Genomic DNA, 72089 nt, shown 5'->3' on the forward strand with positions numbered 1-72089 from the left:
CTGACTAAATAAATTGCCCACTAACTCCTTACACTGAAACAAAGCTTTTAGGATATCAGACAGTGGAAGATCCTAAAATGGCATGTGTGAGGACTTAGAGGAGAGGTAGGTGGAAATCTTAGCTTTCTATCCTAGTCCCTAAAAGTGGTAGAATTAAGGCCTACCAAGAGTAGGAAGAAGATGCATCTGGAAAGAAAATACACCTGAAGAGTGTCTCCTTGTGTTAGGTTGCACAGCGTATAATTCCACCTAGCATATGTGCGATTCAAAATCCAAAGGATAGGTTGTATGGTAACTTCAAGGCAGGGATCTTATGTTTTCTCCAGTACATCTTAAAACAGATGTCAGAAGCTCTGAATGAAACCTTCTACTTTGAGATTAGTTTATTCACTCATTTATTCATTCAACGAATATTTATAAAGTACTCAGGATAAGTAAGGCACTATAGAAATAGGAAGAGCTTCAACCTCAGATTTTGCCATTGCATTACAGAAAGTAATTACCTTCCACTAGGGGTGCATTGGTTCGTTTATGCACATATATCAACCACCAACATTCTCTGAGTACTTAAGGCAAGGTGCTTTGATATAATGACTGTGTAGCTGTACAAACGGGTGTACAACCTGACCTTTAACTTCAGGTCTAGATGTGGAAGCAAACCTCACATAACCATTGCCACATTGGTTCTAACTTTCTTCTTCTGGGGGTCTCCAACAAACTGACCCATCTGGAAGGCTTACCTGGGGGATCACCAAGTTAGCTGCTGCAGGACCTCTCTTCCCTGGTCGGTCACTTGAAGTAGCCGCCTGCTTCCACCCCAGGATGAGTCACTGGACTGTGGGGATATCAAAAGTAACTTCACCTGGGGAAAGGCTGGCTCTCCTTTTCCTACCTGTTCAATACAGATTCAGAAAATAGCAATTGTTTGGAAACTCACCAAGAAAATAGCATATCGGTTTAAGAGATTACTTTTCAGACTGAGGTTATTATGTATTTTACATGTATATATACTTCAATATACATGTTGAGTGCCCAAAAGATGGGAATTGATGCACACAAATTAAAAAACAATAATCCTCAAAAGATAAACAATAATCTGTAAAACAACATTTATTTTTCGTTTCCTTTTTAGTAAGCTTTCTACTTCTTAATAATGTAAGATTAAAACTAGTCACTAAAAGTATTATAATTAACAATGTTAAATCATAAGCAAGATACAAATGTCAATTTTAGAATTAGGAATTTAATGCACAAAGGAAACATGTTATTGCATTTTACCCCATTTCTGAATGTTAGCTTTATAAAAAGCATTTCTATTAAAATCATATATGCAGTTTTTCTAATACTGAAGATATAAGCATAAAGTGATCTGGTCATTTTCTTCAAGGTTGAATTCTTTCCCCCATCATTGAGAAATATAGCCCACAGTATTTGGTGACATTTTGTGAGTTTATTTGCATGATATTCAATGTAAGTAAATACCAACATTTTATTCTGTTGGTTTATGCTACCTTAATATTTGTTAAAACGTGCTCATAATTGATTTATTATAAGGTCAGAAAATGCTAGAAAATTGTATTTCTCTTATATGAACTACAAAATCAGGGAATTCTCCCAGGAAGACATTATAAAACATAATAGTTATAAAAAGTTGCCCACACTATAGATAAAAGTAGCTAAGTATAACTGATTACTATTTTTTTCTACCTAAGATAAATCTTGCTTTAACCAAATCTTATGAGAATATGATATATGAGAATTCTGATATACCTGACAGATAAGCTAGAGGTGGTTATTTGCTTTATGAAATTATTCATAATAGTTCACCTATAAAAAGCAGTTTTTCCTGGTGCTTTTAATATATAATTGATTAATACATAACTTTTCAGAAATATATATACCATGCGCAATTATATCTTCATTTTAACAAATTTCTCTTTTTGTTTAAAACCAAGATTTAAAAATGTGTTCCCCAACTATCCTGAGCTCAGAGCATAAACATTCCAGAGTGAAGCTTGTGAAAGATACAGTGCTGTATTATCCATGAATATTGTTAATGGCAGGATTTGAAAGGTATGCATGTGGTTGAAGCTAAAAAGCCCAAGCAGGGCTTTACCCCCATGAAGGACTCTGGGCTATCTTGATCTTCACCACTGAGCCTGCTCTCAGATGCACCTGTAACTTTATGAGATTCAAACTCAAATTCAGTTCCAACTGGGCTTTGTCCACTTCTCTGGCTTTAGCAGTCCTATTGCAGGGGGAAAACTGGTTCTTGGTGAGTCTTGCACTCTCTAGGCCCCCTTTATGTAGAAGGCAGCTCCAGGGACCTCTTAACACCCATTCTTTACATTCATTCATTCCAGTAGAGAGGGACCCCGACAGACAAACCACGCCCTAGAACTTCAGTCTCACTCCTGATGCACAGAAACCAGATATGAGCAGATGAAATTTGCATGGAAATCTCAAGAGCCATTAACTTCTCTGAAGTGGGGTCCATCATGATAAGTCTGAACATCGTAGTAAAGATTGCCTCATTCTTATTTCTCATGATCTGATGATTGCATAGCAGAATATAACCACTTAATTCTGAATTGCCATGTTTTGTACAGATGGTTTGCTTTCAAATAAGGCTGAATTGGTCAGCATTCGTAAGTAACTGTGAGTATACTGCAACATTAATGAATCTAACATCAATGCTTAAAAATAAGCCAAGTGCATTATGTGGGAATAATTTTTCATCTGAGGTTACCTAGTAAAGAAATTGGTTCAGGATCAGCCAAAGAGACCTCAGACTAATAGGATTCAGGTCAAATTGTCTCATGTTCAGGTTTATAGCCTCACCAGCCTTCAGTCAGCCTTTCTTGGAAAGAGGAATTCTGTATTTGTTATAGGTTTACAGTAGTGTATCAACAAACCAGGAAGCTCTATGATTTTATTATCTTCTCTATTTATCACTATAGAATCAATGTGTATCTAGCTATTGAATCCTGTAATATAGGTCTACTGTTTAAAACTGCAGATTTTAAGTAAAATCTGTAAAATCTAATTTACACAATAGAGCGGAATTGATCCTTCATTTAGTCATTTTCTGTCCTGTAAAGAAAACAAGGCTTATTCTCATCTTCTAAGCTGGAGAGGGAAAAGATAGAGGACAGAAGAAAAATAAGCCCAAGGAAGATAATCAGGAGGGTACCTAGAAGCAGAGATGTTTATAGCTTAAAGGGATCTTGGAGATTCATCTAGCACCTACCACCTCCCACCTCCATGCCATTACCAATAAAGACACTGGGGCTAAGAAAAATTGATGCATGGTCTGGGTCAGGTCTCAAATTGCACTGACCTGCAAATTTAAATGACTCCCCCGGATCAATGTTTTGGGATTTTTTTGTTTTTTTAAATGCTTTCAGAAAAGGAGGAGGCTTAATCAATATGGGGGATTATTATCAGATATCACAAACTGTCAGGTCTACCTTTATTTGAAGATAGAGGTAGCCTCAAGCACGTTAGTTTGGGTTTGTTAAACAAGCAAGCAAAGTGGAAACTACAGCTAAGCATCTTCTGAATGAGATCATCATCACTATAGAAGAACCTATGGCAAAGATCTTCAACTTGAGAAGGAACAGTGAGGATTAGTTCCTTTACTGTCAGGGTCAGAACTATGGGTTGGCCAGCCTCTTCTCTTAGGTAAGTCATGAGCAACCTAGGCTTCTTCTGTGTATCTCTTGCTGCTTAAATGTGTCTCCATTAGGGGTGTATATCCTTTTCGAAGTCTTCTATATTGAAGAAAGGCCAGCAGCACAAAAAGACCAACCAAAGCCACCAGCGTTCCCATGACCACTGAGAGGGTTGTGGGCCAACCTGGAGTTTCTTCAACTGAAACTAAAGCAGAAGAGAAGGGTCTACCATCAGCATTTTCATCAGCTGAATACTTTCAGAAGAGAAGAAGAGCAAGCGCACTTGGCTTTCACATGCTTTTTTGTTGATAAAGCAAAACTACTCTTGCTAGACTAAAATTTATCTTCTCCTTTCTCACCCTTTATCATATCCACAATTGTTTTTCTTGGGGAAGTTGGAAATGGCATCCCATTACTTAAATACAGCTTATTGCATTTTAAAAATTTGTTACAATAAATGCTTATGTGAAAGAAACCCTCTAAGGAGGAATGTAACTACTTTTGTGAGTTAGAAACTCATTTGTAAAAGTGCATGCTAAAATGGCATCTGGGGAGCTGCAAAATATACAACCCTCGAGTAGAGAAATTCTGCTACTGTCTCCACTTTTTTTATAGAATGATAAGCCTGTGAGAGGGATCACACTGGCTGTTACACTAGGAGACATTCAATAAACAAGCAGATATTTATACCCATTTGAATAGTTGTGAATAAAATGTCAATCTCCCACATGATAAATCCAGTCCTCTATTCAAACATATTTTATAAGCACTCTTCCACAAAATTGGTGGATTTCATTTTTGGGGTTTTTTGTTTGTTTGTTTTGTTTTGTTTTAAGACGGAGTCTCGCTCTGTCACTCAGGCTGGAGTACAGTGGCGTGATCTCGGCTCACTGCAACCTCTGCCTCCCGGGTTCAAGCGATTCTCCTGCCTCAGCCTCCCGAGTCACTGGGATTACAGGCATCCGCCACCATGCTCAGCTAATTTTTGTATTTTTAGTAGAGACGGGGATTCGCCACACTGGCCAGGCTGGCCTCAAACTCCTGACTGCAGGTGATCCACCTGCCTCGGCCTCCCAAAGTGCTGAGATTACAGGTGTGAGCCACTGCGCCTGGCCAAATTTCATTTTTAATATACGTATGCCTATTTGTCATTTATTTTAAAAATTATATTCTCTTTGGCCAACTGTTCTTAATTTCAGCTCTTCTGAATTTTTCTATAGCTTACACTCACCTAAATATAAGATTCTCTTTCTAGTCCTTTTTCTGCAATCCCCCGGGAGGTCCTGACCTGTCCTGATGGGATTCCTCCAAGAGGGTTTTGATGTGTCTCCTCCCGCTTCAATCCAGCAGCACCTATTGCCAACTTCATCTTCTTAAAACACAGATATTTTGATTCTGCCATTTCTTTGTTCAAGACCCAAAAATGGTTGCCTTTTGCTTTTGTCCAAATCATCTGGCTAGTTTTTTAAAAAATTATGTTTTAGAAATTGTGGCAACATACACGTAACATAAATTTGACCACCTTCAAAATAGTAAGTGTTGCTGAGGCTGTAGAGAAATTGGAATCCTTGTGCATTGCTGGTGGGAATGTAAAACGGTGCAGCCACTATGGAAAACAGTATGGGGATTCCTCAAAAAAAAATGGAACAAAGAATCACCCTATGACCCAGCAATTACACTTCCGGGTATACCTAAAAGAACTGAAAGCAAGGTCTAGCGGAGATATGCAGTGCAGTGGCATTACGTACATTCACATTGTTGTGCGACCATTAGCACCATCCATTCTCAGAACCTTTTCATCTTGTAAAACTGATACATTATGCCCAGCAAACAGTAACTCCCTATTCTCCCCTCCCAACCCCTGGTAACCTCTGTGAATTTGACTATCTCATAGTCTCATTTAAGTGGAGTCATGCAGTATTTGTTTTTATGTCTGGCTTACTAAACTTAGCTTAATGCCCTCAAGGTTCATCCATGTTGTGGCATGTATCAGAATCTCCTTCCTTTTTGAGGCTGAATAATATTCCATTGTATGTATACGCCACCTTTTGTCTATTCATTCATCCACGATGGACACTTGGGCTGCTTCTATTTTTTGGCTATTGTAAATGATGCTGCTATGAACATGGGTGTGCAAATATCTCTGCTAGACCTTGCTTTCAGTTCTTTTAGGTATACCCGGAAGTGTAATTGCTGGGTCATAGGGTAATTCTTTGTTCCATTTTTTTGAGCAATCCCCATACTGTTTTCCACAGTGGCTGCACCATTTCACATTCCCATCAGCAATGCACAAGGATTCCAATTTCTCTACAGCCTCGGCAACACTTACTATTTTCTATTTTTTGATAGCAGTCATCCCAATGGGTATGAGGTGGTATCTTATTGGAGTTTCTGCCTGGCATCTAAGGCCCTCTATACCTAGGCTCTTTCATAAATTTGAACTTGATCTGACGTAATCCTCTGCCCAAGCATCCCACTACAACCAGGCTTGAAAGACTCAGGTCACAGAGGGAGAGATTGAGCTCTGAAATCATCTTGATTGCTTTCTAGGCTGAGACTTTGGGCAGATACACTGTACAGGGACTAGCTGGATTTAGAGATTATTCCTTGAGGCAGGCCTGTTTACTTCATTGGTTAGAAATTTGAAACAACCATAGAGAGGCTTTTTATTAATCCAACTAATTCAGAGAGAATTGTCAAGTCAGGTGTAGAAGTAGATAGTTCCTTTAATAAGATCTATTAAAAACTTTCAGTTTTCTAAAACAAGAGTCAGCTCATTAGTCCTTTTCTGATGTTTAATTGGTAGTTTAAAGGCTCGTTTTGCTAAATATGCATATGCTAGAAAAATGGTCAATAAACCTAACTAGACCTGAAAGCTTCAGTGAAAGGTCTTGGTTTACATTAAAAAGAAAGCAAGCAAGCTAGCTCCTTTAGAAGATGAATGAATCACCCATTTAGAAGTTGTGTTAGTTACCTGGCAGATCAATGGCATAGCTGTAGCCAAGTTGGTCTGCGGTTAAAAAGAGTTCTTCATTCGTCACTGGAGGGAAGAAAGGAACCATGTTGTACATCCGATTGTGACCAATAGGGGCCAGCTCCTGAGGCCAGGCATCTGCAGGAGGATTAAATCTTTTCATCCACTCATCAAAGATGGCGTCAGTAAAGGAATGAAGAACCTGCAAGACAGTTGAACACAGCGTTTAACATGAATCAGTCTGTTTCGATCACACCAACCTGACTGGAGCTTTCTCTAAAGTGGAATAACTTCTTCTTGACATGGGATCTTCTGTATACCCGTGTGTGGAATATCGCCTTCTGTATAGCACCGTGAGGAAGCCCAAATCAACTCATACAGAGTGACCATGATGGTGAGGCTCAAGATTTCAGAAAGAAAAACAGTGAAGTTTTCAATGATGTATGAACCTCTCTCTCCAAGCAGGATGATAAACCGCTTTGTCAAGGGTGAAAATGAAAGTTCATGTTGGATTTAACATTGGTTGCAGATTGAACGTTTGAGGCCTTCAACATATATGTGTTAACTGTGAAATTTAGAAAAAGGCAAGTATGATAAGATACATGTTCTAGTATTGAGATGATTTGGTTTAACAGGAGAGAAAGAAAAAGTTGCGTTTACAGGTTGAGTGTCTGAAATCTGAACATTTAAAATCTAAAATCCCCCAAACCTGAAACTTTTTGAGTGCCAACATTACACTCGAAGGAAATGCTCATTGGAGCATTTTTGGATTTTTTGGATTTGGGATGCTCAACTGGTATAATGCAAGTATTCCAAACTCTGAAAAAATTCAAAATCCCAAACACTTTTGGTCCCAAACATTTCAGAAAAGTGATACTCAATCTGTATCAATATTATAATATAAAGGAACAGTAAATTTTTCTCACCAGGAATACTCTTCTGTCTACTCATTTCATAACCTCTCACTTGAATTCTTGCTGTTATGCCAGCAAAAGAAAGTCTAGAAATGTAATGTACAAAGTGCTCATTTACATTTTCTCAAGGAAGCCATTAAAGTCCTTTTAAAATATAGCAATTACTATATGTTTTGAAATATTAAGAGCAAAATTTCCACATTGATAGCCCTGATTTTGTAACATGATACAAACTTGAGAGTTCGGTCCCATCTCGACGGTGGTGGTTAGAGTTCCTCACTCCTTCCTGGACGGTAAGTTCAAGGAGCTCAGGGGCAGTGTCTTTTTCTCATCCCCCCACCCCGCCTGGATCCCCAGAGCTTGTCACCCCAGGGTATCTCACATGGAGAAAGGGAGGTACTTATTTCAGGAAATACTTATTCAATGTATTCATTCTTCCATGCACCACTGTACCCTGTACCTCATTTATAGCACTGATCAAATGATACTATAACTTGTTATTTATGTATCTATGTCCACTAACAGGATCCTAACTCCTTAAGCTCTAAGATAAGGACTTTTCACCTTTGAAGTCTCAGGCTTAGCATACAACCTGGACGGAGTCAATGTTTACTAAGTATGTGTTGGCTGATGACAGTGTCATGCAGCTTTATTTACATAAACAGCTTGTGCAAATAACCAGAGTGTCTAGGGATGTACAAAAATATATTTTCCAAAGAAGGCCAATGTTTCTTGACTAAATGCTTTTCTAGAATCTTGCCACTCCTTCATTGAAGGTTGGCTTCAACTGGCCTTCCCTTGAAACTTGATGAGTTTCTGACTCTTTTATAACCAATAAAATGCAGCAGAAGTGACATTTTGTGACTTTCAAGGTTAAATCATAAAGTGTATTGCAGGTCCTATCTTGTGCCTGAGCCCTGAACCATCAAATAAGCAGTCCAGCTGTCCTGAGGCAGCCATGCCGTAAGGAAGCCCAAACCAACTCACATTGAGTGACCATGATGGGGAGGCTCAAGATTTCAGGAAGAAAAACAGATGGTGGGCCCGTCCACAGCTGCTCCAACACCTATCACCATCTGACTGCAACTGCACTGAAAGATGCTAAGCTAGAACTGCCTAGTCAAGCCCTTCCAAAATTCCTGACTCACAGGAATGGTAAGAAACGGAATGGTCACCTTCAAGCCATTGAGTATTTGGGTAATCTATTACGCAGAAATGGATAAGCACAACAAAGGAAAAAAGCCTGAGCAGAGCCTCACAGGCCCATGGTTACCAGCATGTGTAGGGAAGGGAGTTCCTTGGTCCCCTTCTCTCTCTCTCTCTCTCTCTCTCTCTTTTTTAAGACACAAAATTCAATAGAAATTTTGTTTGTAGTTCTTACATTCTCAGTGTGAGCTGAATTGGGACCTGCTGCCCCATGCAGAGGTGGCCCATTCCTGGAGGCAGGGGAGAAAGAGAGGGGTGAAATGGGAAGAGCCCCATTCTTCCTCAGCATTGGGAGGCTAGAGATGCCGCCCCATTCTCCTGGGTTCCACGAAGGAGAACAGATGGAATGTGAGGTCTGAGACTTCTCCTCCACACTGCTGCCTCCTGGGTAGGAGGGGAGCTAAGAGATCCAGACAGAGAATGAGAAGGCAGAGGTGGTGAAACGGGTGTAGTGATGCGGCTTGAGATGAATAAAACACAGCCTGTGGAGCTGATGATCCAGGATCACAGAGGTCTGTAAACCTCAACAGTGGACACCAATAACATGGCATTGGGAAGGTAGGGAGGTATTATCTTATATTATTAGGCACCTAGCACACAGCACCTTTCTTGTAGGAAACTGTTATTCAATGGTTGTTATCACTATGAGTATACCATCAGTACTATTATTATTTTAACTTGGAACAAGGACTTATGGAAGAAGAACGAAGGAATTTGCATTTTGCAGGTGGGTGGGGCCTGCAAGCACCTCTGAAATCACACACACTATGTACATATAGCCAGTGAGGAACTGGGCATTTAGGAATGCATGTGACACATGCCTAGTGCTTTTTGATAAGTAAATTAGTGAATATTTATTAGTGTTTTCTCAATTACCCATAATGACATATTGAAACCTCAAAACAGCCTGATTTGGTGAATATTATTTGTTTGCTCAGGCTGCTGTAACAAAGTACTACAGACTGGGTGGCTTAGACACCAGGCATTTGTCTTACAGTTGGAGACAGTGTCTCACTTCTAGGCAGCTGGAAGTCCAACACCAAGATGTCAGTGGGGCTGGTTCCTTCTAAGCACTGTGAGGGAACATCTGTTCCAGATCTCACTCCTACCTTCTCGGGCCTTGCTGACAATCTTTGGCATTCCTTGCCTTGTAGATCTCCATCTTCATCCTCATGTAGTGTTCTCCCTGGGTGCAGGTGCCTATGTCCAAATTTTCCCTTTTTATAGGGACACCACTCACTCTAGACTAGGGACCTACCCTACTCCAGTGTGACATTTTATGTTAATAAACTATATCTGCAACTATCCTATTTCCAAACAAGGTGACATTCTGAGTTATTAGCTATTAGGACTTTGACATATGAATTTTGCAGGTGACAATTCAACCCCTAACAGTATTATCCTGTTTTATAGATGGGGAATAAAAGGCACAAAAGTGTTAAGTGACTTGCCTAAGGGCACACAGCTAATATATGGTAGAGTAAGAATTTGAACCCAGGAAGTCTGGTTCTAAAGTGAGAGTTCTTAATCCACGTACTCTGCTTCCTCTACACCAGCACTCCCCAACCTTTTTGGCACTAGGGACTGGTTTTCAGGAAGACAATTTTTGTGGACCAGGGGGCGGTGGATGGGAAGGGAGATGGTTTTAGGATGAAACTGTTCCACCTTGGATCATCAGGCATTAGTTAGATTCTCATTAGGAGTGTGCAACCTAGAGCCCTCTCAGGTGCAGTTCATGATAGGGTTTGCACTCATGAGAATCGACTGCTGCTGATCTGACAGGAGGCGGAGCTCAAGCGATAATGCTCGATTGCCTACCATTCACCTGCTGTGCAGCCCAGGTCCTAAGAGGCCACAGACCAGTATGGGCCCGTGGCCTGCTTGACACCACCACACTGTAGTACAACCTTCAGGACCACCTAGAATAAGAAAAATTGATTTTGAAGGTGTATTCTCAAATCTTAACAATGCAGAAAGAGTATAGTTTGACCTATGAGTCCTAAACCAATCATGAACTTTTAGATAGCGCCTGAGTTCCAGTCAGGGATCAAATTGTGATGATCGAAAGAGACAAGAGACTATCAGGACATAAGGAAGATGCAGATGATGCAGATTCAGTGCTGTAAGAGGCAAATAACTTATAGAAAGCATCAGAATTCACCAAGGGAAAATGTAAATAATAAAGGAGAAGACAAGATTCTAAGGCAATTAATAATCTGGTGAGATAAAAAAAAAAGGGGGGGAGTAATAATAAGGAGTAATTGAAATTGTAGCTCTCAGGAGGGCTATAAAACGTACAATAAATGTTCTAGTAAGGCTGCACACAGTGGCTCATGCTTGTAATCTCAGCACTTTGGGAAGCTGAGGCAAGAGGATCATGTGAGAGGCCAGGAGTTTGAGACCAGCCCCGGCAACAGAGTGAGACCCCATTTCTACAAAAATTTAAAAATTAGCTAGGCATGGTAGTGTGTGCCTGTGGTCCCGGCTACTTGAGGCTGACATGGGAGGATCACTTGAGCCCTGGAAGTCAAGGCTGCAGTGAGCTGTGATTGTACCACCGCACTCCAGCCTGAGTGATAGAGCAAGATACTGTCTCAACAACAACAATAACAACAACAAAACAAAGATCTAGTAAGAACAATATACAGAGCACCCAAATTATAGAATGTAATTTTTTTTGAAAAGACTGGTATGCACTGAGAAAACGCAAAGAATCCAATGAACAAAATGCTGCAAGCAATAACATATCTGCAACCTAAAAAGAGAAATAGTACAATCTACGGAATAAGTAGTTGTGTTAAAATTGTGGGCATTATTCCTCAATAAGATACACTGAATTGCTCTTGACAAACTAATTGTATCTTTGTTAAATACAAGTTAAAAATGAGCTCAGTTTATATTTCTGTAAAAGGTCAAATGTCATTTGCGGGTAGGAAGCAGAAGCAGAAGTTAAGTAAAGTGTATCATTGGGCCGGGCATGGTGGTCTATGCCTGTAATCCCAGCACTTTGTGAGACCAAGGTGGGAGGATCACCTGAGGTCAGGAGTTCGAGACCAGCCTAGCCAATATGGTGAAATCCCATTTCTACTAAAATTACAAAACATTAGATGGGCGTGGTGGTGTGCACGTGTGATCCCAGCTATTCGGGAGGCTGAGGCAGGAGAATCACTTGAACTCAGGAGGCGGAGGCTGCAATGAGCCAAGATGGCGCCTCTGCACTCCAGCCTGGATGACAGAGCGAGACGCCATCTCAAAAAATAAATAAACAATAAATAAATTTGTATCATTGGTGCCTTTCATCTGCTCGAGGGCTACATGGCTATGTTTTGGTATTAGAAATTGAGTACTTCAGAAATGAGGTTCCAAATTTTGGCATATAAACCTATCCTATCTTGCTCCAACAAAATGAGGATAGGTACAGAAAATGAAAAAAAAAAAAAAAAAAGTAAATTTCAAAGTAGAGGCCATATTGAAAAAAAATTGTGATTACATGGGCTTTCAAGGTAAAGATTTTTAAAGTAACCCATGCAGAAGAAAGTAATCAACCAAAAAATATTGTACCTGCAGGATATAGAAAATAAAATACAAGAAAGTGTGCATTCTTTTTTCAAGACCATTGGAGGATAAAGTTACTATCACAGGGCCTTAGCTTAAATGACTATAAATTCGGATTCCCACCACATAGATGAAATAAGAAAAGTGTCTGCATCTGGAGAAAGGAACCATGGAAATATGAGGCCGGCTGGGGGAAAGATGTGTGTACATCATTAAAGACCAGCACACTGTAGTTTTCACCACTTGAGTTCATGTGTTACTGCCCAGAAGGCATCCTTTGTCATCAGACTGGATCCTACTGTGGTGACATGCTATTGCTCTGGTCCTCTGAGAGTCAGAACTAAGTGACAATTCAAATGTGATCACTTAAAAGCCACATGACAGATATAAGCACACATAGGTCCATATGGGAACTCTAATTAAAACTTAAAGTAGAAGGCATACATTAAAAAGTTGGTTTGGAATTTTTAAATGAGAGAATTTCTAATGGCAGCTCCTAAAAAACATATTTCATCATGCTTGTTATTTTAGGGAAATATCTATTCTTGTCTTGTTCTACCAAAAATTTGAAAACAAATATAATTGGGATGTTGGTTTCACATTGCCCTAACTAGGCCATATGTAATAGGCATGAAATAGTTAAACAACACCAAGCCTCTATTTAATTAACTAAGCTCTGCCACAAGGAGGAGGGTACTACACAGAGAGAATATTTCAGTGACAGACGAGAAACAATCTCCTATGGACTTCACTGTGTTCCCCTCCTCCCAACAAATTCATATTTGGAAATCCTAACCCCCAGGGTGATGGTAATAGGAAATGGGGCCTTTGGGAAATAATTAAGCCGTGAGGATGGGGTTCTCATGAATGGAATTAGTGCCCTTACCAAAGAGACCCAGGGAGCTCCTTCTCCCTTTCAACCATTTGAGGACAAGCAAGAAAATGGCCGTTATGAGCCAGGAAGAAGTTCCTCACCACACACTGAATCTGCTAGTGCCTTGATCTTCAACTTCTCAGCCTCCAGAACTGTGAGAAATAAATGTTGTTTAGGCCACTCAGTCTCTGGAATTTTTGTTTTGGCAGCCTGAATGGACACAATCATGGAAGGAAAAAAAAAGATATTGGAGTAATAATAGCATCTTCCAGGCTGGGCGCAGCAAGGATGGTGCTAAACTTTTCTCTCCCTATATCTCCCTATCCATTCTTTTATAGCACCCTGAGCAGGCAAAACAGAAAGTATTTCTCAGGTATTTTGGAGGAGTTGTATCGGGAACACATCCTCCCACATAGACTTGTATAATAGCCTTGTATACTATATGTGTGTAAAAATGTACACAATATACATTGTATACAAGCTCTAACAGCATGCATACAAAAAAAAAGTCAAGAGAATTAGAAATGCCAATTCTAAACCCTTTAGGAAAAAAAGCTTGTTCTTCAAGAATTGAACTCGGAACAGATGCAGAGGACTACAGGAAGATTCTGCTAGCTCAACTTTAAAAGAAGTGACCAGCTCAACAGGCATATAAGCTGACATTACAGGTTGGAGAAACAGAACCAAGGTGATGCTAGAAGAGATTCTAGATAGAGACTAAGCTACCTCTCAGTCCATTCTTGGCTACCTAATCATGAAAACTCTAGGAGAGAGGAACTCAACTCAATGCTAGAACCATATTAGAGTTGTATGTAAGTTGTGGTTTGTCATTATATGCATACTTTATCAAGAATGAATTGGATGTAATTCATAGGTTTAGTTCTTCTCAATAGAGTATGCATTTATCCTTATAAAGTCTAGAGTTGAAGGGAACCCATTCAGGTAACATTTACCACCTGTAAGATTAAAGAAAACAAGCCAGCCCCCAGCCTAGCCCATAGAAATCCTGCCACCCTGGGGAACCAGAGAGGGGTCCAGCCACCCTCTCTGATACCTCAGCTCTTACAAAACTCATCAAGATGTTATGCTACTTAGGAGGTAGTAACTGTGTACCTGCTATTTAAAAACTAGTATTAAATAAGTAAATGTGACATTTAAAAAGCATAAATACATGCTCACAATAAAAGCAATGACTCTATCATTTCAAAAGCTGTGCAAAATTATTCAGATCTGCCCTTCACCAATTCATGTTAATTCCTATTAATATGACCTAATGGGACTTAATATCCTCAGCTATAATGAATGCAATTGTGAAGAGATTGAGTTAAGAATTGTCTAAACTGACAAAAGGCAAAATGGTAGTTGAAAGATTGAACACGGGGAGATTTTTTAATAGGAAACTTTTCTTATAAATCTCTGCTTAGCCACTTACTGGTTGGTGTGACCTTGACACATTTCTTAGCCTCTCTAAACTTTATTTTCCCTGTGTTTAAAACAAGAAGAGTAGTTTACTATATACGGATTTGTTCATTTAGGAGGTGGGCTTTGCATGACATCTCACATAGGAGCTGTCACAGAATAGATTTACAATAATAAGACACTGTCCTCACAAAAATATACAGAACTAAGTGTCAGGTACTGTTCTAGAGGTTGAATATGTTTTCAGTGATCACATTCTTTTTCCATAAACTAATAAAACCTACAAAATACAACTTTACATGACCAGAATATTAGGTTTTCCAGGAAAATAAAATATTAAAAGAGAATGTTGTATTTTGTTACTCACACAGAGAACAAATTACTTTCACTAATTCTGACTTTTTTTTATCTTTAGGGTAATTTTTTTCTTTTTCCAGAAGTCATGATCACAAACAAAAGTTATGAACAGATAGATCACAGAAAAGGAGGTGCAAATTGATTTTTTTTTTTTGAATGTCTGAAAAGATGCTGGACTTCACTTTTTTTTTTTTTTTTTTTTAAACAGAGTTTTGCTCTTGTCACCCAGGCTGGAGTGCAATGGCGCGATCTTGGCTCACTGCAACCTCCACCTCCTGGGTTCAAGCGATTCTCCTGCCTCTGCCTCCCAAGTAGCTGGGACTACAGGTGCCCAACACCACACCCGGCTAATTTTTGTATTTTTAGTGGAGACAAGGTTTCACTATGTTGGCCAGGCTGGTCTTGAACTCCTGACCTGAGGTTATCTACCTGCCTCGGCCTCCCAAAGTGCTGGGATTACAGGTGTGAGCCGCTGCGTCTGGCCTGGCCTGGCCTTCACTTATAAGAAGAGAAATGCAAATTAAAACTTGCTAAAATGCCCTTTTGCCTATCAGGTTGACAAAGATGAAAAAGCGTGATGACACAGGGACAAAGAGCATAATGAGAGGGAATGATGGGGGAACTGTGGCTCTGACACATAGGTGAAACACAGGTATTAGGAGGGAATATTGTCCAACCTTCTAGAGGCAATTCTGTAACATTTATCAAATTTCAAATGCATTTTTTTACCCTTTAAGCCAGGGATTCTATTGTTTACTTAGCTTACATGTTCAAGGACATTTGTTGTAGCATTGTAAAGTAAAAGATTAGAAATCACCTAAATGTCCATCCACAGAAAATAGTTTAAAATCTTAAATTTAAAATTAAAATAATACATTTCAGGATAAATCCATGTAACAGAATACTATACAGCTATACAAAAAAAGAATAAGAATGCCCTTTGGAACTGAAATGATTTGGAATAAGTTTTTTTAAAAAAAGTGGGGGGAAGGCAAAGGTACACAAGGGTCTATAATATGCTACCATGTGGATAAATATATAAACATATTTGTGTATTTATAAAATATATCTGGAAAATTAGAAAAAAATGGTATTGTTTGCAGGAAGGTGGTAGTGATAATATGGACTTCATTTTATACATTTTATATTTTGAAACTTCTATGTGCACTAAGATTTTAGGATGAAAAAATTTAGAAAACCATGCAATGACCTAAAAACTAAATAAATTAAGTGATAATGGGATATCATATATAATAGGTGCCTTATACAGATGGTCCTCTGTATAAGTAATCCAGACATGATTTAAAGTATACAGAAGGATGTGTGTACCTTATATGCAAATGTTATGCCATTTTATATAAGGGACTTCAGTAGCCACAGATTTTGGTACCCATGGTGGGGGTTTCTAGAACTAATCCCCTCAAGATATTGAGGGATGATTATAATTGCAACTGCATAAAACATATGAGAAGATGAAAAGAAATAAGCCAAAACATTGAGATGGAATTACAGGCATTTAAAAACTTTTTTCACCAACATTTCTGTAATTATAAATAATATAAAAATCATAAAACCACTAAAAATAAAAATTTCACATTAAAGTGTTATTTTAATTTTTTAAAATATTAGTCTAATTACGATTTTTCTTATTTAAAGTAAAGCAAAATGGATATATCTTTAAATGCTTCACTCTTGGGAAGAAAAAAGCAATGCCCTATTGATATGGTTTGGCTGTGTCCCCACCCAAATCTCATCTTGAATTGTAGCTCCCACAGTTCCCACACATTGTGGGAGGGACCCACTGGGATGTAATTGAATCATGGGGGTGGGTCTTTCTCATGCTGTTCTCATGATAGTGAATGAGTCTCATGAGAACTGATGGTTTTACAAATCAGAGTTTTCCTGCACAAGTTCTTCCTCGTCTGCCACCATGTAAGATGTGCCTTTCGCCTTCCACCATGATCGTGAGGCCTCCCCAGCCACGTGGAACCGTAAGCCCATTAAACCTCTTTTTCTCTATAAATTACTCTGCCTCAGGTATGTCTTTATCAGCAGCATGAAAACAGACTGATACACCTATCCTTCTTTTTTAACATTTCAACTAAACTCACTCTAACACAGAATTATTTATACCTGTAATTGTGAGCTTTTGATTTCACTAACTTTGTTGTAGCCTAGAACAGCAGACTCAGAAAGGCTCTTACAGGGTTAACTTAGGGTAGTCCATCAGCTATGTGTGGTTTAGAAATTCATTTTCTCCTGCTGCATATTTCTAAATTAATGAACCTATTTTACACACTGATGAGTAATAAGACTATTGTATGTTGTATTCCATTCAGAATGTCAATGTACAAGGTGGAAAACAGGCATGAGCTGTTTAGTATTTATCATGGAACCTATGGACCCCCCCAGTCAATGAGGAATTGAAGGAACTTAGAACTCACCAAATATACTTTTTAAAAGGATAACATCCAAGTATACTCTTAAGAATAGTATCTTTAGGAATTGGAAGGAAATTACCACTACGTAGCATAGTTTCTTTCTTGGCATTTAAATAACTTTAAGTCTGTTGGTTTCCTTTTTTTTTTTTTTTTTTTTTTTTTTTTGCTTTTCTGGATTATATCTAAATTTAATATTGAAGACAGCACTTAGCTTTTCTCTGGCCTAATCTTATTTTCCATGATAAATGTGTGCATTTGCCTCAATTACCTTAAGAATTACTAGAGATTGCTTTGGAGTTTTTCCTGCACTTTAATGTTCTGCCTTCTATTCTCATTATTGTGATCACATACAATTTTGTAGCTCTATTGCTTGAAGAGATTTCACAAAAAATAATTTTAATAAATGTCATGTGCAATATATTTGCATGAATTGCCTCGTGAATTTGAAATTCCAGAAGCTATAACTCTGTTAACTGAAATGCTTTAACATGGATCTCAATATGTGAAAAATCATTTAAAGCTGAATTGGCTTCAGCATAAAACTCTTTGAAAATGGCCTGAAGTAACTGTGAGTTCTGGAACGAGTGCCAAAACATTATTCATTCTATGCCTTTAACGAAAGGCTGTGGCTTTTTACTTATTTGTATATTACACATACTACTAAAGAAAATAAAATTTTAACATTAAGTACATTAAAAGCAACAAAGACAAAGATGATTAAATGTCTTATATCTCTGAACCATGTTAAGTCACGGGATTTCTCATCCATTAAGTTACAATGTGAGCTTCCACCCTAAAGCAGAAGGAGAAATATGACTAAAGGGATATCCCTACTACAGGCCAGCTATGGTGGCTCACCCAGTGCTTTAGGAGGCCAAGGTGGGAGGATTGCTTGAGGCTAGGAGTTCTGAGGCCAGCCTAGGCAACATAGTAAGACCTCATCTCTACAAAAATAAAAAGTAAAAAGAAAAAAAAAAAGCTGGGCATGGTGGTACGTGGCTATAGTCCTAGCTTCTTGGGAGGCTGAGGCAGGAGGATCACTTGAGCCCAGAAGTTCGAGGCTCCAGTGAGCTATGATCACGCCACTGCGTTTCAGCCTGGCAACAGAGACAGACTGTCTCTTAAAAAGAGAGAGAGAGAGAGAGGGAGGGAGAGAGAGATTCCTACTATCCTTACTACAAACTAATACAAAGAAGAGCAGTGAATCCTTTACACCACAGGTTGATAAATTAAAGCCTGAAGGCCTAACAGAGCCTACAACCTATTTTTGTAAATAAAGTTTCATTGCAACACCACATTCATTTGTTTATGCATGATCTATGGCTGATTTCATGCTACAGGGGCAGAATTCAGTAGTTACAACAGAGAACATCTGGCTCCAAAGCCCAAAATATTTGCTACCTGGCTATTTACAGAAAAATGTTGCCAATTTCCATCCACTTAGTGGGCTTGTTCAAAAGAAGGAGATAAGGTTTAGCAATCCTGGAGACTTGGGATGCAGAAAATCAAATTACTAGCATCACTTTTAATAGGAGAGAAAGAGTTGGGGTATAATCCTTAATTTATCAGAGGATTCTGCTGTTCTACTTATAACATATTGGAGTACTGGATAAGGAGTACTGTGACATTTTTCCTTATGAATATGAATTGTGTGTATAAATTGTACAGTTGACAATGTATGCTTTAATAAATACTTAGAGATGTATAGTATAAATAGATGTACAGATGTATGGCTGAGAAAGCAGACACCAGAAATGCTTGGCATAAGCTATGGCTGAGACGATAGCCAGAAAAAATGATCGGAACCATCAAGTTAGAATCATCGAACAAGGCGGGCATTCTAGAGAAAAGCAAAGATCGCTGTGGCGGCATTACAGATAATCCCCCATCTTGTTAAATAAGCCCCCACCTTGTTAGACCATTAATTCAGACTTCTGACAACCCTTTCATTTATTGCTACTATGCAAATATGAGGAAAGAAACATTTTTTCAAAGGAAAAAACAACTCTACCAACTAATTCCGTCTCAAGATTTCTTGAAGCTCACCTGACTATGCTTTAACCTCTCTAGGAGCCCCAGAAAGCTACTTCACACCCATCAGGCAAGCTTAGAGTCACTGAAAGCTATACCTTCACTCTCCCTCTTCATAGCTCCTCTTTTTGTACCTGGGTTGAGTAACAATAATAATCACCTGTGAAATACTTCTGACGTTGTGCTTATTAGTAAAACGTCTTAGGGCATGACTGTCTGCTTTGGAGAACAAGATAAGAAATCTTAATTAAGGTTTGAAAATCTAAACCTAACATATGGTTCTCTAATTCTGACCATTATAAAGCACGTTATTATTTTTATGATAACATTTGTATTGTACTTGACAGGCTCTAGACCGGTTTCCTGTTGTCCTAATCTACTAAGAGTCACTTCACTGAGTACATTTTCACCGCCAGATCGGGTCGAGACCCACACGTTGCAGAGTGGGAAGCAGAAGCTCCATGTGGTTCAAATACATTCCCAAGATTGCCCTGGTCTGTATCAAGTAAAACTGATTGACTTGTAATCAGTCATGAAGCCTCCCAAAAGTCTAGAAAAACAAACTTCCAGCTGGGCGCGGTGGCTCACGCCTATAATCTCAGCACTTTGAGAGGCCGAGGCCAGAGGATCACTTGAGGTCAGGAGTTCAAGACCAGCCTGGCTAACATGGTGAAACCTTGTCTCTACTCAAAATACATAAATTAGCCAGGTGCAGTGGCACGTGCCTGTAATGCCAGCTACTCGGGAGGCTGAGGTAGGAGAATCACTTGAACCCGGGAGGCGGAGGTTGCGGTGGGCCAAAATTGCACCACTGCATTCCAGCCTGGGCAACAGAGTGAGACTCCATCTCAAAAAGAAAAAAGAAAAGAAAAACAAACTTCTATAAACTGATGGTTTGACGATGCATTATAAATGCTATATACAGACTGAATTGTGTTCCCCCAAAATCCATATGTTGAAGCCCTAACCTACAATGTGACTGTATTTGGAGATAGAGCCTAGAAAGAGGTCATTAAGGTTTAATGAGGTCAGAACAGTAGGGCCCTGGATTAGTGTTATCGTAAAAAGAGGCATCAGAGAGTTTATGCTCTCTCTCCCTCCACTATGTGAGGATGCAGCTAGAAGGCTCAGGAAGAGCGTCTTCACCAGGAGCCAAATCAGCTGGCACGTCGGTCTCAGACCTCCTGGCCTCTATAACTGTGGGATATAAATTTCTGTTGCTTAACTCATCCACTCTGTTGTCTTTCGTTATGGCAGCCTGAGCAGACTAAGACACATTGCTAAGATTAACATTAAGGCGAGGAAAATTCTGGAAAAAAAAACAGAGAGTCTCTGGATACCATACAATCTAACAGAATAACAATATAAACTCAAAATACTCGCAAAATAAGAAAGGAGAAGAGGTGAAATTTCTTCTTGGAATTGCTCCAAAACTATTCAAGACATGCAACTCAGAAGACACACAGACAGGGTTAAAATAGACGATGGTGAGTTTAGTATCTGTAAAGCAGAAGCACTGTTAGGGATTGGCTACTGAAACAAGAATGTTTATGTTGTCTAAATCTCTTACGACAACTTGAGTGACCTGTACTTAGAAAAGCAGTCCCTGACATTCAAGAGCTGGCCTGGCACTATCCACGAGGCCCTGATGTCCTCCTATCAGACATTAACAATTTCACAGAATATCGACAGCAGACAAGGCCACTCTGAATATATTATATTTTGAGTTTATATTGTTATTCAGACTGTATGGTATCCAAAGACTCTCTGGTTTTTTTCCAGAATTTTCCTTGCCTTAATGTTAATCTTAGCAATGTGTCTTAGTCTGCTCAAGCTGCCATAATGAAAGACCACAGATTAGATGGCTTAAGCAACAAAAATTTATATGCCACAGTTGTAGAGGCCAGGACGTCTGAGACCAAGGTGCCAGCTGATTTGGTTCCTGGTGAAGACGCTCTTCCTGAGCCTTCTAGCTGTGTCCTCACATAGTAACCATGACGGATCAGGACAAAAACAAGAAAACCCCATAATGTCTGAGCACAGACAAATTATGAACATTGTCCAAGACACAAGACGCATGACATCCCCTTTCCCGGCTAATGTGAGCATCTGCTGCTGTTTTACCAACTATGGCTTTAACCTCAGTCTAGTCTGCCCCATATACACATATAATTACTCTAACAAGACACCCAATCATCGAATCAGGAAGCTTACCCCTGCTTCCTGACAACATCCGATTCAGAGCAAGGCTTCCAAAAGTCCTCCCCAAACCACCTGGCACAAGCCCAAATCCTTTCTGTCTTTTCCAGCACCCACCAGCTGAGACTCTCCACAGTCCTCCATTCTCTCCCTGCAAGGAGTAACAGACCAATGTATTCAACTACACTGTGTTCCTAGAGGTCACAGACTGGAGAGCATTGACTAGGGCAGCTGAACAGTGTGGTCCTGACTCATTCTTCCTCATTTTGTTTGTCTTAGAACTAAGTTCACCAGGGGATGAACATATTCTAAAAACTAAAGGCTGGGCCCAGTGGCTCATACCTATAATCCCAGCACTTTGGGAGGCTGAGGCAGGCAGATCAGGAGGTCAGGAGTTCGAGACCAGCCTGGCCAATATGGTGAAACCTTGTCTCCAGTAAATATACAAAAATTAACCGGGCATGGTAGCGTGCACCTGTAGTCCCAACTACTTGGGAGGCTGAGGCAGAAGAATCACTTGAACCCGGGAGGCAGAGGTTGCAGTGAGCTGAGATAGCGCCACTGCACTCCAGCCTGGGCAATGGAGCAAGATTCCATCTCAAAAAACAAACAAAAACACTAAAAAAGTTCAGAAATGTAAAATTTACAATGTTATTGTCAAGTTTTGTTCAGTTTGTTTTTGTTTTTCAAACAGGGTCTCACCCTGTTGCCCAGGCTGGGGTGCAGTGGCACAATCATGACTCACTGCAGCCTCAACCTCCCAGGCTCAAGTGATCCTCCCACCACAGCCTCCCAAGTAGCTGGGTCCACAGGTGCATGCTACCATGCCCAGCTAATTTATAAAGTTTTTTGGTAGAGAAAAGGTCTCACAATGTTGCCCAGGCTGGTCTCGAACTCCTCAGCCTCCCAAGGTACTGAGATTACAGTCATGAACCACCATGCCCGGCAGTTTTCTTCTTTTGTTTTAAAGTGAGACAGAAATTAACTGATATACCAAAGGAGTTCATCACACTGAAATTTAAACAACGGTGAGGCTCCCGCACAGTCAACAGCAATCCTGTTTACTGTCTGTATTATTACACGTCAGAGGTATGAATCGATTAACAAATTAAATTGCCTCAAATGTGAGTTTTTGTATTAATGCCGTCGGTGAAGGCATTTGTTATTTTTTGCTTATATTAGCCAGGAAAGGGGATGTCATGCATCTTGTGACTTGGACAATGTTCATAATTTGTCTGTGCTCAGACACGGTTATGGAGTTGTCTTATTTTTGTCCTGATCCATCATGGGCACAGAGTGGCCTTGTCTGCCATCGATGTTCTACGAGATTGTTTATGTCCAATGGGGGACATCAACACCTGGTTGATAGCACCAGGCCAGCTCTTGGATATCAGGGGCTGCTTTTCTTCTTTCTCAAGTAAAGCTCACTCAAGTTGGCATAGGAGGTTTAAATGTCCAGCATGCCCTCTCCATTCTCCTCCCCTTTTCTGGCTAACAGAACCTCTCTTTCCTACAGGTAACACATTGAAGGTGGTTTGTGTGGACTAATGGACCTCAACAACACTCATTTAGCCAATGAAAATCATTTATTATTATGCTAACTTACGAATTCACCAGTGGAATTATAAACTCTTGTCTAAGATCATCCAAAAGTGAACCATCCCTGAAGCATGGGTTCTGAGTAGGGCCTTCAAATGCCACCTAACCATCTCTATGGTATAGATGGAAATTAATTTACATTTGCACACATCACGTTGTTCAACAGAGAATAAAACACCGCCAAATCTTAATTGTATGGAAAAAAGTAAATCTGACATATTATCTAGAAACTTTTCATGCATTCTGAGTCTTTGACATACCACAAAAATGGGATCATTGGCAGCTGAATGTGGCAAAGCGTTTGTCCCGTTCAAGAAGGAATGAACCAAATTATGAAGGCTCATCACTTGAGAATCCAGAGTCCCATCGGCTTTATCAAACCCTTCCAAGGCATTCCTGGGAGAAACAAGTATATCAGTGACAACAGACAAAGACTGATAAAGTTCTCTTTTTTGTCATTTTCAGCCTAGATGATAGTTTTCTAATTTGAGATTGGGTAGGTATATGGGAAGCTCTGTCATAACAAATTCACCAAGAATTAGCCCCAAACTTTAACGATAATCCTCTGTAAGGGGAGAGAACTCCTAATCAATGCTATTTCTGAATTATATCTCTTTTGTGTACTGTGTGACAACCTTCATACCTGTCTCTCATACCTTTGGAGAGCAGGTTCTGTGTTTTCTTCAGATATTTATTGCCAGGGTTCAGTACCATGCCCAGCACATGATTGCGATCAATTTTTTTTTTTTTTTTTTTTTTTTTTGAGACGGAGTCTCGCTTTGCCACCCAGGCTGGAGTGCAGTGGCCGGATCTCAGCTCACTGCAAGCTCTGCCTCCCGGGTTCACGCCATTCTCCTGCCTCAGCCTCCCAAGTAGCTGGGACTACAGGCGCCCGCCACCTCGCCCGGCTAGTTTTTTTGTATTTTTTAGTAGAGACGGGGTTTCACCGTGTCAGCCAGGATGGTCTCGATCTCCTGACCTCGTGATCCGCCCGTCTCGGCCTCCCAAAGTGCTGGGATTACAGGCTTGAGCCACCGCGCCCGGCCGCGATCAATATTTTTTTAACATTTAATATGATATTTATATTTCTCAACCAAATAGACCTTCAGCTTGACTGAAGGTCCAGCTACTCAGTAGGCTGAGGTAGGAGGATCACTTGAGCCCAGGAGTTTGAGGTTACAGTTAGCCATGATTGTGCCACTGCACTCTATCCTGGGTGACACAGCAAGACCCTGGCTCTACAAAAAAGAAAAAAAAAATTCTACCACCATAAAAAGACTTTAAGAATTATGAGAAATACGTTTATAAATAAGATTTTAAACAAAGATGGGTCCAAAAAGGGGGTGGTAGATAGATTAAAGATCTTCTGCAAAACTGGATTCTCTCTCTCTCTCTTAACTGTGTTTAAAGAAGACAACTTGTATGGGACCAGGGCAGGGTAGGCTGAACTCACATGTAGAGGTTCTGCTAAGTGTAGCGTGGCTCAGAGTCTGTTGGGGTTGGACACAGCCTTCAGAGTAATGTCAAAGGTGGGGGAAGGATAACATTTAAGGCTGTTTTGAAAAGGAGGATGAATTAATTTTTCATTGTGACAAAAGTGCTATTAAAATAGATTGCATTTCCTATATGTTTGAGTTAGGGGAGTTGTTCTCAAAATGCAGTGCTCAGAACACCTTAACTAGCATCATTTGGGATTTGCTTAGAAATGCAAATTGTTAAGACACAGCCTACACCTACTGAATCAGAAACTCTAGGAGCAGGGCATGAAATATGTTTTTCTAGTGATTTTGAGATGTGCTTAAATTCTGGGCCCGCCTCTACAGGTACATACCACCACACCTGGCTGCTTTTTAATTTTTTGTAGAGACAGGGTCTTGCTGTGTTGCCCAGGTGGTCTCAAACTCCTGGACTCAAGCAGTCCTCCCTCATTGGTCTCTCAAAGCAGTAGGATTACAGGCATGAGCACCATGCCCAACGTGTAGTGGAAGATTAATAGTGGTCTTTAAATGTTAAGTATTGTAATGTCATTGCTGTGCTATGATTTGAGTTGAATTTAGTCTGCGATACTCCTCTGAGATCTCAGACCCCACTATTAAGGTGTATGGCTGATAAATTTCTAATATCAACATTTTAAAAAATAAGAAAGAAAAGAGAAAGAGTATGGGCATTGAGAAAACACTATATTTAATGAAATACCCTGATTCCGAAGACTGGACCTATTGATGTACAGCAATTAGAAATACAAAAGATGGTTTTCAACAGCTAAGTTAGAAAGCATTAAAACCACATTGTTAGTCATAGTAGATGGGTAAAGACTTTCCTCACACCAATCTCTTGCTAACTTCTCTTACTAAGCCTCTCTCCATCACTTAGCTTCGTAGTCAACCCCCAAAACCTGGGTTTCCTTCCAGTTCATCACAACCAGATGCATGAAAACCTGTACTGTACACGCAGGTCCAGCCGCGCTCAGAGCACCCACCTGAAACTGAAGGTAGAGTTCTGGAAGAAGGGAGGATTGTCAAACTTCCGGAGAGACAGGCAATCTCGTATGTTTTTGAAGGTTGGCAATTTCACACTATTTCTTCCCATTTGATTTCTTCTCAGCAAACCTTCATAGGTTCCATTGCACAAGGTGACCCGGTGGTTGTAGTCATCCAAGCTAAGATTTGTAATAAGATTTAAAATAATATGTCTTGGCTGGGTGCGACGGCTCACGTCTGTAATCCTAGTTCTTTGGGAGGCTAAAGCAGGTGGATCCCGTGAGGCCAGGAGCTCGAGACCAATTTGGCCAATATGGCAAAGCCTCGACTCTACTAAAAATACAAAAATTAGCTGGGCGTGGTAGCATGAACCTGTTGCCCCAACTACTCAGGAGGCTGAGGCAGGAGAATCGCTTGAACCCAGGAGACGGAGGCTGCAGTGAGCAGAGATCATGTCACTGCCCTCCAGCCTTGGTGACAGAGTGAGACCCTGTCTGAAGAAGAAAAACAAAACAAAAACAAAAACAAAAAGTAATATGTCTTAACTTGTGGATGGTATTATAAATTTGTGCCAAGCAAACCAATCAGCGGCACAATCATGGTAAAATTTTATTACAATTACTTTACCAGAGTTAACAATATGTGGTAAAAAGTACTATACCTGAAAGCCATTATGGGTTGAGAAATTCCAAAAATGGAGATGCACAAAATATGGACATGGGTATAAATATGAATAATCATTACCATTCTGTTGGAAAGACAGTGAAGGGTTTACAAGGCAAAATGACTTCTATTGTGTGCATTTGAAATTTGAGTAACTGAAGGGAGAATAGGATGGTTCATATTATGTTGAGCTAAGCTAGTTTTGGCAGAAGTGACATGTAAAGTTACGAAAGTATTTTAGGCAAATTGAAGGCAAACAGGGGAGGTCAGAGTAAAAGCAGATGAAAGTACACAAAGGGGAGATACTAGAAGAAACGTTGCGTTGGAAAATGTTCCAAGGTAGTAGAGTATCAATAGTTATGTGCTCAGCACGGACTGAGAAGGTCCCATGTCCATAAGACATTATATCCTACATGCCTGCTGTGGCCTGGATTCCACCATCAGAATAGTGTTTCTTTCTTTCTATTTATTTTTTTCTTTTTTATTTAGAGATAGGGTCTCACTCTGTTGTACAGGCTAGAGTGCAGTGGCACTATCACAGCTGACTGCAGCCTTGAACTCCTGGGATCAAGCAATCCCCCCGCCTCAGCCTTCCTAGTAGCTGGGACTACAGGTGCACATCACCACAACTGGCCCATTTTTGTGTTTTATTTTTGTTTTTTTGAGACGGAGTCTCACTCTGTAGCCCAGGCTGGAGTGCAATGGCGCACTGCAACCTCCGCCTCCTGAGTTCAAGCAATTCTCCTGCCTCAGCCTCCTGAGTAGCTGGGACTACAGGCTCATACCACCATGCCCAGCTAATTTATGTATTTTAAGTAGAGACAGGGTTTCACCATGTTGGTCAGGCTGGTCTCAAACTCCTGACCTCAGATGATCCTCCCGCCTCGGCCTCCCAAAGTGCTGAGATTATAGGCGTGAGCCACTGCGCCTATAAGTCAAAAGTTAGCTGGGCTAACTTTTTAAACTTTTTGTAGAGACAGGGTTTCACTACATTGCCCAGGCTTGTCTCGAAGTCTTGGCCTCAAGCAATCCTCACACCTTGGTCTCCCAAAGGGCAGACCATTATTTCACTGGTAGAGATAAAAATTTAAAGATGTTATTGTGAGGGTTTTCATGATTAGGGGTAGGACTGAGTATGTGAGAACAGAATCAGCACATCCACAGGGATGAAAGAGGCCAGGACCTAAACCCTAAGCTAAGAAAGGTCTCCAAGGGCTCCCAGGCAGCAGTTCCCAAAGTGGATTCCCATGGGATGCCCCGTGAAGTAAGAGCTCCAGGGTCAGGGAAGGTTAGGCTCCTCTTGAAAAAGCATAACACATTTATCTATGGAAGGCTTGAAGACATTCTAAAAATTTAAAAACCTTTTAAACCTGGCCGGGCGCGGTGGCTCAAGCCTGTAATCCCAGCACTTTGGGAGGCCGAGACAGGCGGATCACGAGGTCAGGAGATCGAGACCATCCTGGCTAACACAATGAAACCCCGTCTCTACTAAAAATACAAAAAAATTAGCCGGGCGAGGTGGCGGGCGCCTGTAGTCCCAGCTACTCGGGAGGCTGAGGCAGGAGAATGGCGTAAACCCGGGAGGCGGAGCTTGCAGTGAGCCGAGATAGCGCCACTGCACTCCAGCCTGGGCGACAGAGTGAGACTCCGTCTCAAAAAAAAAAAAAAAAAAAAAAAAACCTTTTAAACTCAGCCCTCTGTAAATTTGCTTGATGACAGAAATCTCTGTTCACGTACCATCCTCTACTATTCCAAAGTACGGTGGGAAACAGCGCTTGACGGAATTAAGCTCAGTCACGGAAAGAGCACTGATGATGTCCCTACTCGTGCAGCACTGTTCTGAGCACCGGAGGAGAAGCACAGGATGTGGAAGACGAAGTCCCTGCTAGCTGGGCATGGGCCCCTCAAAACACATACCTGCCCAGGCTCAGGGTGTTGGCAGTGAAGCCTGGGGGCAGGGGAAGCCTGAGCTCTGTGCCCTGGAGCAGTCTAAGGACCTGGGAGGAAAGTAGAGCAGTGGGGTTTAAAACACAGGGATTCTGAGGCCAGACGTGGTGGCTCAGGCCTGTAATCCCAGCACTTTGGGAGGCCGAGGCGGGCGGATCATGAGGTCAGGAGATCGAGACCACCCTGGCCAACATGGTGAAACCCCATCTCTACTAAAAATACAAATATTAGCCAGGCGTGGTGGCACAAATCTGTAATCCCAGCTACTCAGGAGGCTGAGGCAGGAGAATCGAGTCAGAGGTTGCAGTGAGCCGAGATCACACCACTGCACTCCAGCCTGGTGACAGAGTGAGACCCCGTTTCAAAATAAAGAGGGGCGGGGGGAGGGGGGACATGGATTTTGGAGGGAAAAAATGAATAAAGGAAGGTGAGGAGCCTCTTGGGAAATTTTTTGCTGAAATGTGGTCCAGGACAGAGAAACAAATTCAAGGAGTCTTTGAGGACAGAACTCTTCATGGGCTGCAGGCCAGGCCACTGACCTGTGTGTGAAGTCTTTAGCATGTCAGAGACCATCCTTCCCTGGCTATCCCCAAGCCCCTGTCCTCGTCAACTCACCAGCATCCCATGGCTCAGCCATATCAGGCTGTTTCCAGAGAATTATCTAGCTTCACGCATGATGTTCCCTCTACCAATGACCCACCCACTGCCCTCCCACACTCCCCTCACCTCCTCTACACCTGACTAAGGCCTGTGCCCCTTCCCTTCTCAGAACCACCATCTCTGCCTCTTTGGGACTTGCCCAGACTCTCTTCTTGTCTTTGTGTATACATCTATTACAGTGTTTCTCACACTCAATTGTAATTTACTTACAAGAAATCTATCTTTGTTAATACAAGATAATATTCAAAAGGGAGGTTTTATTTCACTCATCTTTGTGTTCTCGGCAGTAACTACATCACGTAGGATACGGTGGTGCTTAGCAAATGTTGACTGAATGCAAGAACTACTCTTAATTTGATTAGGTTGGTGTAAAAGTAATTGCAGTTTTTGTTGTTACTTCTTGCAAAATTGCAAAAACCGCAATTACATTTGCACTAACCTGATAAAACGAACCTGATTTCAAAATGAATGACAACCAAGCATAATCAATTCACAAATGTGATTTTGATATATCTATTAATTAAAGAGCTTAGAATTTTTGAAATCCCGCGTCCCATAGGAAAACTGTTTTCAGAAACATGTAAATAGGATACCACATGCCTAAGAAACAGAACTATAAAGTGACTTCTCCATGTCTCAGACATCAGAAGAGACTATCTCTGGACACCATTGCAGGTATAGGAGCCATTACCTATCACAGACAGTTTCCCAGCTGGAGAATCTTGAGTTCTGACTAATCAGAGTCGGATCGTCTGGTCTCGCTGCTCCAAACAGCTGGTCTGTACACACATCGCACTCGTTCCTCCCAGTGGCAAAGTTCCAGTAGGGCAAAGCAAAAGACTCATTGCCAATGAGTCGCTAAAAGCAAAGGGCAGGCCTAGTCATTTAATCCATGCCATCAGATACAACAAGAAAGCATACAAGGCAAAGACTGATATGTATCTCAACCAAATGTCTACCAAGACTAAGAGTACCAGATGGATAAATGAAGAAACTGTGACATAAATCAGTGTGTGTATATTATATATACACAAAATACATATATTTTATATATATAATCAGTATGTGTATATTATATATGTAATATACATATATATACTGTATACAATGGAATATTATTCAGCCTTTTAAAAGGAGATCCTGCCATTTGCAACAACACAGATGAATCTAGAAGACATTATGCCAAGTGAAATAAGCCAGACACAGAAAGGAAAACACTGTATGATCTCACTTACATGTGGGATCTAAAGAAAAGAAGAAAAAAGGAAAAGAAACAATGAATACATAGAAAGAGAGCTACATAGTAGTTACAAGGGACTGGGAGAAATGGGAAGAAGTAGACTGAAAGGTACAAAGTTGCAGTTATGTAGGATAAATAAGTCTAGAGGTCTGAGACTATAGTTAAGGTGGTATTGTGTACTGGTAATTTGCCAAGAGAGTAGACCTTAGGTACTCTTACCACACACACAAAAAGAGGTATCTCTATGTGATGCTGGGTATGTTAACTTGCTTTAGTGCACTAATCACTTACCTTATATGAACATCAAGATAAGTATATCAAAACCCACATTGTATGGCTTAAATATATACAATAAATTTTTTTTAAAAAAGATAAAAGTACTAAATGCATAGTTTTGACCTACCTGGAGATCTCTTTCCAGACACAACAAATGGTACCTGTGCCAGGTAACAAAAGCAGGTCCTTGATGTGAGAAATCTATGGCCTTGTAGGGGCGTCCTGGTCCTGAAACAATTGGGAAACATATTAGAGATGACAGAATAGAATTTTTTAAATGTTAAATCTTACCTAGGCTGTATCTATAGAGCCAGTAAGTCCATGATGTTTTATAGTAGTAAGAAAAAAGCCTGTTGTTATTTCTCTCTCCAAAAGCAACAGCAATGACATGAATTTCAGAAGTAACTAGTACTTTTAGGATAAACCATCCTTTATCTATCAAAAGGTTGATTTCTAGCAGAGATCCAGGAAATTCAGGTGACTTTCAGCCCCCGATACATATTTAATTTGTAAGCAACAATCCATTCAGGTGAAATAAACTATCCAAAAGAATAGATCATTAAGACCTAAATGAAATATATTTGTAAAAGGCATTTGCTAGCCTATGCTTCACAAAGGTATAAATTTAAAAGGGAGGGATTAATAATATCGTCACTTCTACTGCACTTAGTCCTAATGCAGTATTTATGCAACCAAAAAGAACTTTCACGTATTTTGCCTCACCCATCAATCTGTTATAACTACTAGCTGACAAGCATTCTCGCTGAGACCAGAAGAGAGAAAAATACATTCAAGCCATTTAGGCTGGACACTGGAACTGCCAATTTTAGTGAAAAGCTCTGGACGATTTAATGACCTCCTTACTGCCTGGTCCATCCTTCTTCCCTTTTTCATAACAGCTTTGATAGTTATGTAGAAACTTTAGCTAACTTTAGTTCTTGTTCAAAATACCTATAATAACTTCAGAGAGTTGAACAGACATGAATATAAATTTAATTCCTAGCTATGACCAGAAACTATCATTTTCTTTTCCTCTTGAGAGACTACCCTCTCATAAAGCAAAAATTCCTCAGAGTGATTACAGGAAAACTATAAAGGTTTATAGCCAAAAGAGCCTCCTTATCTATCGATAAAGAAAGACAGATGCTTACCTGTAAGGCAAGTTTTAAAAGACTCACACTGAGAAAAGCACTGCTTTCCCTGATGTTGGCTACACAGCCCTGTTTCATGTTTAATCCAGAGCAAGGTTTCAAATTCTCAGAACCCAACCACAAGAGGGTATCAAGTGAACGGGAACAAGTGATGAGCAGAGGGATGAACGTGTCCAAATCAGAATCTCGCTCTTCAAAGTGAGCTTGATGTCTTCATTCATCCTGACCCCAATGAAGGACCCCAAAAATGGAGACAGGGGCACGTACAGCCATGCATTCAAGGACTGCTATGAGAAGAATCTAGGACAGAGTCAAGCCCTCCTAGAATACATTGGTGTCTGTGGCTTTCCTTTGACTGAAAAATAAGGACAAAGCTGAACCTACTTGATCCACGAAGTTTGTAACAGACAACTACCTCATTCCAAGTCCTATCCAGGCCCCCATTTTTTTCTCTCTTTTTTTTTTTTTTTTTTTTTTTTTTTTTGAGGCAGAGTCTCGCTGTGTCGCCCAGGCTGGAGTGCAGTGGCCGGATCTCAGCTCACTGCAAGCTCCGCCTCCCAGGTTTACGCCATTCTCCTGCCTCAGCCTCCGGCGTAGCTGGGACTACAGGCGCCCGCCACCTCGCCCAGCTAGTTTTTTGTATTTTTTTTAGTAGAGACGGGGTTTCACCGTGTTAGCCAGGATGGTCTCGATCTCCTGACCTTGTGATCCGCCCATCTTGGCCTCCCAAAGTGCTGGGATTACAGGCTTGAGCCACTGCGCCTGGCCACAGGCCCCAATTTTTAAGACCTAGAAGGGCAGGTCACCAATTTCTCAAGCATCCAACATGACTGTGTTGCAAATAGCTAAGCAGCAGAAACTCTACATTGCTCTGGCTAAGCTTGTACTTTTCCTTGACAATACAGCTCCAAGAAACTGGGGGGTTCTGGACCATGTAGGAGGACCATAAATGATTATCTGAATGTCAATCATGTGATAGACTGCCTAAAATCCACCCGAAGTTGATCTATCATGTGAGTTTAACAAGATACCCACTTCCAACATGAGCACTCTAATTCCGCACAAAGCAGCTTCATGTGCCTTGGCACATGTTCAGTTAATTCCTCTAATTTGGAGAAAAGGTCAGAGAGGGCTTCCATGGCCAGATTTGCAAATATTTTCTTCTGAAATCAAAAGGAATTCACCTTCACCTCACCAACTCACGCTTTTGATGATTAACAGCTTCACAGAGAAGAGTTTACCCTTTGAACCAAGAAGATACAGTAGAGGAGAGAACATTTAAAGCGTCTGCAGCCAATGTGCAGGAAGAAACTGCGTCTTTCTAACTCCAGGCAGTATTTGATAATTCTACGACTTTCATAAACCTAAGGCTGCCTTGAGGTTGCTCTCTTGTTAATTAACTTGCATGAAATTACTTCCCACTGCCATACCCTCAACCCAAACAAAATCTATAATAATATACCTTCAGCCAAAGAAAAAACCCACCTAATAATGTATCTCTAACAGAATAATAATGCAGCCACACAAAAAAATCATAAACACTGCAGTTGGCAAACTGCGGCTGGGTCCCATCGGGCCCAAGCAGGCCCAGCCAGTGTTGCGTGGTGATCACGTAGTCGGGGTGTACGCTCTTCTTCGCGAGATCTAAGGCGCCCAAGAACTGCTCTCTCTCCTGAGGACTCAAGGAATGGATGTTCTGCCGAATCACTGGCCGTTTCTTCCGATCGCAGTTGGGGCCGGTCCAGCCGAACTTGCAGTCTCCACAATTATAGCCGGCAAAGTTTCCTAGTTCACAAAACAGACAGATGGAAAGGGAAGTGGGTTTATGTCGTTTGGAAGAAATTTCCGAATTTGTACTCTGAAATTTGAATGGAAGAGAAGATGAAGGTGCTTACACAAAGGCAAAGAAAGCCCATTTTCCTCCCGTGGTCTTCTCTTAAATGTTTCTATCTCCCAGTGGTCTAAGTACTAGAGAGTTTCCTAGACACATTCCCAGCAACGAAACAGGACATGAAATACGTTGCATACTGCAACGAGCTAAACTGTGTTACCCCAAGTCCTAGCCCCCAGTATACCTAGTATGTGACTATATTTGGAGATAGTGCCTTTAAAGAGGTAATTAAGGGTAAATGAGGTCCTTAGAGTAGGCCCTAATCCAATATGACTGGTGTCCTCAAAAGAGGAGGAAATTTGGACACAGTTTTGGAAGGAAAACCACATGAAGACACAGGGAGAAGACAGTGATCTGCAAGCCAAGGAGAGAGGCCTCAGAGGAAACCAACTCCCTGATCTCAGCCATCCAGCCTCCAGAACTGTGGGAGGGTGAATTTCAGTGTTTAAGCTGCCTAGTCTGTGGGACTTGGTTATGGCAGCACTAGCAGACTCATGCACACACTCTTTCCTCCCAGGATCGCAGAGGTGTCTCCTCCTGTGCCCGCTTCACGCCCACAAAAAGGGATGACACAGAACAGTTCTTTGATTTAGAGAGGAAGAAAATACACAGCAAGCTAAAGATGAAACCAAAATAAATACATGGCCGGGCCCAGTGGCTCACCACCTGTAATCCCGGCACTTTGGGAGGCCAAGGCAGGCAGATCACTTGAGGTCTGGAGTTCGAGACCAGACTGGCCGACATGGTGAAACCTCATCTCTACTAAAAGTACAAAAAGTAGCCAGGCATGGTGATACATGCACGTAGTCCCAGCTACTGCAGAGGCTGAGGCAGGAGAATGGCTTGAACTGGGAGGTGGAGGTTGCAGTGAGCCGAGATCATGCCATTGCACTCCAGCCTGGGCGACAGAGCAAGACTCTGTTAAAAAAAAAAAGAAAAGAAAAAAGAAAGAAAAGATAGAAAGAGAGACAGAGAGAGAGAGAGAGGGAGAGAGAGAGAGAGAGAGAGAGAGAGAGAGAGAGAAAGAAAGAAAGAAAGAAAGAAAGAAAGAAAGAAAGAAAGAAAGAAAGAAAGAAAGAGAAAGAAAGAAAAGGAAGGAAGGAAGGAAGGAAGGAAGGAAGGAAGGAAGGAAGGAAGGAAGGAAGGAAGGAAGGAAAGAAAGAAAATACATGAATTAGCTGATTTCCAGGAATTTAGAAGAAATCTCACATTTAAAAAGCTGGCTTATTTCACAAATTTAACAGCATTAAGACAAAATCAACCGAAGCTGGCAAGTCCTAAAGGTGAATCAGCAGCCATGATGTCAGGAAGTGCATACCACCGCGGGATTTCTGTCAGTTGCACAAAGCTCCCTGCTTTCTCAAAGTCCGGGGAAGGAGGACAGCACTAATAAGATGAAGCTCTGGGCATCTCTGATCAGCATCTAAAGTTTACATCCTTGTAGTTCGCCCCAGACTTTTCCCTTCTTAGCCTTCCAACTTATTGCATGGGGTATGACCAACACTTCATTCCTTAGGTTAGAGGGTAAAATTTGAATATCATTAGAGCAAAAGGCTGAAACAAAAGGGGATAATAATGCTTATCTCCCAGAAGATTAAAGGGATTATGTAAAGCATTTAAAGAGGGTGAACAGCTCACTTACTCCTCCTCCTCTATCTCATGCCCTAGGCCTATTGCTTGCTTTTCCTTCGTCCTGGAACACTTTTCCCTCACTGTCTGCCTAAATTCCTCTTTACCCGCCTGACCCATTTCTCCTTTAAGCTTCACATTGGTGCTCTCTAAGGTCATTCCTGATTCCACAGGTCAGGGTTCAGGTCGGTTACTTCCTTGCACCTCATACATCCCCTTTCTTCACACTTATTTACACTGATTGTAAACCTCTCTACACTTGTTTCAGCTCCCAGGCAGCTGGAAAGCTATGAATTCACTGCCTAGGCCTGTGCTTAGCCTTGTCCTAAACAAACATGTGTTGAGTGAATAAGTTGAGTGACTATCGAGCATGTAGCAGACGATGCCACATACATTTTCTCTCCCTGTTCTGTGGGTTTGCAGAAAAAGCAGCCCTATAAACAATTTTGGTAAACCACAAGTAGCAAAATAGAGGTAAGTAAAAAGTACTATGACCATAGGGGAAAGAGGGTTATTTGGATCTCTCAAGGAAAGGAAAATTTTCCAATAGCATGAAAACGAAATGATTAACAGCACTCTGTAAAGAAAATGCACAGGCTTCCTTTTCTATAGTGGATTTTTTCATGGTTAAAGAAAATTTCCTTAAAATGTAAGTAGGGAGAATTTTTTCTAATTGTATCGGTTATTTGAGTTTTTTGTTTTTTATAATATATTTTATATCCCACCTTTTACATAGCTCAATTATCTGTATTTTTCTGTTACAGCACTCTATGAGAACATAAGTAAAAATATTGAAAAAAATGAAAAATTCTACTCTTCCCAAGACTAAAAATCATGTTTTTGAATAGTTTAACGTTAAAATGTATGTTGATTCCTGGAGATAATTAAATACAAATTATTTAACAAATATTTATGAAGCGGCTTCTATCTCATCAGATGCTACGCAAGATGCTTCAAGTTTTATGGACCTTGAAGTCTGTTTTCCCTGGGGCAACCTTACTAAAACTCTATGTTTTAAAACCAGATTTGATTAAAACATATCACCTACTCTGGCAGTATAGGAATGGAACATTGTTTTGAGAACTGAGTGAACAAAATGCTATGTCTAAAGAAGAGTAGCTACCCAGATTAAAACTCAGTCAAACTTCCAGCTTGCGATCTATAGCTGATTGGAGGTAAATGTCTAGTCACCTCTCTACCGTAGAAGAGTAATTCCGTGCTTCATAATGCTGAGAAATTTGGATGATGATAATGTCGCTAGAGGTTCACTGATTGTAATCCTGGTTTGTGGAAGTTGCTAGTGGAAAATTGCAGAGTGTGGGGGAGAAGGTAGATGGGAATTTTTTGTACTTTCTCCCCAATTTCTATGTGAACCCAAAACTGATCTAAAATAATAAAGTCTCAATATTTTAAAATATTAATAACACACCTAAATTTAATAATAATAATTTAATACATTCTTACATTTAAAGGCATAACACTTGTTTTTGAGTTGGGGGTCTGATTGTTGAAATTGAGTAATTCATAATTTATGCCATGAGTTGGAGGACTACTCTATTTTCTTTGTCATGATTCTTTGTAGTTGGCAGAAACAAAATAATTGACTCTCTCATGTATTTATTTAATAATTTATTGAACACCTATTATCTAAAAGGTATCCAGCACTACACATGCACTGACAGTGAAGGAGGTGTGAGGGTATGGGGGCAGGGGGTAGATAAATCTCTGTAGTTTTGACTCAGTTTTGCTGTGAACCTAAAACTGCTCTAAAGTCTATTAAAAAATACAACAATTTAACATGTCTTCCTTTATGTTACCATAGATTTTATGTTATAAAAAACAAGCACATTAATGTGGAGCACTTAGAACTACATCTGGTATATAGTGAGTTAAATATATATTTTTTTATTTATATATTATAAATATATTTATTATTTTATATATATGTATATAGTGGGGTTTTGTGTGTATGTGTGTTTTTTTTCTTTTTTTTTTTTTTTTTTTTTTTGGTCAAGATAGAGTCTCACTCTGTTGCCCAGGCTGGAGGGCAGTGACGCGATCTCAGTTCACTGCAACCCCTACCTCCTGGGTTCAAGCGATTCTCCTGCCTCAGCCTCCCTAGTAGCTGGGATTACAGGTGCCCGCCACCACACCTGGCTAATTTTTGTATTTTTAGTAGAGACGGGGTTTCACCATGTTGGCCAGGCTGATCTTGAACTCCTGTCCTTGGGTGATCTGCCTGCCTTGGCCTCCCAAAGTGCTGAGATTATAGGCGTGAGCCACCGCACCTTGCTGTGAGTTCTATATTAAGTGTTATTATTACTAGTATTATTAGAGACCACTTATCAAATAGTACAGCAATTGTTTGTCTTCATATCTGTCTTACATATCACTATACTATGCACATCTTAAGAATCATGTCAGTTTTTCCCCCCTCTCTGTATCTGAAGGACCTAATTGATGCTAAATAAATGTTGGTTGGGTAGGTGGTGAAAGAATCAATGAATAATTGAATAAAAGGGATCAGACACTAGTGGATACAAACACAGATGGCCTCTGACTTATGATGGTTCAACTTAAAATTTTTCAACTTTAGGATGGTGCAAAATCAATATGCATTTAGTAGAAACTCACTTCGAATATCCAGGTAACCATTTTGGTTTTCACCTTCAGTACCGTATTTGATAAATTACATGAGATATTCAATACCTTATTATAAAATAGGCCTTGTGTGAGATGCTTTTTCCTAACTGTAGGCTAATGTTAGTGTTCTGAGCATATTTAAGGTAGGTTATGCTAAGCTACAATGTTCATAGGTTAGGTGTATTAAATGTATTTTTGACTTAACAGTATTTTCAACTTATGATGGATTATTGGGATGTAACCCCATCATAAGTCAGGAAGCATCTGTATAAATGAGGCATAATACCCTAGTCTAGTGGAAATGAAGGACATGTACACAATGACATTTCAACACAAGTCAAACTGTGGGAAAAGTGAATACAGAGGAATAAGTCAAGCTCCATTGGATGACAAATGATGAAATGATTAATCTTGATTCAGAAAATCAGAGATGCTTCACAACTATAGTGAACAAGAAACTTTAACATAACCAGAGTTGCCTCCAAAAGGCAATGTATAAGTTCTAATAAGAAAGTTTTCAACACCTGTGAAAGGAATGGGGCGGGGGTGGAGGGAAAGAAAGCTTGTGTCTGTTTTGGAGCTCATTTATGACCCAGAAATGTATTTGATTAAAACATTCCTTTTCCAAGATGTCTCAGAGAAATTCTTCCAAAGCTCTGCAGTTGGGTCCCTTTCATTTCTGAGTTTACAGACCTGACCTGAAGAATTCATTGAAATGCTGGAGGTGACTGAAAAGTGTAACAACATGAAAGTCCAGCAGACAAAATGTTTATTTCTTTAATTTAGATTTCCTAGTAGCATCTTCCATCAATTTAACATAAGTTAGTTTTTCTCTTCTTAATCTACCAATGCAAAAAAATATAAGAAGAGAAGCACTTTAGAAAGAACTGGGTTCTCTTACTGGGAAACAGAGAGAAAAGAAAAAAAAAAGATTCCTAGATAATATCAGTCTTTCGACCATTGAGTATGTTCTTGAGTGAAAATTAAATTTAAAGAGTCAAACTCTTATGCTTACAAAGGACTAGGATAAAAATGGAAAAAGAGTGAGATCATCTAAACCCCACACATTCCTACGTGAACTGCATCAGCTCAACCTCAGAAAGCCATTAGACTAAATAAGCTTGAAGGCCACCGATTAGTGAATTTACAAGGAACTCTAAATAGCCTATTCCTTTTAATTAGAGATTCTATTATTTTAATAACAATACTTTATACTTACATAGGTCCTTTCATCTACAGAACTCAAAAGGATTTTACAAGTGTGGTTTCATCATTATCCCCATTGCAGAGATTGGAAAATGGAGGCAATTAGTCACTTGTACAAACAAGAAGTTCACTGTCAACTGTTCAAAAACTATTTGGTGTACAAGTTTCTCAGAAGCCAAAAGACATAGCTGCAAATGGCATATTCTCATAAAGCCAACTGGCAGGTAAGCCTTATAAGGTGAACAGCAAATTCAAAGTCTCCTGCCATTCAGCTCTTCCTGACAATTAAGCTTAGTGGCTTTTTTGTTTCAATTTCTCCCTACAGAGACTATAGAGAAACTCTCTACAGAGAATTTCACCATAGAATTTAGAGTTTTAAAAAACAAATCCCAGAACCTGTATGTGTTTCTACTTATTAGGCTGAAATTACTTTACCAGCTTCATGATTATGGAAACTATGAGGTGTTTATTTTCCAAAGAATTAACAATATTCGGGGTCATCAATAGTCTGTTACAAGACACTAATCTACATCTCTTCCTTGAGAAATTTTGGATCATCCCAGGAGTGACCCAGTGACTCCATTCGCAAAAGAGTCATCAGGCTACTGTAGACGAGGTTCTTTGGGAGACTCAGGATCAGGTTTCAGTTCCAAAGATTGCCCCATAAAAAAGCTACCCTAGGAAGGCTAGCAACTTACTCTTTGGGGGAGAATTAATTGAAGGACATGTGTCCTGCTTTGGGACACACGGCACATCACAGAATAGTATTTACGACATACACAAAATAACTTCCCAGCTCAGTCACGATGGACTTAGTCTCGTGCCCTGAGATTCAAAGAAAAAGACCATCTAGCAAGATAAGTAGAGCCATCCAAAGTTGGTGTCACAATACAGTAGAATATTATTCAGCCTTTAAAAAGAAAAAAATTCTACCATTTGCGACAACATGGATGGACCTGGAAGACATTTGTGCTAAGTGAAATAAGTCAGTCTCAGAAGGACAAACTCTGCATGATTCCTCTTACATGAGGCATCTAAAGTAGCCAAACATAGAGAAGTACACGACAGAATGGTGGTTACCAGGGGATGGGGGAGGGGTGATGGGGAGTTGTAAAGTTATAACGATACAAGATGAGCAAGTTCCAGAGATGTGCTGTACAATATAGTGCCTATAGTTAACAATAAGGCATTCAGCACTTACAAATGTGTTGAGAGGGCAGATCTCATGTTAACTGTTCTTACCACAAAAGCAAAACAAACAAAAACAAAGAACCACGAGGAACCTTTGGAGATGATAGATATGTTTATTATCTTGATTGTGGAGATGGCAACACAACCGTATAGGTATGTCCAGATACCAAATTGTGCACATTAATTATGTGCAGTGTCCTGTGTAACAATTATGCCTCAATAAAACTGAGAAACATTAAAAGTCTAGTAAATTGAATTTATAGATACAGCAAATCTTAAGTTACCTTTCAAAAAATGTAGGTGTGGAAAGAGTTCTGTTGCTGATGAGTCTGGACTGAGCAGATCATGGGGGGAGGTGAGCCACAGCCTGGAGGTGGGATCTCAGGGCCAGGCCTGGCCTTGACAATGGCTGGAGAGGCAGACCATTTCCCCTGCTTCTTTGGACTGGCTTAGGCACACAGGATTTCTTTACAGCCTGGACTTAAAGGACAGGCCCTATTTCTGGCCCAATGCCTTTTTAGAGCAGGGGATCCTTTTTTTTTTTTTTTTTTTTTTTTCATTTTGAAAGTAGGTCTCCGTGATCCTAAGTTCCTGTTACTTCTAGAGCAATATTTATAAACATTTCCTCAGCAAAGGGAAATAGCAATGATTCCTTCTATTCTACTATCCTCTATTCTTTCTATCCCTACCTAAAACAAACAAGCAAAAAACTTGCTAGCCAGGGGAAAAATATAAAGAAGCTGGTAACAAAAAGAGTTAACTGTTATATGTGACTTCCTAAAGTCCTCTGCCTCAGAATTCTATGCAATGCAGATTTACAACTTTTGAAAGTGTTGGCACTTTCTTTTTTTTTTTTTTTTTTGAGACACAGTCTTGCTCTGTTGTTTCCCAGGGTGGAGTGCAATGGCGCGATTTCAGCTCAGTGCAACCTCCACCTCCCGGGTTCAAGTGATTCTCCTGTCTCAGCCTCCTGAGTAGCTGGGATTACAGGTGCCCATCACCACGCCTGGCTAATTTTTGTATGTTTAGTAGAGACAGGGTTTCACCATGTTGGCCAGGCTGGTCTTGAACTCCTGACCTTCAATGATTCACCCGTCTTGGCCTCCCAAAGTGCTGAGATTACAGGTGTGAGCCGCTGTGCCTGGCCAGCACTTTTTCATTGATCGACATAGAAATAATTGTTCTAGAAGTATTTTGGGGTTTTGAACAAAAAAGTTACGGTGTTAGTGTGGTTTTCAGTCACACTAACCACACCAGCAACCTGCTCCTCATTCGTCTAAAAAAACCATGATAATTTTGAGAGAAGGGCTATAGAAGCAAATGCTTAAATAACTTAGAAAAACTGAGTAATATACATCCAATACATTATTGAAATTTTTGTCATGATTAATATCCAGGGCAAAACTAGGACCTACGTATTCTTCTGAATGACAGAATAAAAAATATTACTACAAAAGGATTATAAAGCCAGAACTTTTTTTTTTTTTTTTTTTTTTTTTTTGACAGATCTCACTTTGTTGCCCAGGCTGGAGTGCAGTGGCACGATTTCGGCTCACTGCAACCTCTGCCTCCTGGGTTCAAGTGATTCTCCTGTCTCGGCCTCCAGAGTAGCTGGGATTATAGGCGCCCACCACCACGCCTGGCTAATTTTTGTATTTTTAGTAGAGACGAGGTTTCACCATGTTGGCCAGGCTGGTCTCAAACTCCTGACCTCAAAGTGACCCATTTACTTCAGCCTCCCAAAGTGCTGGGATTACAGGCGTGAACCACTATACCTGGCCTAAAGCCAGAACTTTTAATGTGAAAAAAGAAATCTAATGTCTGGGCACTCGTGGACATAAAGATGGCAACAATAGGCACCGGAGACTGCTAGAGAGGGGAGGCGGGGGCAAAGGTTGAAAAACTACCTACTGGGTGCTCCACACCCTACCTGGGTGACGGGATCAATCATACCTCAAACCCCACTACCGTGCAATATACCTATGTCAGAAACCTGCACATGTACCCCCTGGATCTAAAATAAAGTTGAAAGTTAAAGTGAAAAAAACAATCGAATGTCATTCCTACACCAACATCACAGGCCTTTGTATGTTCCGTTAGTAATACCTATTCAACCCCTTATGAAGCTCAATGACCTATATCCGCCTATGTTCCAGAATCCTGCGAGAACAGAAGTAAAAAGTGTTTTTAAAAGGAAAAAGTCTTCTGCAACCACCCAGCCTACAACAGTGTCCAAGGGCTTTGCTGAGGTTGCCACTTGTGTTTTTTGTATTTCAGTGGCCCCCTGCCAGGCTTTGAGTGTTGATCCCGGAAGGGCATGGCTGCTGGAAACTGGAGATGGGAAAGACTGAGGAGGATTTGAAAAAGCCCCAAAGAGCTAGAGGAATGAGAAATGCACAGAGATGTCAAAGCAACAGGTAATGAGAGAGACCAGAGTCTAAAGGAAGGACACTGAGCAAATTTTGTGATGTCCAGTTCAAGTCCAGATAAAAGTGACAAAAAGCCATTGTTATCTAATAACGACCCTCCCTGCCATAGCTCCTTGAGAAAGCGCCATCTTGCCATCGCTCGACAATTTTGTCAAAGTTCCAACCCAGTCATAAGCTTTAACAAGAAACATGCACTCTGCTGAGGTCAGCAGTTCGGGACCAGCCCGGCCAACATGGTGAAACCCCGTCTCAAAATACAAAAAGTAGCCAGGCATGATGGTGGGTGCCTGTAATCCCAGCTATTTGGGAGGCTGAAGCAGGAGAATTACTTGAACCCGGGAGGTGGAGGTTGCAGTGAGCCGAGATAGCACCATTGCACTCCAGCCTGGGTGACAAACCGAGACTCCGTCTCAAAAAAAAAAAAAAAAAAAAAAAATCTGTTCAAATCATGAGAAATGTTGAGACCAGAACACCTGCCTTTGACCCCTGTCTTCTACATGCTTGCCTCACCCATCCCTTTTCAACAAGTGCAAACCCATTTCAGGAGAGGGCACCGAATCCATCTTGAAAGGACTTGCTCAGTCTTTTAAGCTCTTAAATTCCCCTTCCAACAAACAAGCCAATAGTATGTTGGCATGCATTCATATAAGCAGGCTTGGCCCACGCCATATTTATTTAGTCTTCATAATTAGATGTACTAGAGGGTATGAAGAATAAACCAGCACATCAGGCTTATTGAATATGCTTCCAACCAAAACCATCATTGGTTTGCCTTTCAAAGTCTAATCTAAGAGTCTCTGTCAAGAGTCTCATCTTTTCCTTAGAAGGAGCTCTTTTCCCAGCTCTGGCCCTCCCCACCAAGCTTGGAGCATGGGCCTCACCTGTGCACTTGCAGGTCCGGTGGAAGAATTTTCTTGGCCACTGCTCACGGTCATCCTGGTTTCGTAGGATGTAGGGACCACTCCAGGGCCTTGTGTCGGCTTGCACCTCTGTGCACTGTCCCCGGCCTTGCTGAGAGCCACAGACATCGGCCAACTCTGCACCCAGGCGTGGGCAGCACTCCTTGTTCACCAGGCTGTCCACTGTCATGCAGACTCGGGGGAACTGAGCCTGGGCTCCTGGCAAGATTTTACAGTCCAAGCAACTGAGCAGAAGCCCCCACCAAAGGGGGCTCATGGCTTTATAATTGGGAGAGCTCTCTCTCTCTCTCTTACTTTCCTTGTCTCTATCCCACTTTTCTCCTTACCTTCCACTCTTTCAGTCTTTTTTCTTTTCAGTATATTTTATTTTTCTTTGCATTCTATTCCTCTCTTCTTAAAAATATAACCACAAGAATCAGAGGTTACATGTGTGCACGTGTGTACATGAATATGCACACACTATTTTATGTGATTCAAACAACTAACAGATTTAATTTCCTTAGAAGCGCCTCTAACAACCAAATTTAATGAGGGTAGCGCTTCTCTCCATCTTCCTCCATTAAATCAGGCTTTGTCTAATTGAGTTAATTTACAGAGGACCCAGTCATACTACTTATTATGCTGGTATTTCTAAACCCTCTCCCTCCCTCCTTAGCTCTTGACTTTAATTGCCTTGAACTCAGTTCAAAAGCCAAACACCGGGCTGCTTTTATTCTCTCTGGCTTGCCAAGCCACGGGGCCTTGTGGGCTTGTGTAAGGGCTGGGAGAAGGCTTCATTAGGGGGATTAGTATTAGAGAAACCCTCATCATTAGCACATGACCCAAAGTGCACAATAAAGGAGATCATTTCTGGCTTTGTTTCAGGAGGGCAAAACCATCTTCTTTATCTGGGCTCATGTGCTCCAGCCAAACTTGTGACCTCAGACATCCTGGGGAGTCAATGGATGCAGTGAGCTCTTCGTCAAAGACCCTTTACAGACAAGCTCACTTTGCTAACTACAATGCACTCATGGCTGCTTTCTGACATGTGTGCAAAAAAGACCATAATAGGGGGTCACGCAACTTCAAAAATAAAGAAACATTTATTTAGAACCAGGGTACAAGGAATTGCTTTGTTCCACAATTGGGAATCCTCTTCCCTCCAAATAATAACTTACTCTTCTCCTATTCAGCACATCTATGCAGCAATATTTTTTTTAATTACGTGAAGTAGCATGCCACCAGAAACTCACAATTGTCATTATCTGATTGTATGGAAGGCACTGGAACCATCTGGAATGAAGACTTGCAAGCAAATCTTTTTGATTAGACTAAAGTGAAGCACAACCGAACTTCAGTCTAGAAAGCAATGCCTCCTGGTGCTTCTGGGGAATGGTCAGGTCAGCAACAGTGGCCACCTGTCAGATGATCCTTTTATTTTTTCACAGTGGAAACAGGACTGTCTTTGCACCTATTTCATGGTGGAAAGAGGACTTGGTGCCACAAGGATGCGAAACAGCTTCAGCTAGTTTCTAAGAATATACTTGAATGTAAAGACACATATTCTTATGTTTCAAAGCAAATTCCTAATGTGAAAACAATTATACAGGTATTCCCACCCCCTGTACCTCTGTGCCACCCCTTGATGTTAAGTTGCTATGACTAATTAAATGGTAGTTCTTATGTCTGGCTCTACACCAATATCAGCCTGTACCACAGCCCTACTGAATCAGAATCTCTGAGGATGTTCCAGATACCAACCAGCCTTTGTTAGAAAATATCTAGGCAATTCTAATGCGCAGCCAGAGTTGAGAATCACTGAATCAGAATACAGCAGAGCACCAAAGGAAATATTGCAACAGCATCAGCTAAAAGAGACCATGTGTAATAGTTTCCTGAGGTTTCTGTAACAAATGACCACAAACTGGATGACTGAAAACAACAGAAATCTATTTTCTCACTGTTCTGAAGGCCAGAAGTCTGAAATGAAGGTGTTGGCTGGACTGGCGTGTGTCAGCCAGGCGGCTGTACTCTCCCTGGACACTCTAGGCTAGAATCCTCCTTGCCTCTTCAAGCTTCTAGCAGCTGCTGTCAATCCTTGGCTTGAAACTGCAGCTCCAATGTCTGCCACAGCCCCATGGCCTTCTCCCCATCTGTCTGTGTTTTTCCTCCATGTCTGTTTCTCATAAGGACTTTTATTGGATGTAGAGCCCACTCAGATAATCCAGGATGATCTCATCTCAAGATTCTTCACTCAATTACATCTGCAAAGAAGACTCTTTTTTCCAAATAAGTTCACATTCACAGGTTCTGGGACATGGACATATCTTTTGGGGAAGTCAACATTCAACCTAACACGTCATGGGTGGGAAGAAACTTGGGGTCCTAAAATCGCAAAATCTCAAGGGTTTTTGAAACCTTTATTTTGGAGCTCATTCATTCCTTCCATGTGTATTTACTGACTGCCACTTCAGGCCAGCATTGTGACACTTGGGAATTTTATTCTATGTTTTTGTGAAGCCTTGGGTCTCCATAAATGTTAAGATAAAATTTCTTGGATGTTAAAACTGATGGAGTCAATAATTCTCATGTCAGAATGCCCCAGGTCTAAGTCCTAGGATCTCTTTTCTTTCATTTCCACACTTGCTAGATAACTCAGCTAGTCTGAGGCCTTAAATGCAGGCTATCATGACTTTCCAAAATTACATCTCTGACTTTGACCTCAGTTGTGAGCACCAGAGTCATATTATTTAACTTCCTACTGGACCTCTCTACTTGAAGGTTTACATATTTCTCACCCAAGTCGAGAACTTTTGCTCTCTCCTCCCAAATGTGTTCTCCATTGGTCTTCTCTATCTCCACAAAGAGCATCACCACAACCCTACAAGTCATCTTTGAGTCTTCTCTTTCCCACCTCTGCATGTGTGCTTTCCAATGCACTTCAAGTAAAATCCAAGGTACTTTGCATGTGCTACTCAAAGTGTGGCCAACAGATCCATGAATAGTGTGTTCCTGGTTTACATCAACATAAGAACAATGAGAACAGAAATTGAAAGTCAACACTGGGAAATTTTCACAGCAATTTGACATATGCCTGAATGTTATGCCAATGTCAAATTGCACTTGTCACCATCTAAAGTTATCTGACTTATTGGTTAGGTGGCTGAAAGTTTGTCTCATCTACTGGGCTATAAGTTCGTTAACTCTGCTGTGTTTTTCCAACATGTGCAACAGTATTTGGCAAATAGAGGCTACTTGATAAATAGTTGATGAATAAATATTCCCAATTCAAAATTTTATGTTCATCAAAAGGGCCTCATTATTATAGTGACTGGTTTTATACAAATTAAATGCTTTTATTTTGAATATATAAAACACATTTAGACTACTAATGACCACTATTATGCTGGGGGTTTCATGTTAGGTTTTGTTAAACTGCTGCAAATGTTGGAAAACCACCAACCCGACATCACTATGACCCATGAACTCCCTCCTCAGTATTTCCAACAAAACATCACTAGTGAGGAGGTTCTCACAACATTTCAGGAACAATTCTAAGGGTGAGGAAATTCTTCCTTTTAAATAAGTTTTTGGCCTGGCACAGTGGCTCATGCCTTGTAATCCCAACATTTTGGGAGGCCAAGGCAGGCAGATCACATGAGCCCAGGAGGTTGAGATCAGCCTGCGCAACATGGTGAAACCCCATCTCCACTAAAAACACAAAAATTAGCTGGGCATGGTGGCATGCACCTGTAGTCCCATCTAGTAGGGAGGCTGAGGTGGGAGGATTTCTTGAGTCCAGGAGGTTGAGGCTACAGTGAGCCGTGATGGCACCACTGCACTCCAGCCTGCGCAAAAGAGTGAGACCCTGTCTCAAATAAATAAATAAACAACAAAAAAAATAAGTTTTTAACATTAAGTATAATTTCCACTAAATTCAAATATAAATTTAAATGTAAATGTATAAATATAAATGTTAAATAAAATTTCCTTCCCCAATGCTTTCATCAAAAGCCTTTGGTAACCCAGTTGGGCTCCCTAGAACGGGTACAGTACATTTTCCACAGGCGTTTCTCCCTCTTTTTTTTTTTTTTTCAGACTAAATATTCTCCATTCCTTTCCATTTTCTTTCATATGACTTAGTTGGTTTTTGTTTTTGTTTTTGAGACAGAGTCTCGCTGTGTCACCCAGGCTGGAGTGCAGTGGCATGATCTCAGCTCACTGCAACCTCCGCCTCCTAGTTCAAGCGATTCTCCCACCTCTGCCTCTTGAGTACCTGGACTACAGGCGCCGCCACCACATCTGCCTAATTTTTGTATTTTCAGTAGTGATGAGGTTTCACCATGTTGGCCAGGCTGGTCTCAAATCCCTGACCTCAGGTGATCCTCCCACCTCAGCCTCCCAAAGTGTTGGGAGTTTACAGGTGTAAACCACAGTGCCTGGCCCATATGATTTAGTTTTAAATGTCCCCATCAGCCTGGTCTTTTTTATAGACAACACAGGTCATGATTTGACCTCTGAATGCAGGTTTCCCATAACTTAATTCAACGTTCCTGCTACAATCTAAGCAAAGATAACTGAAAAAGAATTACTTTGTAAGCTTTGCTAGACAGTCACATCACCTCATCAATTTTGTCTACATCCACTCAGGGTAACTCATGCTGCAGTTAAGACCTCAAAATGTCATTTGGCTTATGAAAGAAATGTTTACTTCTTACGCAGCCTGCACATCCACCACATGTCTGTCAGCTGTGACTGTGCTGTACACTGTGTTCACTCCAGGACTCAAAGTGAAGCAGCATCTTTTCATTCCTTTCATTCTGCTAATTTTGCATCAAAGTAGAGGTCAGTGATGGGCCACTACTTGGAAGAGGTCCACCTCACTCACGTCTGCTCCCACCCCATTGGCAAAAAGCAAGTCCATAGACAAGACAGCTGCCCTCAAAGACAGGGGTTCTGTGAGGATGGCCCCTTTAGGGAGAGTCAAGAAGTATTTTATTTTTACTGCATTTGAAACCAACTTAAAGCCCTGTGTCATTTTCATATAGCTTTCACATGGCTGCCTTAAAGTCAGATGCCTCTCCTATCCCCATCTCCTCTTCTATTCATATGGAATTGCCTTTTGAGGTCTGTATTAGTTTGCTTTAGCTTCTATAACAAAATGCCACAGAGTAGATGGCTTAAACAACAGAAACTTACTTTCCCACAGTTCCGGAGACTGAAAGTTCACGATCAAGGTGTAGGCAGGGTTGGATTCTTCTGTCAAGGCCTCGACTTGCAGAGAGCTTCCCTATTGCTGCCCCGTGCCATGGTCTTTCCTCTCTGCACATGCACTTCTGGTGCCTTTTGTGTGTCTAAATTTCCTTTTTCTCACATGAACACTGGTCAGATGAGATTGAGGCCCATCCTGACAACTTCATTTTTAACTCAATCTCCTCTGTAAAGGTCCTATTGCCAAATACAGTTATATTCTTGGGTGCTGCAAGTTGAGACTTGAACGTAGGAATTTTTGGGAGGACCCAGCTCAGCTCCTAACAGGTTGTAAATGAAAGGGTTTATTTCACCTCTGTTCAAAGTTGTCATATTAAATGGGTATAAGCAACGGGATTTCTTTCCTTCCTGCCTTTGTCCTAACTACACATTTGGTTGGCCCATCTTTATTGTCTTCATAACCCAATTCATTGATGAAAATGACCAATGTCAAGGTCCATGGCAGGACTTGAGACATGTCACCAAACAAAAGGGTCTCACTCTGGCATTCTGCTGGGGGGTGGGGAGGGGCAGGGGGACAGAAGAGGAACTTCAGGGGGATCTTCGAACATCCTGAAATTGTGTGGAAAATTTAGCATGGGTCTTTTTGTGTCAAGAAGATTCATAGATTTTGTTAGCTTCTCCAATGGATTCACGACCCTGCCCTTGAGACTTTAGCACAGGTAGAACCTTGGAGGGCTCTGTGAGAGAACTTAGAGACTCTGGGCATCATCGGTGTTTCCAAAGGATGCCATGGCCATTAACCACCAGTCTGCTTGTTCACAATGCAGACACCTGTACAGCTCACTGCCTTTCTCCTAGAATGGCAGAGCCCCTGAGCTTTCCTGTACTCACCTGGGCTTAGAAGAAAAGCCTTAAATACTTAAAGGAAAAGGCTTAAATGAAGCTGCAACCCCATCAGCCTTGCACAAATACAGTGTCTGGCACATAGGAAGCACTTATCAAAATATTTGTTGAGTAAATGAACCATCATCTATAGTATCCTCCCCAAATTCACAATCATTCCTAATAAAGGCAGGTCACTCTTTATTTCATGGAAACACCCACTTCGAGGTCCCATACCTTGAAGGAGAGCAGAGAAAACAAAATGGGACAGGAAGTAATAATACTAATGCTTGATAGGTGAGAAAGGGCTAAAAGTATTGATTATTTAGCCAGGAGAATTGCTAAGGAGTGACAATGATTTTCAAAAAGATAAAGAGTTTTACTTTGGATTTGGAAGGATAGGGCTACAGGTGATCTATATGTTGTTAAGTGCTCAATGTCATTGGGTTTGTGGTCTTTTTTAGTTCCTACGTGTTGCTTGATTGCATGATGTTAAAAGTAAGAAAGCAGCCTAATGTATTAAGTCCCTACTATGCTTCTAGCACTAAGCTAAGGGTGAGTATGTAATGTTTCTAGTTATTTATTCACTGTTTATTATCCTCATTTTACAGAAGAGGAAACAGAGCCTGCCAGACCTCGGGTAACAAGCCCTGTGACAGAGCTGTGTTTTCCTGACTCCAAAGTTGTGGCCTTTTCACCATGTCGAGTTGTCAAACTCATCATCTTCTCTGGGGAAGTCAGCACAGTGCCTCATACTAAGGGACTGATGGAAACTTACAATCTCTAATCTCCTACTCCATGCCAGGTACTATGCTAAGCTTGCTTTCCTTACCCTTTGTTATCTCATTTAAATTCCAAGAAACTGCTGCTTAACATTTTACTATTTCTAATTTAAGTGAATTGATTTAATATTGCTACCCTAGATGGAAGCCCTAAGCACATCAGAATAGAATTAAGAAATCCTCATTCTGATGGAGGAGATTGATTGAAGTTGAGAATAAGGGTTGGGCTCTTCCTAGCTTTGCAATAACTAAATTACCTTTTAGTATTAAGCCATCAGCCTGCATTAGGGCATGATTTGGAAAAACATCCTGTGAAACTTGTAAGGTATTTTTAATATCATCAAACACATTTCCTAGTGTCATTTTATGGGGATCCAGGGAGAGATTTCTTGCAGGCTTCAGGATCCAGGAAAGCTGTACTTCCCCATAGAAACCAGTTTATCCAGGACTGTCGGACCATGTGAATCTTAGGATGGTGTTTCTTTCTTTACCTTGGCCAGTTATGAAGCTTAGAGCCAAATTTGCAGCCCCCACATCAAGCAACTGATTCATGCAGTATCTACTTTAATATTTTCCTGCCCTTATGTTCCTGATTTCTGGGATTCTTATTTTATCCTTTTGCAAATTTATGTATTTCTCTAGCTTGTCTCGAATCCTTTGAAAAATGAGACAGACAGACAGACACACACATTTCTGTATAAGTGCAAAGGTAATAAACACCCAGCCAAGTTGTTGTTTACAAAACAGGGCTTAGAGAAGAGTTTGAGAAGAATCCCTAAAAAGTTGGTATAAGTGAATACAGATCTAAGGACATGAGTTAAGAAGATCTCAGATCATAAGTATGACTGTAACTAAACATTGCATTATTTGCAAAAGAGAAAGTCTTTGTTAGAAATCGAATAGCAGAATCCAAGAGGGGATATCTCATGGGTGTATTGAGACCATTGGTTATCAATGGAAGCCATCGAATCAAGGACTGTTACAAGGAATGTTCTGAAACCCAGTAAAGAGAGGCAGCTGTGCATCATAGAGCTTAATAGTCTGAGAGTAGAAAAGTGCCTTATTAGAAAGCAACTCATTTTACTATCTCTTTTTACAGCTGAGGCAAGACTCAGTGAAAAGGGATGTTCTGCATACTTTCATTTTGCATGCCGGCACCTAGCACCAACTTGCACATAAGGAGGACTCAACGTATGTTCATGACATACTGATTTAGATACCTTAGAGAATTTGTGAGTGAATGATACAGGGTAGACATGCATAACTTTGGAAGTAGGATGCCAGCCTATGCCTTCCTATGCCAGTCTGTATGTTCAAAGGAGGAAGAAATGGCTCAAAGCCTGGGAAGCAATTGAAGAGAACAGTAGATTTGTTAGAGCCATGGCTAAGATTAATACAGAGAAAACATATGCATCTTTCTGCTTGCCAACGAGTCGCCTGCTCTTTTCTCCTGTGCCTCTGAATGTGAAAATCCTCCCCGTTTTTTAGCCCCCTGTTCACCTTCCCTGTCTGATGCTTTTTGATCTATTCTTTGCTGCCTCATCATAGGGAAAAGAGATTATTTTTTTTCCCTGTGACCAAGTTGTTTCCTAAATGCTGGACATCTGTCCTGGTAAGAGTTTTGCTTTCTACAGCTAAGAGCCTTTTTTCTTCTTGGTGGTATGAATTGTTCTTCAGAGGAACTAAGGGTTGGAAATAGGATGTGTGGTCTGTTATTTCAGTTGAGTGCATTTTTTTCATCTTGAATGCATTTTTGTTGTTCATCCTTAAGTCTGTGTTTATACAACAAACACTTTTTAGTTTCAGATTTTGCATCATTTATCTTTATATTCATCTTAGTTCTTTGTTATGCACACTGTGCCCTCTAATTCTTATTTTATCATTTTGTTTTTTATGCTTCATTCTGGTACATGAGTATTCAGTTTGGATTTTTATGTGTACCCTTATAAATTAATGACTGATTTGGGTAAGCAAGAGCTACTCCTTCTTCAAAATACAGTTCTCTGGGAGGGAATCACTCTCTTCCTGCTCAATTCTGATCAAATCCAGAAAATACCACCTATACATTTATAAGAGGTTGTATGGGCTGAAAAAACATATATATTTTTAGACAACTTTAGTATTAACAGATCTATGAGGGCTTATAGATGTACAATTTAGACTGTTCAGGGTCTAGAAGGATTTCCAAAATCTATTGTCTGCCAGGAGTGGTGGCTCACACCTGTAATCTCAGCACTCTGGGAGGCTGAAGCAGGAGGATCACTTGAGCTCAGGAATTTGAGACCAGCCTGGGCAATATGGCGTAACCTATTTCTACAAAAAATACAAAAATTAGCCAGGCGTGGTGGTGCACGCCTGTAGTCTCAGCTACTCAGGAAAGCTGAGATGGGAGAATAGCTTGAGCCCAAGAGGCAGAGGTTGCAATGAGCTGAGATTGCACCACTGGACTCCAGCCTGGGTGATACAGCCAGACCTTCTTGTCTAATACACACACACACACACACACACACACACACATACACATATACACACATATATATATGCAAACACACACATATATATAGTCAAGAGAAAAAACATAAGGTATATAGCTATGAACTCACTATGTTTATGCTAACATGTACATGTGAGGGAGTGGGGGCAGGGAGTATATCTGTGTCTGTGACTTGTCTGTGTCTATCTGCCCGTCTCTGTGTGGCAATGTATAGAATAAACACAAGAAACTGGTTGAGTGCTGTCCCTGGGAATGGGCCTAATGGGGTGAGGAACAGGAGAGGAAAGAACAATTATTTTCATTCTATACTTTTCTACATTTTGAATTTTGAACCATGCACGTATAGTATTTAGTTTAAAAAATTCGTTAATAAAAAATTCAAGCTAAAACAATTTAGAATGATGAGTACTTGTGAGGATGACATTACATAAAGGAGGAATTTCCTGGAAGTATTAAAAAGAGTATAACCCAGTCAAAATCCCAGCAAGTTACTTTGTGAATAAGGACAAACAGTAGAAGTTTATATGGAGAGGCAAGAAACTTACCAGTTCTATGACCCTGGACAAGTGGTTATTCTCTCTCAGCCTCAGATTCCTCATCTGTAAACCTAAGATGAAGATATCTACTTAATAAGGTATAATTTTAAAGATTAAATATGGCATTGGATATAAATTGCCTAGCAGAATCTGGCATACAGAAGGTACTCAGCATATTTTTATTATTTCCATTAAACAATGTCTCAAATTTCTACACAGGCAAACCATTGGTCTGACTCATTATATTATTGTTTATGTGTTTGAAAAATTACTACCCTCTTAATCAATAGCCCATATGACCTCTATTTCAATGGACAGCCAGGAAAGGCTGAAAGATCTAACACACACACACACACACACACACACAAACACACACACACACACACACACACACACACTCATATACATGTCTAAGCATCTAAGTATAAGTACTTTTAATATTTTTTTATGGAAACTAAGTATTTATAACTCTAACACATAGAAGATATTCTTGTCCATAATGCAATATTACTACCCAGAAATGAAGTTAACTGTTTTCTTCTTAGATTCCACTTAATTAGTCAAATGATGATATGCTATGTTTACAGCTATATTATTCTGTTAGCCTTGGAACTTAGGAATCTCCATCACTAATTATGACAAATACATGTGGAGACAAGGTTTAAAGAAGCCATGAATAAACCAGATGGGAGCCCTCTTATTAATATCAAGAGCTGACAAAAATAAATGCTATCATTAAAAATAAGCAAAAATATATTTTTCAAAAATATCTTGACCTGAATCTGGTGCTTTTACACCAAGTTCATTACTTCATCATTGCTGTCAGAAACCAGCTAACCAAGACTGGGTGCAGTGGCTCATGCCTGTAATCCCAGCACTTTAGGAGGCCGAGGTGAGTGGATCACCTGAGGTCAGGAGTTCCAGACCAGCCTAACCAACATGGTGAAACCTCGTCTCTACTAAAAATACAAAAATTAGCTGGGCACGGTGGTGCACGCCTCTAGTCCCAGTTACTCAGGAGGCTGAGGCAGGAGAACTGCTTAAACCCGGCAGGTGGAGGTTGCAGTGAGCCAAGATCGCGCCACTGCACTCCAGTCTGGGCGACACAGTGACACTCGGTCTCAAAAAAAAAAAAAAAAAAACTAACCATGGTGTCTGTGTCTGTCCGACATTCGCTTTGAAAATGGCTCCTCTCATTGAATCTCATCTGCACTCATTCAGTTACTTTTTATGGACCACATGTGCATACACACACACATACACACAGCTAAAAAAAGAAAAAAAAAAACCTCCACACTTTCATTTCATAAGCAATAGAAAAGATATATGTACTTACAAATCATAGCAGACAGCTGCGTAGTAAATGTAAATTTTGTTGTAATGAATTTTTCATTTCTAAGAAGTATTCTAGTATAAGAAGGAAGACACACTGAAAAGTAGTAGAAAACAAGATAATTTCTTAGAGGTTTTGGTTTACCTTCAATTAGAAGTTTATAATATGTAATATTTTTGTAGTCACAAGATCTATTGAATTTAGGAAAGTTAACTATTTATGCCATGAAATGGATTTTACCTTGAGCACCAATGATTAAAAGGCCAGGTTGGAGCTCAGCAGAAGAGTATGTAGTAATGGAGGGGTGAGCAACATTCTTGTGGAAACATTTAGTCCTCGCCGAAGACCTGAAGGAATACAAAGATGTCAGTGAACAAGAAAAGTCAGGGTGCTTTTAGGGACTGGGAACCATGGAGGGTAAAGAGTTCAAGAGTAAAGCTTCCACAAACTGAGTGGCTCAAACAATAAAAATTTATCATCTCACAATCCTGACACCTCCAAGATCGAGGTGTCAGCAGAGCCATGCTCCCTTTGAAGGTGATAGGGACAGATCTTTCCCAGGCCTCTCTCCCAGCTTCTGGTAGTTCCTCGGCTTGTAATATAGAACTCCAGTCTTCACATGATGTTCTTCTTGTGTTCAAGGCTCTGGGTCTGAATTTCCCCTTTTATAAGGACACCAATAGACTAGATTAGGGGCCCATCCTACTCCAGTATGACCTCATCTTAACTAATTATACCTGCAATGACCCTACTCCTAAATAAGGTCACATTCTGGGTTACTCAGGGTTTGGACTTCAGCATATAAATTTGAGAGGGACACAATTCAACCCATAACAGATAACAAATGGTGAAACTGGCATCAAAACTCAAATCCTCATTCTCTTTTTACAACCAAGCCATGCTGAACACATCCTCAAACTTTTGGGTTTAGAAGGAGAGCTGGTATGGGTAATGTTGGTGTGGAAGAGAAACTGAAGAGAAGTAAGGGGGTCATCATCACAAGACTTAACTGCTTTCTGGTGACATGAAGAATTCTGCCAATTCTGCTGAATCTCATTGAAGTGCCAAACTGGGTATAGGGGAGTCTACTTCTGCAAGCGTTAGCATTTGTCAATCAGTACCAGAGCTCCTCTTAGAATTCTACAGTTAGTCCTATGCATGGTCTCTGTGAACCATATTATCTCATAAATTTTAGATCTGGATGAGAAGTTAAAGATCATTTAGACCAATACTCTCAAGTGAGAAAACCAAAGCCCACCCAGAGTTTAGAATAACTCATTCAAGACCATAGAGCCTCGGCATCCTGATTCATAGTGCAGTGCTCTTTTCTCTCACTGGACAACCAGGGGTGAGTAAAATATGAGATCTCTCTTATCTGTTATGGACACGTTTTTCTCCCCCCACCTTTGTCTCAAGCATCTCATGTGTAAAACTCACTGTTAGCTCATCATTCTCCCTACTCAACAGTAAAGGCAGATACATAGAAAGTGCTCGGTATTTATTAAATGAACTTATAAATGACAGCAGACAAGCAGCGAGCCTTAAGGATAAACCCTTCAACTGAAATATCCAGGTGGCCTCTCGACTCACGTGCCCCTCCCTCTCTACAGAGGAGTCCACAGAGCTCTTTTGCTTCTTTTAAGTTGAAGGTGGTTGGGTCTTCTCCTCATAGATGTTTCCTCTGAACTGAGCTTGAGGTTCCCAGAATGGCAGCAGCTCCTCTTCTTGCACGAGATGTGGACACCTCTTTGTGCTCCAGGGCAACATGACTGGCTATGCCTGGGGGCTGCACTCCCTGCCTTCTGTTAATATTTATATCCAATATCTAACACAGTGCTTAGCACAAGTAACTGAATGACAGACAATGACTATTACTTGGACTACAGGATCCAAGTCAGTTGGGGATGGGAACTTAACTTGCTAATGTCTTCCAAATGAAACCCCCAAATGTGAGGTTTAATATAAATTTTTTTCACATTTAAAAGAAACACATTCATTTTAGAAAAACTGAAGAACACAAAGATGTACAGAAAAGAAAATGTAAATCACTCATAATCTCACCATCAAGAAATTATTCTTATTAATCCTTGGGTGTTTATCATTCCAGATGAAAATATTCATTCCTTCAATAGCTTTTTAAAACCTAATTGGAATTATAGTATATGTATTTTCATAGACTACATTGACCCCCCGATTGAAGTACATATTGAAAATGCTTTTTCCAAATTTGCAGCTGTCAAAGTACAGAGGAAGGAAGTCTGAAACCTTTTCTCAATCAAAACATGGCAGTCATAGAGAATGGCAGCACCCAAGGCATCCATTGTGCTTGGAAGGTTCATTGTATCCGATGGTGAAAAATGCTTCACATCTGTGCTCAAGACAAGAGAGATTCTTTTGCAACGTGACCCTGAAGAAAAGAACACTGTGGGATATTTTCAGATCTAATATACTTTATGTTTTTTGATAATAGGGCACATCTCTGAGTCCACATTATTAGCCACCATCCTGAGGAGACTTGCCAGCTTCTCAAAGTTTAGACTTCTACAGGATCCAAGGGAAATGTCTGCCCCCACGACTTATGCTGAGTGAAAAAAACCCTGACAAAAATAGTACATATGATATGATTTGATTTATTAAAATTCTATAAAACGCAAGCTTATCTCAAGTGATAGAAAGCAGATGAGTGTTGGCCAGACAGGGCGGCAGGTAGGGCTGTGAGAAAAGAATTTCCAAGGCATATGAGGACTATGACAGATAAACATTCATTACTTTGAGGGTGATGATGGTTTCACTGGTGAATTCTTAGGTGAAAAGTCATCCAATGATAGGCTTAACATATACGCAGTATATTATACATCAGTTATACCTCAGTCAAGTTATGGTGACATGCACAAAATGACATGGACAGAATAAAAAGTATGTTGCTAAGTAAAAGAAGTCAGTCTGAAGGGGCTACATACAATAGGATTCCAACTACACAATATCCTGGGAACATCAAAACTATGGAGACTGTAAAAAGATCAGTGGTTGCCAGAGGCTTATAGGGAGGGAGGAAAAGATAAACAAGTGGAATGCAGCAGGTTTTTAGGGCAGTGAAACTATTCTGTGTGATACTGTAGCCGTGAATGCATGTCATTATACATTTGTCAAATCCCGCAGAATGCACAACACAAGAAAATGAACCCTCATGTAAACTATGGGCCTAAGCTAATGATTATATAAACAGTGGAAACAGTGGGGCCAAAAGAGGCTATATGGGAACTCTTTCTACTTTCGGCTCAATTTTTGTAAAGCTAAAACTGCTCTAAAGAATAAAGGCTATTAATTTTTTTAATGTTTAGAGATGCCAACAGCTATAAAATTAGGAGATTCCACCTAAAAGTCTAGATCTCAAGCTCATCCCAAAAGACAAGAAGCTCCAGGAACCCTGCGTTAAGCCCACTCACGGCTACTCAGGATCTCACAGCTAGTGCTCCTCGTCCCCATACCTTGCCACCTGGCCCTGCAGGCCTCACAACTTTTACCATCTGCCTTCTGTGCTTGGCCTCCCCGATCCTGGCTCCTGGCCAGAGCCCAGGAAATAGTTTCCTTAGAGGGGTGCTTTGATTCCTTTGTCACTATTCCCCAGTCTGCATCCTTTCATCAGTTTGGGCTCCTTAAGTCTATTTTAGGTGTAATCGGCCTCACTGATTTCACTAGGGGTTCTCTGAGACCAGTTTCTCCTCTATCTTCAGGGATTTCCCAGGCAGGGAACGCCTCATTGATATTATTTGCTCCTCTTCCTTCACTCAATTTTGTCTCGTTCCTGCTGTATACCCATTCTCCTTGCAGCAGCAAAATTAGGAAGTCAATGTGTGGAATTTTGTTTAACCCTTTACTCTCTAGCCTCCTACAGGTCTTCCCTAGCACTAAGCTCTCATTTACTCTGAAAACTTTCTATAATACAATGAAGGAATGATTCACTGCATCATAGAAAGCTTTTAAAGTGTTAAAGAAACCGAAGAAGAAAGTAACTAATCATTACTCCTTCACTCAGACATAACTACAGCTTACGTGTTGATATTTATACATTCAATCTTTATTCTGTGCATATACATAATTGAAACAAAATGATATTACATTCTTCATTATGATTTTTTCCATTTAACAATACATTATGCATATTTTTCTAATATGATTTTGAAGGGTTATAGAATTCTCATTGGATAATTATGATGTCATAACTGATTTAATTTCCCTGTTATTGAATATTTAGTGTTATTTACAGCTTGTCACTTGTATTAATAATTCTGCAACAAATATCCTTGTCGATTAATCTTTGCCCTCCTCTATGATATTTTCCATGAGTTAAATTCCAAGCAGCAGACTATTCAACTACATGCTTATTTAATTTTTCCTTTTTTTTTAAACAGGGCCTGGCTCTGTCACTCAGGCTTGAGTGCAGTGGTGCAATCTTGGCTCACTACAACCTCTGCCTGCCAGGCTGAAGCCATCCTCCCAACTCAGCCTCCTGAGTAGTTGGGAATACAGGCATGTGCCACCACACCTGGCTAATTTTTGTATATTTTGTGGAGACAGGGTTTCACCATGATGCCTGGGCTGGTTTCAAACCCCTGAGCTTAAGTAATCCACTCAGCTTGGCCTCTCAAAGTGCTGGGATTACAGGTGTGAGCCACCACAACCAGCCTTACATGCTTATTTTTAATGCTTTTGTTATATGTTCCCAAATTGCCCTCCAGAAAGAATGCACCCACTTCTACTCCCAAAAGCAGAGTGCCCAAGACATAATTTCATATTTAAGCCAAAACTTCAAATAAAAAATATATTCCATGTATCATCAAAGTTTAAATTTTAGTGAGTGTAGGAGTACTTGTCAAAATGTAAGATGCAAAAATTCAAAGAGAAAATAGGAATAAAACATGATACCTTTTTGGAAGATGTCATGATACTAATATTACAATATTTCTGTTAAAATATTACTTTTTCCCCTCTCTCCAATTGTATTAATCATTCCACAATTGTGGAGGATGTACTATCTCAAAAGGAGAGGGAGACATGGTTTAACTGTATAAGCTTTTTGGAATAATAATAAGTTGAACACAATAACTTCATATTTCAACTATGAGGGTTTTCTTTTAAATCTGGTTATAAATAATTTGATATGGCACCCCCTTAGAATTCATGAAGGGATGAGTCTGCAGGTCTAGTGAAGCTGCATGGTAAGTCTGTTGCCTAAAAGTCTACAGAGCAGGCTCTTCCCAGAAAGGAACGACGTGCCTGCATGCCTCTGTTCATTGCCAGTTGACTCTTCTCTGCCTTTCCCTCCCCTATTCATTGTGCCATCAGTATTCACTTATTGTCAACAACATGCTGATGTTACCCAGCCCTTTCTTCTGACTGTATTCTCAACAGTGTGATCCGGCTTAATCAACTCAGAGATTAAGAGCTGTAGTCTATACTTGTTTTATGGAATGGATTCTGGCATTATTTGTTTTTATTTTTATTTTTGTTTTTGAGATGGAGTCTCACTCTGTCACCAGGGCTGGAGTACAGTGCCATGATCTTGGCTCACTGCAACCTCCGCCTCCTGGGTTCAAGCGATTCTCCTGCCTCAGCCTGCTAAATAGCTGGGATTACAGCCACGCACCACCACACTCAGCTAATTTTTGTATTTTTAGTAGAGACAGGATTTCACCATGTTGGCCAGGCTGGTCTCCAACTCCTGGCCTCAAGTGATCCACCCACCTCAGCCTCCCAAAATGCTGGGATTACAGGCGTGAGCCACCACACTCAGCCGGTTTCTGGCATTATTAACATTTTCACTCATCTCAAAGAACTCACAGTGGCATGTACAGACTTGGTTGATTTTCAAGCATGGGCTGGTGGTAAGGGACGTAATTTGGATATGCTAAGGCATAGAAAAATGAGACGTGAAGGAAAATATTTATGTGTGGTATAGTTTGCATTTAATAGTTTGAGCATCCCTTTTTAACTGCTAAAGCACTAGAACTGTAACATGCCCAACCTGCATGTTCACCATGGGAAACGCACAACAGCAGGCTGCAACATGCTCCTAGATACCAGGACTTCAGAGCACAATGAATAATCAGCTTCTGCAGGCTCTGGAAAGAGTGTCTAGTGGGCTGTGAATACACCTGGAGCAGAGGAGAGAGAGGAAAGCTACAGGCCTCAGTGCTCCTTGCTGTGCCCACACAAGTGCTGGACCTCCTTCAAGACTCACAGGGAACACATTAAGAGTTGAGCTAAATTGTGTCTTATAAATGTTCTTCAGTCTAGCCTCTGGGAAATCTGCGTTGGTTAATTTTATGTGTCAACTTGACTGGGCACCCAGACATTTGGTTAAACATTTTTCTAGATGTTTCTGTGAGGGTATTTTTCTGGATGAAATTAACATTTAAATGGGTAGACCTTAAGTAAAGCAGACTGTTCTTCATAATGTAGGTGGGCCTCATCCAATCAGATGAAGGCCTGAATAGATCAAAGAATGACCTCCCCTGAGCAAGAGGGAGTTCTGCCAGCAGACTGCTTTCAGACTTGAATGGTAACCCTTCCCTGGGTCTCCAGCCTGCCAGGCTACTCTGCAGATCTTGGACTTGCCAGCCTCCATAATCAAGGGATCTCATTCTTTAAAATAAGTCTGTCTCTCTAGGTATAAATAACAGTTGACCCTTGAACAACATGGGGTTAGAAGCGCCAACTCCCCATGAAGTCAAAAATCCAAGTATAGCTTTTAACTCCCCCAAAACTTAACTACTAATAACCTACGACTGACTGGAAGATGTACCAATAATATAGTCAATGAACACATCTTTTATATGTATTATGCACTTTATTCTTATAATAAAGCAAACTACAGAAAATTTTACTTAAAAATCATAAGGAAGAGAAATATATCTACTATTCATCAAGTGGAAGTGGGTCATCATAAAGGTCTCCATCCTCATCTTCACATTGAGTAGGCTGAGGAGGAGGAGGAAGAGGAGGGGTTGGTCTTGTTGTCCCAGGGGTGGCAGAGGTGGAGGAGGTAGAGGGGATGGAAGGGGAGGCAGGAGAGGCAGGCATGCTCCATGTAACTTTGAAAAAAACTCCGTGTACAAATGGACCCATGCAGTTCAAACCCATGTTGTTCAGGGGTCACCTATATATGTGTGTGTGTGTGCACATATGCATGCACATATACATCTTACTGGTTCAGTTTCCCTGGAGTACCTTAATATGTCTACTCTGCACTTTTCAGTGGAGGATATTCTCAAATGCAAAGAACAAGCTACCTTTTGGAGGCCCAAGTAAGAGCTGCTGTCCTCAGGAAGCAAACTTAGAATCAAGGACAACAGCCAGACAGAATCCTAAACCTCTGCTCCCTCAGGAAGGGAACAATCTTGGATGAGCCAGATCCCCAAAGTTGGTGTGTCAAGAGTTGCATGTGGATAAAATATGTGAGAACCCACAACATGAAGCACCCTACCTACTCCACTAGTGAGGGAAAACAGGTAAACCAAGCATAATGAGAGGGACTTTACAGATTTTCTCCTCAATCCCACAGTTAAAATTGTCAAAGAAGTGAATAAATAAATTAGAGCTGAGCAGAAAATCTTTAGGAGCTGCTATGGACTGAATATTTGCATCCCCTCTCCCTGCTCCAGATTCATTCTGATGCCCTAATCCCATTGGGATGGCATTAGGAGGTGGAGCCTTTGGGAAATGATAAGGTCACAAGGGTAGAGCCCTCATGAATGGGGTTAGTGCCCTAAAAAGAAGAGGCCAGAGAGAGAACTTCCCTCTATAAACCAGGAAAAAGGCCTTCACCAGGAACCTGACCCAGCTAGCACCCTGATCTCAACTTCCAGCCTCCAGACAGAAATGAGAAATCAACGCCTGTTGTTGAAGCGACCCAGTTTACAGTAATTTGCTACAGCAGCCTGAACTATGACAGGAGGTGTGTACATTTGAGAGGTGAAGCCAGCTGGACTTCCTGGGTAGAGTGGGGGAATTGGAGAACTTTTCTGTCTAGCTAGAGGATTGTAAATATATCAATCATCACTCTGTAAAAACACACCAATCACCGCTGTGTCTAGCTAAAGGATTGTAAATGTGCCAGGCAGCACTCTGTAAAATGGACCAATCAGCAGGATGTGGGTGGGGCCAAATAAGGGAATACAAGCTGGCCACCCCACCCAGCAGCAGCACCCCATTCGGCTCCCCTTCCACACTGTGAAAGGGGAAAGAGTGAAAGAACTCTTCACAATAAATCTTGCTGTTGCTCTTTCTTTGGGTCCACACCACCTTTAAGAGCCGTAACACTCACTGCAGAGGTCTGCGGCTGCATTCTTGAAGTCAGCAAGACCACGAACCCACCGGAAGGAAGAAACTCCGGACACACCATCTTTAAGAGCTGTAACACTCACGGCGAAGGTCGCCGGCTTCATTTTTGAAGTCAGTGAGACCAAGAACCCACCGGAAGGAACCAACTCCAGACACACATTTAGCTCCCTGATTAAAACTTAGCATAAACATTTAGCATAAAGAAGACTAAAAGCATAAAGATATGTGCTCCCATTCCCAAAGCAATAAAAGGACCAAAGGAGTGTGCATGAAAGTGTGAGTGTGTGTGTGCGCGCACACGTTCCCTCCAAAGCACCAAGCAGTGGCTGTTGATGGCAGTATAAAATAATTTTCTCTTCAGGATGTTCAAAAGCAAACGTGGCAGCATGAATTAGATGGCCTAATTTTAAACGTACAAAACACCTCTAGTTCTTAATGAACAAACAAGCAAAGTGCACCATCAGTGACCTAGACACCATTTCAGTTTTACACTGGAAGCAATAAGTGAAGTTAGGAATGAGTTGAGTCCCAGAGCTAGCCTCAAGTCCAAGCCATGGATAATATTAAACTGACCTCTCCTCATGACTCTGGCCAACCCTGTGTTCCAGTCCTTCACCCTCTCCACAGGAGAGGGCTGCGCCCCCACCATGCTCTAACCCAAAGCACAGCTGACCTTCCCTCTTCTCCTCAGCTTGAGGTTATAACTGACAAACAAATATTATATATATATTTAAAGCATACAATATGAAGTTTTAATATACATATACGTTGTGAAATGATAATCAAGCTAATTAACATACCCATAACATATAGTTACCTTTTGTGTGTGTGAGAGAACAATTAAGATCTATTCTTTGGGCAAATTTCAAGTATACAATAGAGTATAGTTAAGTATGGTCACCGGGCTATCCACTAGATCTCCAGAGCTTATTCATCCTACATATCTGAAGCTTTGTACCCTTTCATCAACATCTCCCCGTTTCCCTCACTTCCCATCCCTGACAACAACCTGTATTAGTCTGTTCTCATACTGCTGACAAAGACATAGCCAAGACTGGGTAATTTATAAAGAAAAAGAGGCTTAATGCACTCACAGTTCCAGGTGGTTGTGAAGGCTTCACGATCATGGCAGAAGGCAAGAGTGAAAATGAGAGTCAACCAACAGGGGGAGCCCCTTAGAAAATCACCAGATCTCGTGAGACTTATTCACTACCACGAGAAGAGTATGGTAGAAACCCCTCCCATGACTCAATTATCTCCCACCTGGTCCCTCCCACAACATGTGGGAATTATGAAGCTACAAGTCAAAATGAGATTTGGGTGGGGATACAACCAAACCATATCACTACCATTCTGCTCTCTACTTCTAAGAGTTTAATGTTTTCAGATCCCATATATAAGTGAGATCATGCAGATTTTGTCTGTCTATGCCCGGCTTATCTCACTTAGCATAGTGTCATCCAGAGTCATCCATCCTGTTGCAAATGACAGAATCTTCTTGCTAAGGTTGAATAATATTCCATTGTGTACCACATTTTCTTTGTCCATTCAACTGTTTATGGACACTTAGCTTGGTTTCCTTTTCTTGGCTATTAGAATAATGCTGCAGTAAACACTACTCTTCACTTTCTAAATATATTTTCATTTAAAAAAATCATTCAGATAGGCAAACGGAACAAAAGCAGAATAGCACAATACACCACTCTGTGACAACCCCATTAACATTTGGTGACAATCTTTCCAGACTTGTCTACCACTGCCATCCTCACACAGTGATTTTTAGTTTCTTTTTTTTCTAAATAATTGTTCTTTTATAGGTTCTAAAAGAATTTGGCACTTTGGGAGCCCGAGGAGTGTGGATCACAAGGTCAGGAGATCGAGACCATCCTGGCTAACATGGTGAAACCCCATCTCTACTAAAAATACAAAAAAGAATTAGCCGGGCATGGTGGCGGGCGCCTGTAGTCCCAGCTACTCAGGAGGCTGAGGCAGGAGAATGGCGTGAACCCGCGAGGCGGAGCTTGCAGTGAGCAGAGATCATGCCACTGCACTCCAGCCTGGGTGACAGAGCAAGACTCCATCTCAAAATTCATTAATTAAAAATAAATAAAAGAATTTGGACATGTTCATCTCTCCGAGCCTTTATTTTCATTGTTTATAAAAAGTGGATGGTGTTCATAGTACCTCTCTCTGATCAGGCTGTTGGAAAAATTAAATAAGTTAGTGCCTCTAGTACATAAAAAGTTAAGTTGTCCTTTCTACTCGCCATCTGTTCCTCCTTTCTACTTCCCTTCCTTTTTTATTTATGCCTTGAACAAATGTTTACTAAGCACCTGCTGTATGCCTGACCCTGCACTAGGCACCAGGCTCACAAGGATGGGGAAGAAGACAGCCATGGATCCTGCAGTCACGGTACTTATGCAGAGGGAAGGGAAGGGAAGGGAAAGGGGAAGGGAAAAGGGAAAGGAAAAGGGAAGGGAAAAGGGAAGGAAAGGGTTGCAGGAACTCATAGCAAGACCACCAAACCTGAGAGAGTGAGGGAGGGTGTCCCAAGCAGAGGGCACAGCATTACAAAAGCCAGACCATCAGAATGTGACACACTGGGTACAAGAAAGGAAGAGTTCATGAGGGACAAAGCTGCAGACTGAGTAGAGACCATGTCAGGAAAGTCCTCATGTTTCAGCTTAAGGAAGCTGAAGGCAGCCCAAAGTTCACTATCTTGTGAGTATTATTGTCTCCCTCACTCTGCCCTTGCTGGGTCTCCCACTGTTTCCATAGCCTCAGCCCCCACTTCTGAGGCTCTGCTGAGGGCGTCTTCACTGTTCCACAGCCCTCCCTGCTGTCCCCCTCCTCCCAAGAAGTTTGCCCCTTTCCCTCACCATCATGTTCTTCTGTTGCCTCTGCCATTTCCAGTTGACTCTGTGGTGGGGCAGGACACGTACCTTCCTCCAGCAGGTACTGCCATAGTTCTCAGCTCACTTTCCCAGCCAGACTCTTTGGGAGAGTGGCCTGAGCTCCCAGCCTCCACCTGCTCTTTTTCCATTTACTCCTTAACCAACTGCACCTGCGTTCAGTCATCAGCCCTCAACACTCAGTTGTGAGGAGCTGGTGAACTCATTGTGATTACACCCAGCAGGCACCTGGCCAGTCCTTAGCTTGCTTGGCCTCTTCATAGCTTTCTGACCCCCTTCTCTCCTTTCTTGGTTCGCCCCTTTCCCTTGGCTTCCAGGTACCTCATTCTCCTTGTGTCCTCCTTTTTTTCTTCATATTCCTCAGCCATCTTTATAAATCTTTCTCGTCTGCTAGCCCTTCAACGTGTGACTGTTCTTTCCTCACTGCACTCTCTCCAAAATCGGTATCTTCAGCCCACATCTGCTCATGCAGACAAATCCTCTGACTTCCAGCCACTGTGAGCCTGCCACCCCAGGTCCCCACCTTACTGTGACTCAGTGAGGCTTCCCAAAGCCAAGCTCATTGCAGGGAAAACCTGGTTTAACTAGCAAAGAGGCGAATTATAAAATATCGTTAGAAACACCGTGGTGGTTTAAATGATGTCTGCCAAAATGATGTCCTCGAGTCCTAAGCCCTGGGACCTGTGAATGTCACTTTATTTGGAAATAAAGTCTTTGAAAATATAGTTAGGCTGGGTGCAGTGGCTCATGCCTATAATCCCAGCACTTCGGGAGGCCAAGGGGGCACGGATTGCTTGAGTCCAGTAGTTCAAGGCCAGCCTGGGAAACATAGCAAAAACCCCATCTCTACTAAAAATACAAAAAAAAAAAAAAAATTAGCTGGGCATGGTGGTGCATGCCTGTAGTCCCAGCTACTCAGGAAGCTGAGGTAGGAGGGTCACCTAAGCCTGGGAGGTCGAAGCTGTAGTGAGCCAAGATCATGCCACTATACTGCAGCTAGGGTGACAGAGACCCCATCTCAAAAAAAGAAGGGAAGGGGAGGCAAGGGAAAAGCTAAGGATCTTAAAATGATACAGTACTGGATTTAGGGTGGGCACAAAATCTGACTTGTGTCCTCATAAAACAATAGGCCTCAGAAAACTGGAGCGACACAAGGAAGAAGGCCATGTGAAGACAAAGGCAGACACTGGACTGATACTGTCACAAGCCAAAGACTGCCTGGAGCTGCCAGAAGCTGGAAGAGAGGACAGGTTCTCCCCTAGAACCTCTGGGGACAGCATGGCCCCACCTATAGCTTGATTTCAGACTTCTGGCCTCCACAACGGTGACAGAAAAAGTTCCTGTTGTTTTAAGTCACCCAATTTATGGTAATTTGTGACAGCAGCCCTAGAAAACTAATACAGGTATGCACCCATTATTCTTTTTTAAAAAATTGCTCATACAGTTTTCAAGTGGGGGTCCTGGCTTTCATAACTATTAGAGTTATTGATGAACTACTGTTTGTTTTTTACCTGTAAAATGAATGGTGTTGGTTGTGCATAAGTGAAGTAAACATTTTCTTTCTCTCTTGTTTATGTTATTGCTTGGTGAACTCATTTATCAAAGTGAAGGCAAAAATAAACATTAGTCCATCTTAATCCAAAGTCAAATTTGCAAGATGTGGAATTAATAAGATGCTGCTGAAAAGGGGTGTAACCCTTGCTATTTTAAAAGACTGGTTCTTGTGTTTGCCTAATGTAATTAATCTTCAGCTAAAATCATCCGTTCCAAATTTACACCCATTTTCAATACTTCAATATGTTTGCAAAGCAGCATTCTGCTTCTGTGTGCTGCAGGTAGATTCTTGCTACCTGTTAGCCTTGGTAGAGCTTCTCAACTGAGGCTGTGCACAACTTTGGTGGTGCTGGGGCTTTCGTGGTTTTTTGTTTTTTGAGGTTTTTTTTGTTTTTTTGTTTGTTTGTTTGTTTGTTGTTTGTTTTTTTGGTTTTTTTTCTTGAGATGGAGTTTCACTCTTGTTGCCCAGGCTGGAGTGCAGTGGTGCAGTCTCAGCTCACTGCAAGCTCCACCTCCCGGGTTCAAGCGATTCTCCTGCCTCAGCCTCCTGAGTAGCTGGAATTACAGGTGTAATTCCAGCTGAGTAGCCTGCCACCATGCCCGGGTAATTTTTTGTATTTTTAGTAGAGATAGGGTTTCATTTTGTTGGCCAGGCTAGTCTCAAACTCCTGACCTCAGGTGATCCACCCACTTCAGCCTTTCAAAGTGCTGGGATTACAGGCATGAGCCACCGCGTCTGGCCAGCATTTGTTTTTGATCTGGGAGGATACTTGCTACTGGCATTCAATGGGCACGTGGCAGAGTTGTCCCACCCAAAATGCCCATAAGCAACCCTCTGAAAAATATCGCTAAGGATTTCCAATACAACATTTGTGACTTGCCAAGGTGATGCCATTTATTATTAGGTGTGCGAAAAATAATGAGAACTGACTTGTATTGGCTTCTTCTCTTTGTATTCAAGGCACCTTCTGCATAACTCCCTTCTACCTTTTCTCATCGGACTGTGTATGTTCACATGTTCATCTTCCTCTAGTCTGTGTGTGACATCAGAACAGAGATGGCACTTCATTCATCTTTGTATCCCCAGCAGCATTTCAGTAACAGAGTGGATGCTCAGTTAGGCTTGATGACTGAAAACAAACAAAAGCCTGGTACACCAAAAAAGGTTAGAAAATGTTCACAAGAATGAATTGTCTCTTTTGTCACAGAAATACTCTTTGTTATCCTGAAGGCCCTGGTTTGGTCTTGGGGAAAGGACACCAGATCTGCTATCCTGGTCTAGGGTTCTTGACACGTGCATTTTATCATTATCTTACTAGGTCTTAGATTTTTCATCTGGAAAATAAGGGGAAATTAGGGCTTGGTCTGCATTATTCTAAGGTCTTATCCAGCTTCAAAAATTCTACTTCTTTGTTAGATAAAGATAATATTACCTCAAGATTAGACACCATATTTCTATTGCCAAGTGCAGGCTATTTCTAGATTTTCTACTAATCCTCTAACATAAGTCATTATCTTATTGAATGTCAGAGTCTAGATTTGGCCAAACGTCCATTTGTAGAAGCTACATTTTAGAAACAAATGTACCTAGCTTGAGAATGTAAGCCATGTGGTCATGTGTTATCCTGGTTTCCATGGGAGCATATTTTCCTTTTCAGCCATGGAGGAAGGCAGGGAGGATATCAAGAGCTATTCTACGTAATCAGAGTTGAAAGAGAGTGAGTATGGCACAAAAGTGGGGAGAAGAGAAAATGGCAAACATGATGGGACATCACTTTGTGAGCTGGTACAAAAAACTTTGGTTTCCATCTTGCTAGCCAACCCTATTGTCTTCTCAGCTTGAACAATTTGATAAAGCAAGCTGCCTTGTTGAAGAGACCCACGTGGCAAGAAATTGAGAGCAGTCTTCAACCAACAGCCAGCAAGTAACTAAGGTCCTCGGTCCAGCAATCCACAAGGAACCAAATCTTGGAAACATCTGTGTGAGCTTGGAAGTGAATTATCTCCAGCTGAGCCTTAAGATTAGGATACCCCCTAGCTGACTTGACTGCAGCTTGTTAGAAATGCGGGAGTAGAGAACCAGCTGAGCCCTGCCTGGATTCCTGATCCACACAAACTGTGAGATAACACATGTATTATAAGCTGCTAAATTTGGGGGTAATTTGTTGCACAGCAATATATAACTAATATATTTGATATTGAGAAATCACATATAGTTTGTTATCTGCTACCACAGATATCTAAACACCAGTGACTATCTTATGTTTCTCCCTCTGGCGTTTACTTAATTGCTTAAAACTCCATCTGGTCACCTAGCCCCTAGCTCTTTGTTTCTAAATACCATTCTCCATTAAAACAAACTAGGGCTCTTGGGGAAATAGTTGATTCCAGGGTTGGGGCAGAAGAAGGCAAAAGCAGAGCCTGAAACATTTTTTGATGCAACAAAGTAAGGAGTGCTCCCTAAAATGATGAGGCAAGTCAAAAGGATACAGAAACCAACTTGAAGAGCCCCCCAGTGGTAAAATCTGAAACAATGTGAATAAGAATTTAAATAATAATTGTAATAGATTATAACCCATAGAACAAAATAAATAATTATGAGTTCATACTTATATAAATAAACACATGCAAAAAATAAATATGTGAGAAGGGACAGCAGAATTTAATTAGTAAATATAGAAAGAATGATGCAAATAGAAAGTAACTATTAGACAAATTCCACAGGAATCATTATGGATTACATTGTTGCATGACAAAAGAGTGTATTTACATAGTCTCAAAATATCTTCTTATATTTATTGCTTATAAAGAAAAAATAATTTTTTAAAGTGGGGAAATCTGTAAGATACCACCTTAACCTAGCGATCAAATTTAGCATCACCAGTGATCAGATGCAACATATCAGCATCATGTACATCCTGTTATTCACTAAGAAGGGCACAGCATCACTTTGGCAGTGTTCTTGCCAAAAATGTTTAGCTTCAATCTATTAACATTTATTTTAAAAATCAGGCTGATGCACACTGAGAGGTTTTTTTTTTTTTGAGACGGAGTCTCGCTCTGTCGCCCAGCCCAGGCTGGAGTGCAGTGGCGCGATCTCGGCTCACTGCAAGCTCCGCCTCCCGGGTTCACGCCATTCTCCTGCCTCAGCCTCCCGAGTAGCTGGGACTACAGGCGCCCACAACCGCGCCCGGCTAATTTTTTTTGTATTTTTAGTAGAGACGGGGTTTCACCGTGGTCTCGATCTCCTGACCTTGTGATCCGCCCGCCTCGGCCTCCCAAAGTGCTGGGATTACAGGCGTGAGCCACCGCGCCCGGCCGAGAGTTTTTACTATTATCTTACTCCAATGAGCTCTTTGAGTCTTGGTTTCTTTATATGGAAAATAAGGGTGTTGGACTGGCCAGTATTCTTCAAAAGTGTTCAAGTCAAAAAGACAAAGACTAAGAACTGCACAGATCAAGGAGACTATGGAGACACAACTACATGACATGTTTAATCAGAAAAGGGACATTAGAAGGAAAACTGGCAAAGCTCAAGTAAGATCTCTGGATGAGGAAACATCATTGTATCAATGTTAATTTCCTACCTTTGATAATTATGCTAGGGTTATGTAAAGTATTGACATAAGGAAAAGCTGGGGGTAAAAAGTAAAGAGAAAGTCTCGCTACTCTTTTTTGGAACTTTTCTACAAGTCTAAAGTTATTTCAAAATAAAAAGTTTAATAATACAAAACATCTGGTATTCCAAGGGGACATTCTGGTGGCCTTTCAGTCTCACACCACAAGCGAACAGGTGCAACACCTTTGATGTGGGCTACAAAAGAGTCCCTCCTTGACAGACATTAATCAACCCATATCAAAGAACAGCCTGCTTTTGAACAACAGGTGGAGTTTGCATTTCTGGTATATTGACTATTTTTTATCTAAACTCTTAGAAGACATTAGCTCAGTCTTAATTAATCACTTCCAACTTTATAGAGTCAAGAGTCTACAGGTTTTAGTCTCTATCCTTCACTTCATTCATGATAGAAAAAAACTGCTCATCCAAATCTTTAGCCAAGATAAAAATGTGCACATGAAAGGCCCCTATATGCTGCTCTTTAGTCACATTTTTATAAGTTTATAAGTTTTATAAGTTTACATTGTTTACTATGACATACATAATCATACATACATAATCAGTTATTTGCAAAGATCATAGCATGCTTCATTTTATGATGCTGTTAGTAAAAAGTGATAACTAGTAATTATTATGTATTATGTTGGTGGTAGAAACTGTCTGTCATTGCCCTAATTATTTGTCATAATAACTAACATTTTATTCCTATTACATAGGAAGCACTGAGCAGACCACTTTATAGATTATTTCTTTTATTCCTTCAATAACACTATGAGTTAGGCACAGATGAGTCTGCAAACATATATTTGCTAGTAGCATCTGGTATCAGAGAAAGAGCTAGGTGGGTTACACTGGACCCCAGGAAAGGTCTG

At 40.8% G+C, this 72089-nt stretch overlaps 2 protein-coding genes across 3 annotated transcripts; both read right to left on the reverse strand.

The window, feature by feature from the left end:
• Positions 1–1109: 1109 nt before the first annotated feature.
• On the reverse strand, positions 1110–26217 carry DCT (dopachrome tautomerase). The gene is made up of 4 exons (XM_001083129.5): positions 25723–26217; positions 23504–23639; positions 6649–6850; positions 1110–3879 (listed from the first exon to the last, which is right to left on the reverse strand). The coding sequence occupies exons 1-4, from the start codon at positions 25830–25832 to the stop codon at positions 3701–3703; spliced, it is 627 nt and encodes a 208-aa protein (XP_001083129.2). The 5' UTR covers positions 25833–26217; the 3' UTR covers positions 1110–3700.
• Positions 26218–33092: 6875 nt separating this feature from the next.
• On the reverse strand, positions 33093–54885 carry LOC144336154 (L-dopachrome tautomerase-like). Of its 2 annotated transcripts, XR_013407673.1 has the most exons (3): positions 54793–54885; positions 53466–53527; positions 33320–33445 (listed from the first exon to the last, which is right to left on the reverse strand). XR_013407673.1 is itself a non-coding variant. In XM_077973857.1 (2 exons), the coding sequence occupies exons 1-2, from the start codon at positions 43823–43825 to the stop codon at positions 33093–33095; spliced, it is 648 nt and encodes a 215-aa protein (XP_077829983.1). The 2 variants fall into 2 exon arrangements, 1 of the variants encoding a protein (XP_077829983.1); XM_077973857.1 differs by lacking the exons at positions 53466–53527; positions 54793–54885 and adding an exon at positions 43531–43825 and having other exon boundaries at positions 33093–33445.
• Positions 54886–72089: the final 17204 nt, after the last annotated feature.

The sequence above is a fragment of the Macaca mulatta genome, chromosome 17 (assembly GCF_049350105.2).
Source record: "Macaca mulatta isolate MMU2019108-1 chromosome 17, T2T-MMU8v2.0, whole genome shotgun sequence".
Classification (NCBI taxonomy): domain Eukaryota; kingdom Metazoa; phylum Chordata; class Mammalia; order Primates; family Cercopithecidae; genus Macaca; species Macaca mulatta.

What these genes read in the sequence shown, in the direction of transcription:
- DCT (XM_001083129.5), bottom strand. Translation starts at nt 25,832, where the DNA reads ATGGGAAGAAATAGTGTGAAATTGCCAACCTTCAAAAACATACGAGAT. An exon ending in AACTCTACCTTCAGTTTCAG is followed by an intron (nt 23,640 to 25,722) that starts GTGGGTGCTCTG and finishes TGTTTCTCCCAG; the next exon opens with GAATGCCTTGGAAGGGTTTG. An exon ending in CTATGCCATTGATCTGCCAG is followed by an intron (nt 3,880 to 6,648) that starts GTAACTAACACA and finishes CTTCTGCTTTAG; the next exon opens with TTTCAGTTGAAGAAACTCCA.
- LOC144336154 (XM_077973857.1), bottom strand. Translation starts at nt 43,825, where the DNA reads ATGAGCCCCCTTTGGTGGGGGCTTCTGCTCAGTTGCTTGGACTGTAAA. An exon ending in CCGGACCTGCAAGTGCACAG is followed by an intron (nt 33,446 to 43,530) that starts GTGAGGCCCATG and finishes TTTGTGAACTAG; the next exon opens with GAAACTTTGCCGGCTATAAT.